Consider the following 72089-nt stretch of genomic DNA (forward strand, 5'->3'; position numbering starts at 1 on the left):
ATTTAAAGATCCCAAGGTTTTGCTTTTTTCTTTTGGGCTGCTATACTTCATGGCAGAAATTATCTTTAAAATGAGGTGTACAATATAATGTCAAAAATTAATTATATTAATAAATTTAGATTTGCATTTAAATGTGTTCATACAAATCCATTAACTCATTTTACAATGACAACAGAAGATATTTTTCCTGTTTATTGTAGGTTCTTAATAACTTGGGCATTTATTTGGCAGCACCTTTTAAGACATGTTTGCTTAACTATTTTCGTGCATATGCGTTTTAATGTGTGATTTAGAGGTAAAGTATTTGGCATAGGCATAGTCGCAGCTCAGAATCCAAGCTTTAGGAGTAAATGTTCTTGATGTTTTGTCAACTTATTATGAGCTCAAATGGCCTGGACTCTCTTAATGTAGTCTCATCTGATCACATACTGGATTCATACTAGTGGGCAAAAGAACAGAACCGCGTATCTACTGAAGGCAATTAACACCTATTAGGAAAATAATGGCTGTCTGTGTTCTTCAAACTGAAAAAAGAGCCACATACACTTCTGGTGAAACAACAGAACACACATGCACAAACAGCAGATTTCCAGAGGACACATTTCACAGCTGTATTTGTTTGCCTTTGCCCAGGATTCTGATACGTATGAAACCCAAAAGCCTATTCAGCCTCTCCAACCTTTAATGCAAGATCTGGCCACCCTTTCCAGCATACTTCTTTCCTAGTTCTCCCTCTACATCCAGGGAGGGAGGACACAGGGAGGTACAGCCCTATAATCGTAATTTGGCTTGAAAGTATTGTAGCCTACAATCAGATTCTTGGTAGTTGGTGAACATTCATTATTTCTGTTAGATTTGCTATGCAAGACAATTTTAAATAAGTAAAATATCTTTGCAAGGATAGTTTCAGTAGTAGAAGTCAATATAATCAATGGCATGATCATTCTCTATTGTGATCTGTTGGTAAAATGAATGTCTCCGCTGCTCCTTCCCATAGAATTTGTTGCCTTTAAATTTCATCAGATGTTTGTAATTTGGAGGAAACTGCTCTTCTTGTAATATTAAAAAACTGCAGTGCCTGACAACTTTTTTATTAGAGGAGGGCAGATGCTTGCCCTACAAGGAAGACTGCTTTGAAACACAATGCTTAGTACTAACTCTTTAGAAACTTAATATTTTAGCGTATTTTTCTTGTAACATCTAAACTGTTAGTATCTGATACTACAACAACTTGGTTATTGACATCACCTTGATATGTCTGGAATTTGACCAGTAATATTGTAGTCAAATGAAGTGATGTATTATTCATGCTTAGTTAGGTCAGCTGAACACATTTCAGCCTTACCGTGTTTGCAATCATCTTGACTAGTGTCATAATATTTTCCATCACCTCTCCTGAGGCACATTTAACACCTTTTTTTTCCCCCTTTTAGAAAAAGAAATTCTCAATTATAGCTGTAAAGCAAACAGGCAACTGAAATCCACCCATTTCCTAAAGCTCTATTATCCCTGAGGCATCTGAAACAAAAACATATTGGCACTAATTACTTAGCAGAAAGCAATCAAGAAAATCTTTTTACTCTCAACTCTCTCTTCTCCCCTTACTCCTACAACCAATGTGCCTCTAAACAGAAAAGCCTGAGTTGTCTGAAAGCACACAGGGTGACATGATGATAGCAAAAGCAAGCCTCCTTTATGCCCTTGTCCCCAGGAGTCTTTTCCGGTATCTTCTCCTCGCAGCCCTCTTGTTCACCTGTGATAAGTGTAATCTCTCTCAGCAGCTCCCAATGCTTCACTCACTGATTTCAACAAGCAAGCAAGCAGCAGAAGAGGTGTTGTTCACACAAGTCTATCCTCCTCTCCCTTCATCAGACTGATGCCTGTACGGAAATGAGTTATCATCAGTAAGGCCATTGGAACTGGTATTCAAACCTTGCAGCAGTAGCCTCTGTCAGCTAGAGAGGATGCTGCAGGCATGCCTGTTGCAAGCCTCCAGCAAAGGGCGTGGGGTGCTGTGGGTGGCCTGGTGCTCCGCTGAAGCCAAGGCTGGGCTAGAGCAGCCAGGGTTTTGGAGCAGGAGTTAAAACTGGCCTATTACAAGTAAAATACCAGACTGAAACAGCTATTTCCTTCTCTATGTTAAGCTAGGCAATAGCTCTCTCCTGAGTCTTTAGGTTTCATTAGTATATATGCAAGTGTTAAACTCATCCTGAAAGGGTTTTTTTTTCTTTCTTTCTTTTTCTAAACTAAAACATGTAAGGTGCCTGGCTAATTTTCTTCTCCAGTTAATTTTTATAAGTAGAACTGGGTTCTATGTCTTTGCACACTGTCTCTTTCTCACATTCTGTTGGATCTTTCTGCACTCCTGAAATTTTCCAGTCTTTAGTTGTGGACTCTGTGTTGGCAGAGTAGAACGTAGCACAGCTTAGAAAAAGGCAGGGATTTATGGCACAAAGAGCTGATTATGAGAATCTCGTAGCTGTCATTCGTGTATTGGAGTGTGATATGGATATTTTGATCACTAGTCCAATTTAAATCATGGATGGCTTCTTTTGTATGGCAGAGTCCAGTTTACTCTTCCATGAGCAGAATTTTTTGTGCCTTGCTCAGGAGTACAGGGGGACAAGGAAAAGAGCTTTCTTGTACAACATGCTCTGCTCAAAGTCCCCATCAAAACTGCTTTTTTTGACCCCTATGAAGTAAATATTTTTCCAGTAGTACATAGAAATACAGTTTTGTACCACCATACTGGTCCACAGGAGCCATCAGGATGACAAGAATATGATGTGTTGGCATCCATAAGAAGAAGTAAAAAAAACCTGTTAAGGAGTAGCAGACCATGCTCAGTTCCCTTTCTTATAGTTTGTCCATACACTGCCCACTGTCAGGCAATATAATCTAAAAATAATGGATTTTGTGGGGACAAAAAAATAAACAAACAAACAAACAAACAAACCACAAAAAAACCTTTGGTTGCTACCTGATTCTCTTACACATGTGGAAGGAATGATGGTTTTGTCACCCACACTTAAGCAAACCATAGTGAAGCCATGGACTGAGAAAAAAAAGTACATACTTTTGTGAGTTTAATCTTGGCACTGATATTATTAAGTGAAATTATGATTTTAGGAAACACTTGCATATCGCCAATTTATATAAAACAGTGCACTGACATATTCAAATATTTATTTACTTTCCTATTTTCAATAGATAAAATAGCATTCTCCTGCACAAGAAGTCGATAAAAACTTAAAGAAGAAAAACTCCCATAACTGTTCAGATTGGACATTAGGAAAAGGTTTTTCACTGGGAGAGCGGTCAGTCACTGCAACAGGTTCCCCAGGGAAGAGATCGTGGCACCAAGCTTATCAAAGTTCAAGGAGCATCTGGATGACACTTAGGCATATTGTTTAGTTTTAGGTAGTCCTGCGAGGAGCAGGGAGTTGGACTCGATGATCCTTATGGGCCCTTTCCAACTTGAAATATTCTATGATTCTAATTTATTTCCAAAATAATTGACTTCTAGAAACCCAAACCGTGATCTATGGATAATTGTTTGTTTAATAACAGCTTTTTGTATTTATGTAAAAAATCTTTAAAAGTACTGCAGGGAAAAAATGCTTGATTTTGCACAAGCCAGGTTCAGTGCAATCACTGATCATGCTCCTGACATTCCTTTTGAAATGGCAGATCATCCAAATTAATACAAAATGGTGATCAAAGTAGTATTAAATTCAAAAATAAATAGGATTTGTTTAAAAAAACTCACAATCCCAAAACCCAACCCCCCAAACAAGAACAAAGGTGGAGATTAGAAGAAAGGTAAAGAAAGGGGAATATTCTACCTGCTATTTGGTTTGTCAGGGGTACTGATGATCAACAAACCAAAATGCTGGTGAGCTTTCCCCTTAACACCATGGAATTATGCAGTCATGTGGGTCTCTTAGTAAGTTAACGCATTTATCTAAATGATTCCTATTAGAAACCAAACAGGTTTCCCTTAGTAATTTGAGATGACGGTTCAAGTATTTATGCTTCTATTTTGCCCTCTCTTCCTGCATACCAATGCTTTTACACGTAATGCAATGAATTAACATGAGTGTAAATAGTATAACAATTTCAAAGTGTGTGAAGATTTTCTCACAGAGAAGGTGCTGTAACATTGATTCTTAAACTTTATGCAAAACAGTGCCTTTTCCTTGAAGTGAGACAGACCTGGCAGTTCTGCTATTTAATGAGGGATATTGGGGAAGAGGTCTGAAAAGCAGCTTGTGGTAAAATAATATGTGCAGATTTCATATTCTGCAACCAACAACAGCACATTGATTTTTGGTTCAGTACACTGGTAAGATCACTTGCTTTGCACTTCCAAGTGATGCAAAGAAAGCAATGATGGAAGAGGAAAGGCAATTAAGAAAATGCTGTACCCATGAGCAGTGTGCGCATTGCTGATCTGATCTGTGGTTTGCAATCCCCCAATTCTAGAAGCATGGGGAAAGTGAGATGTGAGCTTTTCTCGTTTGGCCCTGCTTAATGAAAGACACAGAAAGAGGCTGGGAAATGGATTGCTGCTGGTGGTGTTTTCTATTCCTAGGGCCCTGCTGTCCAAAAGGAAACATAGAAGCAAACTACTCATTCTTTGCTCACCTTGCATAGGCCTCTAGATATCTAGAAGGTGCTTACTTTATTTGTGTTTATAATCAGCCCTTGCAGCATAAGGGTGTTTCTAAGGGGAAATCTGCTACAGAAAAAGGCTAAAAATAACAATAGTTGTTATAAATAACAACTGTTGCATGTCATTAATGACTTTCTTGAGTTTCTCAAGGTTTAATAAAGCATTTCTCTGAAACGTCTTTTTGTACAACTAACAAAACACTAACCCATCTAAATTATTATTCTGATTTCATTATTATACTTTATTTTTACACCTTTTCTAAATTATAATGCTCCTTTTATTTTTCTCAGTCATGGAAAAGATTTTTCGAAATATTTTTTCTAACAAATATTCACAAATACTTCTGAACTATTTTAATAAAATTTTGTATTAAGAATACTTTGATTGAGTTGTTTTCAGTTATCTTATTGCTTCCTGAGCAGCAAGAAATCTTAAGCAGTCCTATAGCTCTAATTATTGTGCTCTCATAAGAGCATAAAACTACCCGTCTACTGTTTTCTCATGGATTTGCAGTTTTCTCACCACCTTCCCTGTGAAACTTTATAAACCTTGCATGTCTTCTTAATAAGCATCTGAAATGGGCTATGCATATACCTCTACCCAATAGTTAACATTAAACTGCAAAGCTTATAAACTTCATAGAGTCTAGGAAGAACACTGTGTCATAAATCTGCTTATAACCCTGTTTGCTGGTTCATTGGCCATAATTCTTGACTGTTTGTAGCTTTATCCAAAATCAAAAAGTTTAATAAGCTCTGCGAAATCATCGAAAGCTGCCTACTGTAGCCTGCCAGAACTTTGCATGCTTCCTGCAAGGGCAACAAGCAAATGGAGTTTCTGCTCATCAGTTTCTTCTTATTGATCTGAAGTGAGGAAATCTATATGAAAATCTACATGAATCTATATGAAAATCAATTTTTGACTTTACAGTCTTTCTGTACTATATTAATTTTGAGGGGAATATTTAGTGTCAGAGGAAGAAGAATTAGCTGATCTAATTCTGCCTGGAAACCTGTTCCTTTCTTTCACTGAGGACTGCTTTTGGAACCGATGGTGTGTCTACTGGGGACTAACATCATAGGAAGCTACTTGCGCCTGTTGCATGTTGTGCCTGTTCTGAAGAGAGCACCTCCACCCTCCCTGTAACTAATGGTGTTGCCACCTGCTTCTAACTGAAGTGCTCCTCGCCGTCCTTGCATGCTTCAGGTTTGTGCTTGCTGTGAAAGGCTTCCTGCTATTCCCAAGCTCATGCCCTGCTTCATTAAACTATTTTTTTTTCACATCTATACCTATGTAAGCCAACTTGCTTTGCTGGGTCTATTTTTTTTTTACTCAGATCAAGATCAAAGGAAGTGATACAATCAATTCCTACATAAGAGGTCTCCTAAAGGTCGTCTTCTACAAGATGGAACTTTATGAAAATTCCTTCATATTAGCTGCTTAAGGTAATTAATACCTATGCAGAGTTTCAGAAGGATGCAGATCACACTCCTTTAAATTTCTATTTTATTAAGCTAAGAAATCTCAAAAGATTTTTTTTCATAGGAATATAAGGTTTTGATTCTGGCAATATGAAATGGGGCTTTACTACCTCAAGGTATGTATTTTGAAGAAAAAAAAAACCATGAAACTAAAAATCAGACAATTCAAATTAAAATTAAGTTCTGATTTAGGCTTGTTTAGCTTGCCTTTTTTTTTTTTGCAACTAGGATGTTACTGCAAAAACTCTTGAGCAGATGCTGCGATTACAGTGTCAAATAATTTTACATCTCTTTAGTGTGGCCCTACCCAAGATGAGTATTTCTAGAAATACTTTTCTGTAAGACAGCGCCTACACAAGGCTTTTTGTTCAAATTTAACACAAAAAGATTTAGCTAGTTAGAATTTTCTCAAAAATTCAGGTTTACAGGAATGTGTCTTTAGAAAGGATCTGGATTTTTAAACCTTTTAATTTCCTAATTTTCAGCTGTAAAACTTTACAATGTGTATGCAGTATGTGAAATTGCACAGAACAAACCATATTGTTTGGTTATATTGGTATATTATGGTTACAAGTAAAACACCCAAAACTTGGACTAGGCCAGGAGTAAAGTTGGTAGTAAAATATTTGTATGTTTGTAAGCATACATGAAAACTATCTTTAGTAATAAATGACGCATAGAATATGCATTTCTGCGTACGCAAAAATAATACGTCCAAGCATGATGCCCTCAGATACCCTGTCGTGGATAGAGTAGCACCTACTTACTAATTTTCTTGCTGCATGCCATACCTCGCCTACCACTGCCTGTGGAAGCTCCAGAGGCAGCAGCACAAATACGCGCACCGATCGCTTTGCAGCACCATCACCGCGCGAGTGCTTTGCGGGCCTCCATTACAACCCAGGAGGCCCCTCGGAGTGGGGGAGGCGTTTTACCTCCCGCTAGCTACCTGCAAAATGGTGGCATGAGGGGATCACGCTGAAAAGCGTGCATTAACATTTGGCTGCCTCGTCTGACTCCTGAATTTCCAAGGAGGCCGGTACTGTTTGTGAAGCAACGTCCTACGCCTCCCTCACAGGGCAGGCACAGGTTCCGTCTGTAGGCCCCAGAGCGGTCTCTGCTGCCGGTCCTCACTTTTTTAATGATTCAAAAAGAGTAAGAGCCGCTGTGTTATGCTGGCTAAACATGGGAAACATTGCGAAAAGTTGCAAGCGGCCCGGCAGGAGAGAAGTGGGAGAACGTTTTGGCACCTTTTAATTCCACCCCAGCCCACCGCCATTTTCCTCCCTCGGGGGCATGGCTGCTGGGTGAGAGCACAGCCTGGGCTCCAGCTGCCTCCATCCCCTCCGCCCCGCTCGGGAACAAGCCCCGCCGTCGCCTACGCGCCGCGTGGACGGACACACGCACGCAGGGATCGCCACGGTGGTCCGGGCCCGCGCCGCTGTCCGAGGCGGGACTAGAACTCGCGGCCCACCGCCTCCTGGCTCCTCGCGCTATCCACGCGGCCGCCGGGGCACGAGCTGGGTGCTCAGCGCGCGCGCCCGCGCGGGCTGGGAAGGGGAAGGGAGGGGAGGCGGAGCGGGGCGGCGCGCGCAGCTGGCGGCCGGCCGCGCGCACTCTCCCAGGCTTCCCAGGGAATCCAGCGGCAGCAGGAAGAGGCGCTTCCCCGCGCACGCGCAGCTGGCCCGGCGGGCGCGCGCTGAGCCGCGGCGGCGGGCGGGAGGGAGGGAGGGGGGGAGGGGAGGGAAGCTGCTGAGGTAAAGTTAGGGGGAGAGAGAGACTCCGTCAGCGAAGCGAGAGCCGGGGAGGCTCGGCGGCCGCCATTACTGAGCCGAGAGCGCCGGGGAGGGAGCGGAGAGGCGGGACGGGGCTGCGGCGGCCGGGAGCGCTCGGGAGCTGCGGGCCGGAGAGCGGAGAGAGCCCCGCGGGGAGGAAAAGCCGCCGGGGGCGCCGGCGTGGAGAGAGCGTCCCGGGAATGCTGCCGCTCCCGCCGCCGCCGAGGAGCCGGATCCCGACGGTGCGAGGTGAGGGGAGGAATCCGGTCCCGCGGCACCCGGCCCGGCCCGGAGCGGAGCGGGCGGCCCGGCGGGCGGAAGGGGAGCGGGAGCGGGGGGAGGCGGCGGCGGCCGTAGCCCGGTGCGGCGGCCGCTGGCTGTAACCAGTTCGAGGGGCTGGGGCTGGCGTGGGGAGAGGGGTGCCTGCCCCCCCCCCCCCCTCCCCGGCTCGGCCCCTCGGCCGCGCCGCGCCGGGGAGGGGAGGCAGGAAGGGCAGGGAGCGGAGCGCCTGGTCCCAGACAGGTGATGAAGGCCTGAGCAATGGGAGGGTCTGAGCCTGCTATACGAGGCTGCCAGCTGGTCACGGCTCTCCAGGGAGGGAGGAAGGCAGGCAGGAAGGGGAGCTTCCCTGCTCCTCTCTTCTTCCTTCCTCATTCTCTTCTTCCCCCCACTCCTTTAGCTTCCTCCCTTTTCCCATTCCTACTGCCTCCCCCCCCTTACTGTTCTCCTTTCTCTGTACTTCTTTTCCTCCTTATCGCCCCCTTCTACTCATTCTCGTCTCCTCTGCTCTTTTCCTTCTCTACTAAATTTGAACAGTTGTCAATTCCTCTCCTCCTTCCTTTCACCTTCAAATATCGCTCGATATTAAATTTCAGAAAACTTCACTCTCCTAATGATGCGTGTGCATTTCTGTTTTTCCACCAGGTGGATTTTAAGGCTTTGAAACAGGGTAGCTGGCTGCAGTGTTGCAGCTTTCAAGCATTTTGAATCCCTTCAACCAGCATAACCTTTAGACTCTCCACCCAAGGAAAGCACCAGAGATACACAGATATAATGTGGCGGTGTTGTAAATATAGGACATAAGGAGTATATAAGACATAAGGAGTATAAAACACTGTTTTAATTAAAAATAAAGACCCATTTACTTAAAAGGAAGACATACTTGTCACCTTCCCCCCAGAATCTACCCCACCCTTCCTCAGTACCCCCCTTTTGCCCTCTCCTGTATCGCTTTTGATATCAGCGTGGAATATTTCCTTACTAAGTAGGAGGAAAACGTTTTTAATCTAGACCAAAATAGGCCTGTGGGGGTATGTGTGTATTCTCTAGTTTAGTGTCAGCAGATAACTAGAGGTTTGCGGGTTTTTTTTTTCTTAATAAGGATCCTTGATAGAAATTTAAAAACTCTACGCTGCAGAGTAAAAACAGTAAAGAGAGAACAGCATTTGCTGGTCAATTGGACGTCCATTTTAAACCTGTGCATTGAAGCCAGTTACAGCACTGATGCTTGTATATTCATTTCATAAATGAATGAGGAATTAATAGGGAGCTTTCTTCTGTTGTGCTGCCTTACCTTCCTAAGGTTCTTCGGTATGACAGCTGATTTCAGCAGCGACATCAGTGTCCGGAGTTAAGTGCTTTCTCAAAAAGCCCGTAATATTTAAAATTTATAATACATATCTAAGATGAGCATATTACAAATATTCATCCAGGTGCATTTGTATATTGCAAAGGTTTATTTTCCTTTGTGCTTCTTTGAAAATTATTTTTAAGAAGTGCTAAAAGTCTTAAAAGCACTCTACTGAAACTCAGTGCTACTAGAGCTTAGGAAATGGGATGCAAATACCATAGTTTTTTAAAAGAGTCTGTAGTACTTAAAGTATCAGAAATTGTTTAAGTGTTTGTTACATTATCACTAGCTCGTTTCAGTATAACAAGTTGCTTTTAAGCTTGGAGCATACCGAGCTTAAATAGTACGCATTTTTCTTTTAAAGTATCCCTCTATAAAGCAGCTGCCAGCGTTGTAAAAATGTAAATAATTGCAACCAAATGCCTACCACTCCCTGGTATTGGACTTTATTTTAGCTAAGGTGTTGCATGTGTAATGTAATCCAATTAAATACTTTCGGCTCAGACTAAATTGTTTTAAAACGTTATATTTAGCACTAACAGAATCAAATGCTGCACATCTTTTTGAGGTTAAAGATGAAACGTGCTTTCCTAAAGCTGTAGGTGTTTTTCCGTGTGCAAACTTTGCAGGAAAGAAAAGCTCCGATCATAGTAATAGATAGTTCTGTATAAGTTTCCCTTTTGGGACTTGTTATTTGAGTAGATGATGCAAAAATAATGCCATTCTGTTTAATAAAGACATTGAAGGGATGCTGATGGATTCTGAAGACTTCCAAAAGCACTTTCTCAACAGAAGATAAATCCCACGTACTGGCATCCCTCAGGAGTATGTTGCATAAAACTCCGAAGCGCTCCACTACTTTCAGTAGGCTAGCGCATGGTGCGTCGCTCTCGAGAGCGCGGCAGGTCCAGGGCACCCTTCGGGGCTGATGCTCGCTGGCCCTTGCTGGAAGAAGGGAAGTTTGCGAAGCCGGGCGTTCAGCGCGGGGTTGTGCGGGCACGGCGCGCCGAAAGCAGCCACGTCTGCGGGCATGGGCACGGCGTGCCGGCAGAGGGGAGCCGGTGACGCATCCTCGCTCGATGATAACGAAGGAATGCTTTTGGAAGGAGCCCGCGGTGTTGGGGAGGAGAGGTCGCCGTGCCGGCGGGAGCCCCGCGCGGCCGCTAGGGGGCGCCCCCCGCCCCGCCCCGCGCCGGCCCCGCGCCCGGCGGGCCGCTTCCCCCCACCTTCAGCTGTTTTAGCTGGGCGTTTAAAGTAAATCGCGCCGTGTCTCACCTCAGCGTCCCGCTGTTTTCAAATGCCCTCCGCCGTACTTGTGACTGCAAGGAAAAGTTTGGTTTCAGGTAGTCCCAGTAACGCTGAGAATTCCGCGTTAGGGATGGCGAGGTGCCCCCCCTTCCCACCCCGTGTTATTTCTAACTTAATGGGTGCACAATACTCCTAATAGGTTTTTTCGTTTGTTTCCCCCCCCCCCCCTTTTTTTTCCCCTGAGAATTTTTACCCTAAAGCTCAGTGTAAGTGAACTGGAATATTCTTGGGTTTTTTTTCTCATCAGTATTGAAAAATACTCTTAAAGGTATTATATTTTACAGATTATTGCTTGAACCCTCTCATCACTTCCTTATATTTATGCATTGCAATGAAATACTTAGACAAATGTGTTCAAGATTCCTCGCAGGAAAATCTGAAGCAGTTGTGAAGTTATTTTGATTTTGAGTATTAGCTGTGCTTTTCTAGTCACTAACACCTATCAGAAGCTGATTTAATTAATCTGTGGCTAGCTCTGCACATTACATTTTTGTGGTAAATTAGAGCTGTTTCTTTGGCTTTGAGTTACAATTCCCACCCATTTTTGCAATTCTACATCAGTTCACATACAAGCATAACAGAAGAAATTTGCATTTGAAGAAGTAAAACCAATACCTGCATGCACAACCTTGGAAATGTGTATATTGTTGCATCTTGGCATTAATTTAAGTTCGCTAATTAGTGTGCAGAATATTATTTGCTGCTTACATATGGCTTTTCAATTGCTCATTTCTTAACTTAAAGAAGTAATGGATAACCAGTGTTCTCATTTTACACAAGTAAAAATTATGCATATGGCTTGTACAAGCTTAAACAACAAACTACTGTTTGAATTAAGTCTCAAAACTTATGGTGCCGTGTCCTGAATTCTATACTGCAGTTCCTTATCAAGCAAAATAACATGAAATGATCCAGATACGTGGATCAGTGAAATTTGTTGAAGTTGCTGCTGCCAGAATGCAAATTTATCTTTTTGCAGGAAGTGCATTTTAGCCCTTTTTTCTGTCCTTACCTTGATCCCTCCTTCCTCATCTGCTTCTCTTTCTTCTGTTTTTGTCAGTTATTTCTTGGATCCCCTTTGTAAAATTTCTCCATTAGTTCTTTTGTATTCTTCCTGAATAACTTTGTACATGAGCCTGATCAGCTTGTCTTGCACTAAGAAGCTTCTCTGAGCAGTATGCATGACTTTAGTAGGAGCTTCCCCTGTGTGAAAAGAATTAAGGATTCATTTTTCCTGTAAAATTGTATTGTTACTTTTGCTGTTAAAATATAGGCTTTGAACCTATAGTGAATGCTCTCAGATATTCAGAAATCTGTAGATAAGTAACTTGAGAGGCCTAAGTTCAGAGTAGTGAAATGCTGGTAATTTGAACATTTGCAGTTTAGCTGTTTATTGTGCTTTGGTCTAATTTATGTAGGTTGGGTGGTTTTTTTGTTTGATGTGTTGTTTTTTGTGAACAGCAATGATAATAGATGCTCCCTGGAATGCTAGATTCTAGCTAAAGAATGATGTTTTGTTTTCAATTTAGAAATAAAGTTTAGGCCTTGATTTAATTTTGGGTAACACACTGAAGGTTTTCAGAGTATTGTTATTAATAGGAGAAATTTAGTAAACTTAGAAGTTAAGAACTAAGAGCTTTAACTGTTTTAAAACACGGTTTTGCATTGATCCGTAATATGAAGTTGGGCGGTCAGGTTTCTTCTCTTTTTTTTCATAAATCAATTAGTTTGCTTTTGTATGCAAAGAATTATCTAGGCTACATAACTCCTTTAGGGATGGTAGTTGGCCATTGTTCTAACCGAATCTGAAATGAAGAGCGGTTGGGGTAATCCATTCTCATCCTTCATTTACCTAGCATGACTAATCACTGTAACACTTAAACTGTATTCCTTTTCAGTCAGTGTCACTACTGAAGACATTTCAAGGCATTGTCCTTTACTACCTTGTTATTTCTTGTTTGAGCTTATTTCCTGATAAGCAACCTGAACCTTTTTTTCCTAGTGTAGGCTGGTACTTGGGGAATTTTACCAGGGAGCATTGTATTTGCCCTTGTTTGTAAGTTACTTATTAAGATTACCAGCACTTGTGAAGGCAAGAATATTGGCATGTTAGTAAAGAGGACAGGGCACGTTAAATCGCTAGAAATCAACAGACTTTGGTGAATTGAAATTGTTGATGACATTGGTATACTCCATATCTGGTTTATTTTCTAAGAAGGATTTAGATTTGAAGAGATGATTTCCTATGCTTGTTTGAATGGAAAAGATACCTCTTCGTAAATATTGAATGAGAAGTAACAAGTTACTTTAATCTACATCAGCATTAGATTCCACCCCCCCACCCCACCATCCCCCGGTTCTTGAAGTGAAAATAGTTGCATTGTTATTCTGGTAAGTTTTGGGTAGAGCTGTAATTACTGATGTGCTGATAGGTCTTGGAATTCAGATACCGTACTAAATATTTTCCACTGCCAAGTTTTGGTTCTCAAAGTGTGAAGTGAGGGATGACTTGGTATAAAAACTTACTGTTAGCAGTAGCCTGAATCGAGAGCTGTAACTTCCTTGGAATCATTTTCTTCTGGTATTTGAAAGTGCTGTGCATTCTAAAGTCATCCTACAAACCATTTCAGTGTTATCTCTTGTGTTTGCATTTACTTTGTGATCAGCTGTAGAGGCCACAGTAACTGTCTGTTGGTGCATTCTTGTACCCTGCAAAGCAGACTAGACTGTGATGGCCCTTGTTTTCACTTGTAATTTTCTTTGCTTGCCCAGCTGATTTACAAACACTGTCACAAGACTATGGTACTTGAAACTAACCCTGAAACATACTGGTCCATAAACTGTTGCATCTAGACAACATTAGAGCGTGAGTAAAGGACTGTGGGAAAACACTTTCCCTGTTGGCATTGTTTGCAAGTGCTTAAATTGTTGTGGTCATAGGCAATTCTGTAGATGCTTCCAGACAACATTTCTGCTTCAGACATGTTAGGTCTGCAGATGGTAACTGTTCTTAGGTTCAGAAAACAATTCTGGAAGGTATTCAGAAATACTCAGCATTTATCTGTGATTTTCTTGGCTATGGACCCATCTACAAGTTCCTGTGCAGCGACAATTACTAAATAATGATAGGTGATAACTATTTTAGTATTCATTAGTTGCTAATAACATGGCATTCTATGCCAATGTTTAGAATTCAGCTCAGAAGACTTTGAGAAACATGTATGTGAAAATAGCGCTTTCTCTGGCCTCTTAATGCTCCTTCTAGCTGATGTTGTGGGGCCTGTCTCTGAGCTTTCTCTTATGGCAGTGTGCGTTGCAAAATGGCTGGTGTCCCCTTCCCCCAAGCCCCAGATGCATTCTTGCAGGCAGAGACACTCTTCTCTCAGTCTGTCTGCTCTGCCACATACTCTCCTTCAGAGTCACGTAGTCCGTTTCCTCATGCACAACTATCTGCTCTGCTCACCTAGCTGTGGATGTAGAGGAGTGCCACAGCTAGGGCATAAGGGCAGGGAGTGTGACTTACCTCCTGTCTTCTCTTTCAAGTGATAGAGTTTAGCTCTGTGGCTAGGGCAGGCTTAGTGCAGGACTGATAGCCTGCTGCCTGATTATTTTGTTGTTGTTTGGTACCACAAGCTGAGAATTGCAGTATTATTGTGGTATTGGTATGTTGCTTATCAGTGTTGCTGGACCTTTTTTGTCTAAAAGAAAATTTACTAAAGCTTAGACTTTTTCAGTTAGCCATGCTATTCCCAAAGCAAACTGGAATTGCTAAGAATATAATCATAAGTGTCAGACCAAGAAAAAGCTCTGCCATACCTTCTTGATATTATGTTTATCACATATACAGCATGGTGCTGCACCTTGCTTAAAAAAGACACCTTTCCTTAGGTAAGAGTGGCTTACATCATAGAATCTTTTAGGTTGGAAAAGACCTTTAAGATCATCAAGTCCAACCATTAATGTAGCACTGGCAAGTCCACCACTAAACCATGTCCCTAAGTGCCTACAGGTTTTTTAAATACCTCCAGGGATGGTGACTGACCCAGGGCAAGTGCTTCAAGTTCCTTTCCTTTTCTGCATCTTAATATATGCATCACTGTCCTGACATTCAAAGTCTGGATTTTGCATGGATAAAAACAGTAGAAGTTCTGTGGAAGAGTTCCATTTTTGATTACTTTGTAGCAGCATCTCTGCCATAAAGTGCTGTACTACAGGTAAAAGGGTTTGGAAGTAGGCAGTACTCTTTCTGGTAATAAAATTTATATACATGTATTTAGATGTACATTCATTTTATATGTTTTGTACTTACTGTCTATACCAACTTCATCTTACATAACTATGTTCTAGATATTTTACAATTCCAAATTCTTCTACAAGTGATTAGTGATTTTTATCTCACATTTTGTGTCTTATCTGAGATATTATATTCATTTTTCTCAGAAGAGGATTCTGCAACCTCGGTATTGTTAAATACCAAGCTGAGCTTATGAAATCACAGTCACTTAGGGAGAATTGTGCCCTCTCCGTCCCAGGTTAAATCCTGTAGCTGTGCTTACAGGATTTGTACTCTCTAAGTTTAGAGGAAGACCAGTTTGAGCTCTGAGTTCTGTTTGTAGGTTTAAAATGAGGAGAGCAATCCTTAGGCCTAGGTGGAGTGTTGTACCTTCTCTGATTGCTACTTCTGCTTTCATACTTTTGAAATTATTACTGAATCTTGTTGTTTTCAGATCCCTCAGGGAAGGACTTACTGAAGGACACTGTTTAAATTTGTGACGTTACTGCAGGAAGATCACAGCAGGATAATCTTCTGTGCTTTGGGCCTTGTTTTCCTAAGAGTAAGTTTGGGGCTTTAGGTCTTCATAATCTTGTGTTTAAGGGGGGAGGTATGGGTGAATAAAAACAAGACACTACACCTTATTTTCTTTATAACTACATTTGGAGATCTAAAAGCCTGTAGAGACAAGGTCCTATGGTGCAACTGTAGAAGGTCAGAGATTCTTCGGGCAGTGATGTCATACACTTTGCATCTTCTGTAGTTCTAAAAAATTTTTTCTACTTAAACATAGAAACGCTCCATTATTTTCAATTTGAAGTCTGAAGCTGGGGAAATCAAACTACTCCTCCTTTGAATCTGTAACAAAGATGAAGGCGGGAGGGGTAATGAATTGGACTGTTTTCAATTTGTTGTAACAGAATTAGGCAGATTGAAGTAAGGTAGTTGAACTAACTTAGCATAAATTTCTAGTGTGAATATTTTAAAAATGTACAAAACAAAGTACCTTTTAAATTAGTGGTATACTGGAAAGAAAAATCTACCATTTGGGGAGCAGTTTAATAATGATTACATAGTAAATGTGAAGCCATTATGATGTCAGGTTTTTACCAGGTTTATTACTAAATTAACATAGATTTCATTCTGTGACTTTGCTTTGTATGATCAGTGCAGAAAAGAAACTGTATAAAAAATGAAAAGAAAACCACAGTGGTTTTAAATAACTAGTGATTCAACTCCCACTATGGTGAAAACCTTCCATGTCAGAAATCTTGTGGGAGACTGTTTTCACTTCGACAGTGTCCCATTTCACCTTACTCTTTGTACTTATTCACTTAAAAATGTATTGATTTGACAAAACATTTATTGCTGGAGGAGGAAGAACCTGTGCTATCCGAGGATGTAGGATATCTGAAAGTGTTGATTGTTTCTTATAAACTAGTTGCAAATTGACAGCGTCTTCCTAATTAAATGAAATAAACACGTGGATGAAGATTTTTGTGCTTTAGTTTAGTCCATGTTGAATCTGTATTGTGCTGTGGTAAACAGAAAACATTTTGTAGTGGAAATGCTGACTAAACTTCTCATTCTAATAGTCTGAATGATGATACTATGATAAGCTTTGCTTTAGAAAGAAAACACTGGGTTTATTTGTAGTAATATAAACACTGCTTGTGAAGGATTCACTTTTGCAAAGTATTTTTATTCCCAGAGCCATTTTCTGTTAGCTCTAAATTCTGTGTTTTAAGAATATAAAAAACACAGTGGAAACAGTAAAAAGCAAAACTTAAAATACAAGTTGTCCTTCAGAATGTGTCTTTGAGTAAACTGATTTAAAGAAAAAAAGAAAAATCATTCCTAAACACAGTATAAAAGCTTCAGTTCTTGTAAAATGAAAACTCTCAAGTATAAAAATTAGACTAAGTTCACTTTCCTCTTCATTTTGTAATGAAATTGATACTTTTTTATAAAAAAGAGCCTTTCCTTGATTATGGTTCCTATAACTGAAAGCTGGTTTTATATGTGTGGGTTTTATTTTATATTTTGGTCAATGAATTTCATTACAAATATTGTTTCTGATCAGAACGTCGGTTTTCTATTTCTAGGTGTTAGTAAGTTGGAAAGCTCTGTTGGCCAGGCAATGATTCTGTGCAAGATAGTAAAGGTTTCAGTATTTTTATCTTCTGTTGCAACTTTTAGTGACACAAATACTACTTTTACTGCTGCATGTCTTCAAACTCAGATATGTTTTAGCAGCCGTGAAGTAGCTTTACAAGTATTAAAGCAGATTTTGAGAGCTTTTTTGGGTGACAGATCCTATGGTTGTTTTTTTTTTAAACGAAAGGAAGGTACTACAGTACCATTCTCAACAAATTGTTTCTAAGAATGACAACATACATAACAAATAAAGCTGAAACATTGAGACTAAAATTTCACTACTGATGCTTGTTATAATTTTTTTATTCATATAAGGGCTATTTACAGGTTTGTTTACATAAATTTGTCGTTGTTTTGTACTCCACAAATGTAAAACCAAATATGTTAAGTACAGTAGTCTGTACCTTTCATTTATAGTGCTATATGAGAGTTCTCTTTTTACAAAGAAACTTAGAAAAGTACTTTTATCAAAATATTTTCACAGAATTATAGAACAATGTAGGAAGTACCTCTGGAGGTCATATTGGCCAGCCTCCCGCCTCTGTAGAGCAGGTTGCCCAGGCCCATGTCCAGATGACTTTTGAATATCTCCAACGAGGGAGCTTTCACAACCTCTCTGGGCAACCTGTGCCAGTGCTCAGTCAGCCTCACAGTAAAAAAGTGTTTCCTGGTATTCATATGGCACCTCCTGTGTTTCAGTCTGTGCCCTCTGCCTCTTGTCCTGTCACTGGATCCCACCAGAAAGAGTCTGGCTCTGCCTTCTTTGCAGCTTTGCTCCAAATATTTCTACACATTGATGAGATCCCCCTGAGTCTTCTTTTCTCTGGACTAAACAGGCCCAGATCTTCCAGCCTTTCCTTGTATGAGAGGTGCTTTAGTCCCTTAATCAGCTTAGCGGCCCTTTGCTGGACACTCTCCAGCAGCTCCATATCTCTCTCGTACTGTAGAACTGGACGCGGTGCATCAGGTGTGGCCTCACCAGTGCTGCATAGAGGGGAAGGATCACTACCTTGACCTGCTGGCGATGCTTTGTCTAATACTGCCCAGGATGCTGCGAGCCTTGTTTGCCACAAGTGCATGTTTGTAGCTCATGTTCAGCTTGCTGTCCACTGGGATCCCCAGGTCCTCTTCTGCAAAGCTGCTTTCCAGCCAGCTGGCTCCCAGCATACACTGGTACATGGGGTTATTCCTTCCTGGATGGAGGACTTTGCAGTGCATGAGGTTCCTGTCAGCCTGTGTCTTCAGCCTGTCAAGGTCTCCCTGAATGGCAGCACAACCCTCTGGTGTATCAGCCACTCCTCTTAATTTGGTAATCAGCAAACATGCTGAGGGTATACTCTGCCCCGTCATCCAAGTCATTAACGAAGATGTTGAACAGTATTGGACCCAGTATTGGCCCCTGGAATACACTGCTAATTACTGGCCCCAAACTAGATTTTGTGCCACTGATCACAACCTGCTGGGCCCAGTCATTCAGCCATTCAGTTTTTTATGTTTTCATCATAATGTAATTGTCTCTGAAACAGTAAATATCTTTCTATTTGCAGTGTATATGTAAGCAAAGTCTTCTGATTAATAACTGAGAGCTAGTAGTAATAGTTATACTTGACAACAGCTTCAATAAAGCCACTGGAACCTTGTAATAATTCTGTGGAAATTTGAGTGTAGATATAGTATTTTTGGTTTACAGTTATTAGATTACTTTTAGTATACAAATAAAGTAGTTTACTTCTGCAAATAGGTAGCGGCTAAGCTACATTGCCAACCTACTGGTTTTACAGCTTCTTATTTTGAAAGTTCCTTTACTGCAACCTAAAACCAAACCTACCAATGCACACAAAAATCATGTTATTCACATAAGTAAGCATGCTATATAGTGGAAGTATGAGCGTGAATAGAGGTGTGTGTATGTGAATATTGGGTTGCATTTAGAGGTTTTCATCTTGTGTTTATGGTAGTGGAAAATGCTTTCTAGGGCCCATAAGCTATGAAGGAAAACAATGATTTGGGATTTAGGTATGGTGGTGGGTGTTTTGGTTTTTTTTCTTTGAGAAGTATGCTGATCACCTATCAAAATAGGTGATGAACTGTTACTAAACTGTGCCTAAAACCTGTTTATTTTAAAATTTATAATATCAATGGCATTAAAATGAATTAATTATGAGTTTAAGATCTCAGTAGTAGTAGCAAAATTTTCATACACATAGAAAACAATTTCAGGGTGAGCAAGCAAAAGTGCTTTCTAAAATCTCTTCTCTCATGAATATTAGAAGGAAATACCTGCAATCTTTAAAAATTTTTCCCCCTCTTTGTTTTCTTTAGGAAGATGATGCTTCTCATCCTAATTAGCTGAGGTTCTCTCAATGACAAGCTAAAGCAAGAACAACTGAAAGCTATTTCTGGAACCCTGGATATACAACTTAAATTTGTAGGAACCTTTCCAGAATGAAAACTGCATGCAGTTACCTTGAAAATTGCAAAAGGATGAGAGGAAAGTTATGATGGCAAAAAACAAAGAGCCACGTCCCCCATCTTATGCTGTTAGTGTTGTTGGACTGTCTGGAACTGAAAAGGATAAAGGTAATTGTGGAGTTGGAAAGTCGTGTTTGTGCAATAGATTCGTTCGTTCAAAAGCAGATGAATATTATCCTGAGCATACCTCTGTGCTTAGCACAATTGACTTTGGAGGAAGAGTTGTTAACAATGATCACTTTTTGTACTGGGGTGACGTAACACAAAGTGGTGAGGATGGAATTGAGTGCAGAATTCATGTAATTGAACAGACTGAGTTCATTGATGATCAGACTTTCTTGCCTCATCGGAGTACGAATTTACAACCATATATAAAACGTGCAGCTGCCTCCAAACTGCAGTCAGCAGAAAAACTAATGTACATTTGCACAGATCAGCTAGGCTTGGAGCAAGACTTTGAGCAAAAACAAATGCCTGAAGGGAAATTAAGCATAGATGGGTTTTTATTGTGCATTGACGTAAGCCAAGGATGCAATCGGAAGTTTGATGATCAACTTAAATTTGTGAATAATCTCTATATCCAGCTCTCAAAATCTAAAAAACCCATAATAATAGCAGCAACAAAATGTGATGAATGTGTGGACCATTATCTGCGAGAGGTTCAAGCCTTTGCTTCAAATAAGAAGAACCTTGTGGTAGTGGAAACGTCAGCAAGATTCAATGTCAATGTTGAAACATGTTTTGCAGCACTGGTACAAATGATGGATAAAACTCGTGGTAAACCTAAAATAATCCCCTATCTGGATGCCTATAAAACTCAAAGACAGTTAGTTGTTACAGCAACAGATAAGTTTGAAAAACTTGTCCAAACTGTGAGAGACTATCATGCAACTTGGAAAACTGTTAGTAATAAACTGAAAAACCACCCTGATTATGAAGAGTACATAAACTTGGAAGGAACAAAAAAGGCCAAAAACACATTTTCAAAACACATAGAGCAGCTTAAACAGGAACATATTAGAAAAAGAAAAGAAGAATACATTAATGCATTGCCAAGAGCCCTTAATACTCTTCTGTCAAATCTTGATGAGATTGAACACTTGAGCTGGTCAGAAGCCTTGAAGTTAATGGAGAAAAGGCCTGACTTCCAGTCCTGTTTTGTAGTGCTTGAAAAAACACCCTGGGATGAAACTGACCATATAGATAAAGTGAATGACAGAAGGATTCCATTTGACCTTCTCACTACGCTAGAGGCAGAAAAAGTTTATCAAAACCATGTGCAACATCTTATATCTGAAAAAAGGAGGGTTGAAATGAAGGAGAAATTCAAAAAAACTCTTGAGAAAATCCAGTTCATTTCACCCGGACAGCCATGGGAAGAAGTTATATGTTTTGTAGTGGAGGATGAGGCGTTCAAATACATCACTGATGCTGATAGCAAGGAAGTGTATGGTAGGCATCAGAGGGAGATTGTTGAAAAAGCCAAAGAGGAGTTTCAGGAAATGCTCTTTGAACATTCAGAGCTGTTTTACGACCTGGACCTTAATGCGACACCTAGTTCAGATAAAATGAGTGAAATTCACGCAGTTCTGAGTGAAGAACCTAGATACAAAGCTTTACAGAAACTTGCACCTGATAGAGAATCTCTTCTGCTTAAACACATAGGATTTGTTTATCACCCAACTAAAGAAACTTGTCTCAGTGGCCAGAATTGCACGGACATTAAAGTAGAGCAGTTACTTGCCAACAGTCTTCTGCAACTAGACCATGGCCGCTCAAATTTATACCACGATAGTGCCAACATTGATAAAGTCAATCTTTTCATTTTGGGCAAAGATGGCCTTGCACAAGAATTGGCAAATGAAATTCGGACACAATCCACTGATGATGAATATGCATTAGATGGAAAAATATATGAACTAGATCTTAGGCCAGTTGATGCAAAATCCCCATACCTTTTGACTCATTTGTGGACCTCAACCTTCAAACCACACGGTTGTTTCTGTGTGTTTAACTCTATTGAATCACTGAATTTTATTGGGGAGTGCATTGCAAAAATAAGGGCTGAAGCATCTCAGATAAGGAGAGACAGGTATATGGCTAATCTGCCGTTTACCTTAATACTGGCTAACCAGAGGGACAGTGTTAGCAAGAATCTACCTATTCTGAGACATCAGGGACAGCAATTGGCAAACAAATTACAGTGTCCTTTTGTAGATGTGCCTGCTGGTACATATCCACGCAAATTTAATGAGACCCAAATAAAACAAGCTCTGAGGGGAGTATTGGAAGCAGTTAAACACAATTTTGATGTTGTAAGTCCAGTTCCTACCATTAAAGATCTGTCGGAAGCCGACTTAAGAATTGTCATGTGTGCCATGTGTGGTGATCCATTTAGTGTGGATCTTATTCTTTCACCCTTCCTTGACTCCCACTCCTGTAGTGCTGCTCAGGCTGGCCAGAATAATTCTTTGATGCTTGATAAGATAATAGGTGAGAAGAGGCGTCGAATACAGATAACTATATTGTCATATCATTCTTCGATTGGTGTAAGGAAAGATGAACTTGTTCATGGATATATACTGGTGTACTCTGCGAAGAGGAAGGCATCCATGGGAATGCTTCGGGCATTTCTTTCTGAAGTACAGGATACGATTCCTGTCCAGTTAGTGGCTGTTACTGATAGCCAGGCAGACTTCTTTGAGAATGAAGCAATCAAGGAACTCATGACAGAAGGAGAGCACATAGCAACAGAGATTACTGCAAAGTTTACAGCTTTATATTCATTATCTCAATATCATCGTCAAACTGAGGTCTTCACATTGTTCTTCAGTGACGTATTAGAGAAGAAAAACATGATTGAAAGTTCTTACATGTCAGACAGCACAAGGGAAACAACGCATACAAGTGAAGATGTTTTTCCAAGATCTCCCAGAGGAAGTTCCCTTGACTATAATTATCCAGATTCAGAGGATGATACTGAAGGACCACCACCTTACAGTCCAATTGGTGATGATGTAAGGTTACTCCCAGCACCTAGTGACCGTTCAAAGTACCGATTGGATTTGGAAGGAAACGAGTATCCCATTCACAGTACACCACTCAATTGTCATGACCATGAACGCAACCATAAAGTGCCTCCTCCAATAAAACCGAAACCACTTGTTCCAAGAACAAATGTGAAAAAACTGGATCCTAACCTCCTGAAAACCATTGAGGCAGGTATTGGCAAAAACCCCAGGAAGCAACCTTCTCGAGTGCCTGCGGCGCCACCGGAAGATATAGACCAATCTGACAACTATGCTGAACCTATTGACACCATTTTCAAACATAAAGGCTTTGCAGATGACATCTACGCGGTTCCAGATGATAGTCAGAATCGTATTATTAAAGTTCGAAACTCAATTGTTATAAATACCCAAGGTGAGGAAGAAAATGGTTTTTCTGATAGAATATCCAAAAGTCATGGGGAGAGAAGGCCTTCAAAATACAAATATAAGTCTAAGACACTGTTCAGCAAAGCTAAGTCGTACTATAGGAGAACACATTCAGATGCAAGTGATGATGAAGCTTTCACCACCTCTAAAACGAAAAGAAAAGGAAGGCATCGTGGAAGTGAAGAAGACCCACTTCTTTCACCTGTTGAAACGTGGAAGGGTGGCATAGATAACCCTGCTATTACATCGGATCAAGAATTGGATGATAAAAAAATGAAAAAGAAACCCCATAAAGCAAAAGAAGATAAGAAGGTAAGTTGATTGATTTAAATTTTATCTGCAACTTCTGGTGCATTGTAAGAAGGGAAGAGTCAAAATATGTGAGAATTGCATCCAATTTTGAAACAGGTGCTTTAAAATTTTGTTGTAGCGTCATTTGATTTTTGTCCGAGTTTCTACTCACCTTGCTTGGAACTAGCAAACCTGAGGGAATGAGATGGTTTGTCTACCTAGTCAGCTGTTCAATAAGTTTCGGTTCTTCTCACCCCTGTATGTTCACGTGCAGCCTCCCTTCCGTATGAGTAAGTGAAGGCAGAATTTGGTCCACAGATCCTTCTTTGTTAATCACAACATCTATTTAAAAAAAAAAAAAAAGTCCTTTATGAATTCTCGGGTAGAACTGGTTCTTTCAGTTCTTGCAGTTCTGGCTGTTGGAATGAAGTTTAGGGCTGGTAAATGAAAGGGGTGGTTTCTTTTTAATTCTCAGTTGTCTAGCTGGAACTCCAAAATGAGCATGAAAAGGAAACTTTGTATAGTGGTTTTACTGACTGTTGCATTTTCCTAGTGTGGGCAAGCAGATAATCAAGTTGAAAGCTGTGCTACCAGTACAATTCTTCATTCAAACATAAAAAAGTGAACAAAATGCCTGCCTAGTATAGGTTTCTAAATAATAATGTGATATTCTGTGTGAAAAAGTTTACGTTTTATTTTGATCTTTATGCTTGATAATTACTTAATTTTTAAAACAGTAAGTCAAAAATTATTATATCAGGGTAGTATTGGTACTGGATGTATACTCCTTGTAGTTTAGACTTTCATTTTAGGTCGGCAATCATTGCCTTGCATATAGTTTTCGTTTAACATTAAATCAGGAGTGTTCCTGGTCAGTTAGATATTTTCTTTGTTGTCTCAAAATAAGTTGACCTTTGTAATATTGTCTTTTATAGCATTTAAAAAATGTCCTTTTACCTTAAATCTGATAATAATTGAATAGCATTTAGAAATAAGTTCTGTTCAAGTAGACCATAGTTAAATTTTACTAATGGATTAAATTCTGAATTTCACTTCCTGGTATGCAGCTGTGATTTGAATTACACATGACTGATTTAAAGGGCACTAAATTTTCTTAAGGCTTGCTCATAAGCATAGATAATGATGTCTTCTGGGTATAAAAACATACAGTTAAAAACACTTTGAAGTTGTTATTTTTGGGAAACTTAAATGTTTTTAAAACCAATAGTTTATATGCTTTTGACTGAAATAATCATGCCACATAGAAATTGAAATATAGTATTCAGAATCATCCTACTGCGTTGACAGACAGTTCCTCCAAGTTGGATATTTATGTTTAAACTGTGTTGATCTAGTATGGTGTGGGAATCTTCTCTTTCTGGCATTGTGCTAGTAAACCCCCTGATATCTTACCAAAGCCTCTACTTTTGGCTTTGGCCTGTTGAGAGGCAGCCTGAGTCGGAAGTTACAGGCCGTTCTAAGTTTTTTTTGTAGTGTTAAAACTCTTGATGAGTACAAGATCTGTTTCAAGTTTTCTGTAATGTACCTCTTGGTTTTGTTGGGATTTGGTTGGGTTTTGGTTTGGTATTTCGGGGGTTTTTTGGTTGTGTTGTGGGTTTTTTTGTTTTGTTTGTTTTTGGGTTTTTTTGTGTGTTTTTTTATTTGTTGTTGGGTTTTTGGTTGTTTAATTTTTTTGTTTTTTTCGTGGTTGGGTTTGGTTGTTTTTTTTTTTATTTGCAAGTTGTGGTTCAGGGCCGATAACTTTAAAATTAGTCAGAGAAAACTTTTAATAGTAGCAGTACAAATTATTGTAATGATGGAGAAAGCAAATTTAACTTGATAGCCAAAATGTTTGCAAGCATTCAGAATATCTAAGAACGCTGAGTGCGTAGTGCTTTTGATAAGTAGGGACTTCTAAGTCTGTTGACTTGCATTATGTTCAAGTGAGAGTAGTTCCAGTTTATGTGATGAGTCATTCTAGTTTGTAATATACTCATTGGTTTTTCTAGCTGTTGATTTTTTTTGCAAGAGAGATGCAGTTTTATTAGTTTCGGAACTTATTCACCATGTTTTCCTGTGTTATTTTAGATGAGCATCTAGCAGTCTTTAATTACAAAAACCCAAAAAATGCTTCAAATTGTATTTTCCTTGTTGGGTGTTACTTGGTCCATGTGAGGGATGTTAATGCACCATTGTTATCAGATTACCTGCCTTTTTTTTGAGAATTTTCACCCCTTGAATGTGAAGGGGATAAATAAAACTTTTGTGCTCCTTTCTGAATATTTCTTAAAGCTCTTAGTGGTACGTTTTCCAAATTGTTCACCTGTATGTAAAGGGAACATAAGATACACATGTAACTATTCTTGCTATAATTATAGTGATTCTGAAATACAGAAATCTTATGAATAAAAAGAATTTGTTTGAAAAAACTCAACCTTTGAAGTCGAAGGTCCTTATTAGCTCTGTCAGTTTTCAACCAGGTCTTTTTTTTTTTTAAAATCGGCTTTGTAGTATGCTGTTGCTTTTTAAAGCCCACATAGGATGTAACATTCTTGATACTACTTTCATCTTTGTTGGTTTGAGGAGTTTGAGATGTGGTGTTTCTGGGTGGGTTTCTTGTATGGTATTGCAGAAAGCTCCTGTGCACACTCATTTGTGGTTTTTCCACTTCAGTTTTCACCTATGCAAAGCAGGTTTTGTCTAGAGACAGAATTTGCCTATGCAGATTTTTACATGTAGAATTTGGGGAACATTCGTTTGTTTTGGGGTTTTTTTTTGATTTGTCTTCCCCCACCCCGACTTATGACAATTACTTTAAACACAGTGAAAGTTTCTTAAAGTAGTATTTACTTCCCTCCTGGAGGTTCTAGAAGATGGTGTGAAAGCATCGGGACAGAAGGGACATCCTTCAGCAAGGTCGCGTCTCTTTCTTGAAACACATTATCTTTAAATGTTTTCTTATTCTGGGTCTGCCTTTAAAATGCTTTCACACCCAGGTCTCCCAGCTTACAAGATGAAATCATGTAAAGGTATGGGTACTAGGACAGATATAGGGGGGCAGGGGATGGGTATAGAGTGATCGTAGGATTCTGGTAAAAAATTGAAGGGAAGAAAGCAAGAGCTGGATGGGTAGGAAGGAGGAAGGGAGTTTTGGCAAACAGAATAGGAAAAACGACACTTCCTTTTTACAACCCTGAAATTAATGGCCATAGTTTGACCAATCTGATACCGCGTAGGTACCAAACTTTTTAAAAGATCTGTTGTGAACATATTATTAAAGGCAGAAGTAAATACTCAGACTTGTTCTACGTGTTGCTATTCAGAAGCATAAATTAAAATGCTTTACTATGGAAAGTATAGTGACAAATTGTGGCGAGTAGGTAACGTTACTTGCAAGGTTCTCTAACATTGCTTACTGACAAAGGGAATTAAACAACTTAAAACTGAGATCAGTTAAGCAAGTGTGCTTTGGTCCTTGTTGTTGTCCATAACACTGTGTTTGTGTTCTCAGATCTTGTTTCTATGTGCCAGTCAGAACTGGAAGAACCATCCTTGAGGTCTGTTTTTGGTTAACACAGAAATAATTCCTCTGGAAAATTTTATCCCCTCATTCTCACTATCCTGTAAAACTCCTCCAGAACTTCTGTTTCCTCTGTATTGGTGAAGAATCTCTGTACATTTTCCAGTTTTCACCTTTCCTTGTGGTAATGTTCTCCTGAAATGTTTTTTCCTTTTGTGATGTCTGTCACCTCTGAACAGGTGAACAGGTTATGGCTGCTTCTTGACCTGAGTTATAGAAGATTAAAAAATGTTTTGTAATTGCCTCTGAACTTAGGTTTTTAAGTGAGGATGACTGAAACTGTATAGTATTGCAAAGAATGTCATGGCAGTGTATCATATAATCTTAATGTTTGTTGATCTGTACTAGAAATTACTACTTGGTGCAATTGTGTGATGGCACCCGACCTTTTCTTAGCTGTGCAGTTATTGTCACTTTAGGAACCATTGGCCTATTCCTGTCCTTGGTAATTTTCAGCTAATGACTTCCTGCCATATAGTACAGGTGGTTTATAGCACATGCACGTTATAGTACATACACACAGTACATGTGCATTATAGTACATGCATATCCCAGTGCATGATTTTTCCATTAGTCTATAACTTGGTACTTTTTGTTGTTGAATATCATCCTGTTTCTCTTACTCCACTTTTCACAGTAGTTTCGTATAAGCCATCATTGAATGACTTACTGGAGTCCAGGTTGGTGAAACAAACTTTTGTCTCTAGAAAGGGATACGTGTTTTCAGTGGGGAAGGTTGAATCAGTCTAGCATAATCCAGCTTACGATACACCCACCTTTAGCCTATTTTATGTTATGTTTAGCCTACTTTATTTTATGTTATTACCATGTTTCTAAATGTTCTGAAAAATTTCTTGTATGGCCTTTCATGTGCTGTTAACGAGTGGACTGTTAAACTTTTTCTGGTAGGGAAGTATATGAAGAAAAGAGGAGACAAGGAGAAAAAAGAAAGTAGACTGGCTTCAGAGTCATAGGACTTTTTAGCCAAGGTGGGGTGGAGTTGTGAAAGCACACTGTGAAAGCGTTCAAGTGCATGCTGTATGCCAATATTTGTTAAGCTATGTTGTGCTTCGCCGCCCCCCGGAACTTCTCCTATAAAGGTTTCTGTTAAGAAAAAGCACCTAGTCCTTTCTGCTGCTGTTATGCAAAGTATCTCTCAGAGTACATGCATTTTCCAGAGTGCATTCTCCCCTATATAAACATGCTTTCTATGTTTGATTATTTGTTTCCTTTCCAATGTTCACGAACTTGGAGGAACTAAGCTCAGAGTACAATGTTCATAGGCAGCTTTGCCTCAGCTGTTTTGACTTTGCCAAGTTAGACCTCTCCAACTGAGATGTGTGCTTATTCATCTCCGTGTCTTTTTCAAAAATTGCAAGTGAGAACTGGAAGTAGATGCTTATCTCAGTTAGAATCTTCAACACTGTAATAATAAGTCTAGTATAGGACACTATTGTGTTGGTACATACCAGTCTCTTTAAAATAATAAATTGTCTTTAGTTTAACTTGATGAGTTTGGAGATATGGCGCAACAGAGAGAAATTGCAGAAAATTTCAGGAGGCGAAAGAGCAATGAACGTTCCTAGAGGATAAGGGTCTTGTTGGAGGAAGCCTTTTTACATCTCAGACAGGAGGAACCTCTTCATGTGAGCAATAACGCTAAAGCTGCAACTGTCATGCAGTTTGTGCATTGATATGAGGCCCAAAGCACAGTGCTCCTTGGCTTTTCATTGTTCTCACCATATTCTTCTTGTATGTAAACAAGTTTGATAGAAATACTTTAAAAATTATTTATCAATTATTATAGATTTATCCATTATTATTATTATTATTGCTACATTAAATAATTGCAAGTTATTTTTGACCCATGTCTTAATTTAGTAACTCCCTGTACGACAGGAAGTGTGCCTGATGCGGAAACTTGTAGCTATTCCATATAGTCACAGTTATTTAGCTTTACTATGGAATTGATGAGTATTAAAAAATTTACCCATCTAATTTAGAGCTCTTATCTTTGTGAAAAATTTGAGATATGCTGAGCGTCTAATTTAGGCTATATTCTTTTCCCCTCTTTAAAATATAGTTGTTTTAGTTTTTAGCCTCCCCAGCATATCAAGAACAGCAAATCTCATGAATAAATTTCTACAAAGGGGAAGGCAGAGCCTTATCTTGAAATAAATTCTGCAGCCATCTTGCCTTGTTACGGAAGAACTGTTTTCTTAATACATTTGTAAAAGTAGGAATAAGATTAGTATGAGTATCTTGCATTGTTTTTGTACGGAAGAAATTATTTTAAGTCCTTCTGCAAACTAATCCTAACTAAAGAGATCTTGTAAACAATGTAGGAAATTAACTGACCAGTGATAATTCTTTGACATGCCATGTTTCACTGCTTTTGTTCTTTGACCAGTAGTTGTATTGTTCAAGGTCTGGGTGGGGTTTTTTTGATGGTGACTGGAGTTTTGAGCTGTGTTGTTAACTTAAATCTGAAAAACAGCGCTTTAAAATACTATGCCTTGTAACCTTGTTTGCAAACAATATTTGTTGGTTCCAAAGACAACTGTGAATTACATTATTTCTATTTTCCTTTACACCAAGATGATCGTAAGGTGTCCTTTCATTTAGATTAGTCTGAAAACTTGTCTCAGTATTTAAGCAAGAAAAATCTACTAGCACCTAGATGAATTCTCACGTCTTACTCTGACTTATTTTAGAACACAGTATAACTAGTAGAGGTTTCACACTGATTTTTCTATGTTTAAATTTGTTCTCATTATAATTTCAAAACTATCTGAAATTTTATGTTGAAACTATTACTGAAATAGTGTCAGGAACTGTATAGCCCATGTGTGTTGATCTCAGTTTTAATAAGGCAATGGTAAACATGTGACAAGTGGGAGATCAGCTTACATTTTTGTTCAGCTGTTCTTGTGTAAATTCAGTGGTTGGCTTAGCAAAGTACTGTCTACTTAAGACTGGAATGTGCAGTGATTCCCCCCCCACCCTGAGGGGTATAGAAAATATCCAAATCTGTACTTTCAGCTTTCATCTGTTCAAATTTAGCACTCTTAAAATGCACATTTGGAGCCATATGCCTTCTTGAGCCTCTGTAGTCTAAAACTTGGTGTAACAAGCTGGAACTCTAAAAATGGCAGAAGTTATGAGGGGAAGAAAGAGCATGTTAGGGACCAGCATCTGTATTATTCATATACTGTATAGGTTCTGACGAGCTAGCCATGAATTAGAGATTACAAGTACTTTATTAAGCCTATAAATGCTTCATAAAAGTGAATGCTGTTCATGGTACATGGTTTTATGAAGTATTTTAATAGTCCCCAAAATATTGACTTTTCCCTCCATGACCCTAGGGCTGACTGCAAATGAAGCAGGCAGAAAATTTCCTTTGTATTAAAAGTAATAGTAAAGTGTGTGGGAGGTAGAGAAGTGGCTGAATTTCCCCTTTGATAAATGAATTATGATGGTAGTTCTGGTGGGATGGAAGTGAAAGGGGGCAAAAAAGAAGGGGAGCCCCTTTTAAACGGAGAGGACTTGCTAGAGTAAGCAGCCCATCCGTAGAGGGGTTTAATAGATAGGTTTGGGCAATTTTTTAGTTTTCTAAGTTAACTTTTAAAAGGTTGTATTTAAGTGCATTGTACTCTCAAGAGTCACAGCTGGCTGAAGCCTCAGCCTAGTTTCTCTCTAGATGATGAGTGCTGCTTAGCTGGTTCCCTGGTCCGTACAGGCAAGAGGGTTAATCGCGAGTATACTTTAAATTTACATTTTCAGTTTTATGCTTTTTATAATAATATATCTGGTTTTGAAATCAAGAATTGGATATTGTGCCATGCTAGAATACATGTTTTCATGTTTACTTTGCCTTTCATTAAAAGGACTTCAGCTAATCTTTTGCAACACATGTTTTAGTGATTAAACTTCTGTAATTAAAGCAATATTGCAGGTAAATGCTTTTGGTATCAGCAACACAAGGCAAGTTTGGGATTCTTGGAGTTAAAATGCTTTCCTGCGAAAGTATGTAAGGATCAGCTGGAGGTTTGGCATTAACCTCTGTTATGATATGAAGATAAGTTGTCTTTGGCAAGAAGCTCAACATTAGTGCAGCAACCATTTAGAAAACCCCCCAGATTTATATGAAAACTAAATATTTCAGCTTTATGGTGTTGGGCTTGTGTTTTTCTAACACGAAACAGTGGTATGTGGAATAATGAGCTTTTTGCTAGGAATAACTAACAACTTTTGTGCTGGTTCTTGTCTTCTCCGACTTGGTGCCTATTATCCCTTTTTATCATGATGTGGAAGCAGCTCAGAAAATTTTGACTGTGCCTAGATTAGTACTTGCTGTATGCAGTATTAGGTGGGTGCCGTATTGTGGGGAGGAGGTGTATTGGGCAGAACTATTGAACTAAAAAAGTACCTGTGACAAAATCGTAATCTGTCTGCCAAAATCTAGGAATTTAGAAATGGTTCACCTTTTTCAGATGCTATTTAACTAAATTAATAACTTAATGTTTAACAGTGTTTTTGTTTAAATATTGTTTCATTAGAGAACTTCTAAAAGTTAATTTTACACAGATAAATTTATGATATTAATTATCATGACTGGCAGATTTGAAAGTTCTGTGCTATAACTCATGGATCAAAAAAGCTGCTATTTTCCCAGAGTGGGGAACAGGGATTAAAAAAAGCTTTAACTAAGGCTTATTTTTGTTAGAAATAAGACCTGTATTTTTTTTCCCTGAAGTCAGTTCATCTTTTGACAAAGACCAGGTCTTTTGCACAGTAACATGCCTTTTTGTTCAGATCAAGTCCCTGCTTTAGAAGTCTACGCATGCCACTTAAAATATGGAAGTCTCAAATCAGGAAACAACACGGTTGTTTTTTAATAGCTTAAAGTTTTGTTGTTAATTTGCAGAATTATTTTTTTGTGAAGATCATGCAGATAGTGTTATTTCCAGGACAATTTGATCTGCTCTGTCATTGGAGAGTTTACACACTCAAATACGCCAAAAGAAAAGGAAATCATAAGAGAGATATTTAACAAATATTGGACAGGAGAGAGACAAAATGCATAATTATATGTAATGGGAAAGAGTTGATAAAATTATTGTTCTGACTTTGGCTTGTGCAATCTTAATTCTCCTACCCTACCTCTAGATCAGCTTGAAAGGGACTTCAGTTTCTTTTCTTCATTCTTATATTCTTTATTATTTAAATTCTTTAGAAAAAAATTCAATTTTTCCAAATTACACTGATTGTTTCAGGTAGACATTTCATCTAAGAAATGTTTGTGCTTCTTTGAGTGTGTAGTTTCATACTTGATATCTCAGACCCTTATTTATTCTAATAAACACAGGACAATTATTTGACAAAAACATTGTTTATTCTGGCTTTGCAGAGATATTTGATATTTCATACTATTTCCAGGTATTCTACACAGATAATAATATTCATTACTATTATAATTGTAATAAAAATTCTGTAAAACCATAGTTTATTATTCCATTAACCAGACTGCTTTCCACTCACACTAACAAAATTTGTTTATATTTAATTATGTTATGCTAATATTATGTCTTAATCGAAGAGACACACAGAAGCTTTTTCTATCTGCTGGTTCTGGAATACACAGTCTGAGGGTTGCTCCATTTATTTTAAGATGGTGGAGATGTGCACTGAACACATTGGGAAAAAAATTTCTATTTGTTTTTGCTTTTTTCATTGCGCTAATGTACGTATCTCTAAAATGATCATGCATTCAGCATTTGATAAATATGTTTTCAGTGAGTTCTACATGTTCTTCAGCTTCAGATTGGCCCTTTCAGCTGCTCTTTACCAGAACTGGATAAATTTCTTGCCTAAATAAATACTATTTTGCCACTAAAGGGAAAATGGCCGGTGAACTAGGCTGAGTACTGGGGCCTTCAGAGCAGGGGACTGTTGCAGTGAGAAGGAAGGAAGGAAAAGCTCTCTTTAATCTGAAGGTATATACTGATGGAACCATCAATATCTTATCTGAGATGAATAAAAGTTATGTAAAGAGTTGACAGTTGAAAAGAATGCTTTTGAATATTGTTTGCTTTAGTCATGAGAATTTTTCCTAAAGTTTTATCTTAAGCTTTTTTTCTTAAACTTCTTATTAAATTTTCAGTTAATGTAAAACCTGGGGAGAAGTTAACTGCTGGAGAGCAATTTCTTTCTAATGTTTTGTAGAACTCTCTAATAAATGTTCCTTCCTTCTAAATTATAAGTGCTAAACCTTTTACAGAAATCCCAAATTTTAAAGATAAGCCTAATTTTTTATTAGCCCTCTGTTACCATGGTCAATCATGGGTACTCTGCTGCTGATTTCAAGAAGGACATACAAAGAGGCATTCCACATAAAAAGCCTTACAAGACTTTGATTAGCAGATTTTATTTTGTTAATCAAGTGTTGGAGAAATTCCACAGATGCTGTAGGCTGATGACTGGAGAAATGTTCTTTAGGCTGTAGTTTCCACTTTCCCCCACAGAGTTCAGCTTCAGTTTATTGATCCTCAGTGGGCAAGTCAATCATGAATATGTACCTTGCTAACTTCAAGTTCTAGGTAGTCTGTAACGACTGATTAAGTAAATTTGATGGTACAGAAGTCTAGAGGTTAATGCTCCCCCTTTTATTTTGTTACACAGAGATTGAAATTCAAGAGTTTTCTAGATGTGAAACACAAATGAGACATGTTTTGTCTTAATAGTTAACTGAGGTGTAGTCTTATAAAATTCTAGAAACCTTGTTATTAAATTTAAATCTGGCTGTTGTGCTTTTTGTTTTATTTTTCACTATTAGATGTTGACCAAAGAGCTTTTATATGAAAAAGTAACTGCTTTTAACTAACTTCTTACTGTATATAAACTTTAAGATAAAATGCTAGATTTTAATTGTGACGTTTATTCAGTTTCCACATTCAGTTGCCACTTTACAGCCAATTGATTGACCACTTTATATGTCCATCTCTGAATATTTGGGTCAAAGTTAAGAGATGAAACACGGTGTCTGGTACAATATAATTCTTGTAAGCATCCAAAGGTGATTTACCAGATGAACGGATAAAAATCCCTGTTGGGGGGGTGGTGGTGTGTGTGGGTGTCAAAAAAAGCAAGAAAACTCCATGCGAAACTCATCGTGTTATTAGATTTTATTGGGTGCAAACCTCCTTTTGGCTAAAACCCTGTGTCTGTAATGAAGCAATTGTGCTTAATAGGAGTGCCCGCAACTCTAACTCTGAGACTGATTGCTATACATTCTGCGTCATCATGATTTTAGCATAGTTGCAATATAAAGATTATTTAGTATCTTTAATGAGATGCATACAGAAGACACTCAGGTTTTTTTGCAATATGATACTTCGGTCTTGTCCTAAAAATTTCTGTAGAGGTGTGGTTCAAATGTGATTCATGTGGATTCCTTTGTGAGTGGTGCTGAAAGCTACTATGTGAAGACTTGTCATAGCACTCTAAACATGCAGTGTGTTTATTTTTGTTCCTGTGGTATTTCAATTACTGGTGCATTGGGTCATCCTGTTCCTAATGTGATACAAAAATGACCAAATCTATTAGAAGTTATTTGAGTGCTTTTTATCTAATATATGCTATTTTAAAAGTACATTTATTTTTATTCAGTTTGCCATAGAGGAATTTTAATGGCTGATAGATGTATGATCTGTTTGTTTTTACTGAATGGTTGCAATATGAGTTAAAATATTATTTGAATATTACTTAAACAACTTTGTTTTGTTGTAGCCGAAAAAGAAAACTAAGACATTCAATCCTCCAATCCGTAGAAACTGGGAAAGTAATTACTTTGGGATGCCCCTACAGGATCTGGTTACACCTGAGAAACCGATACCTCTGTTTGTTGAAAAATGTGTGCAATTCATTGAAGATACAGGTAAGATAGGAGTACTGTTGGAGGAAAGACTTTCCCACTTTGCATAATGAGTAAAGCCTCTCATTTTCTGTTTTAAAGTACTTCCAGAATTTTATCCTAGAAATAAATAATTGTGGGAAAAGCACATTTTAAAAGTAGAATATGTTCTTTAAATTGTATGCTTAATATGTGATGGGCTTTTGTCTTTGTTTACACAAATGTTTAGTTTCTTTTTGACAAACATTCAAAGTTTAACGTTTGTTTCCTATAATTTAGAAAACTGATATCACTTTCTAATGCCAAATGACTTCTAACCTAATGGCATTCCAGTCTTGCATGTCTCGCTTGCCAATGTATTTTACTTCATATATTAAAAAGCTCTGAAATCCACTTTTTCCAACTGCAGAAAGCAGGTACTTGGTATGGCTTAATTAGTCTGCTTGCTTGATTTATTTTGCTGGTAAACCTAGTTTTGCATTTTAACTTGTTATAGAGACAGAAACATTTTTAAATACTGTGTAATTCAGTTATGAAAAATATTAAGCAATTTGTTTAACTTGCAGTTTTCCAGTTTGAGGTAAAATATTGACATATATGAGTTTGCACTAGGGTGAAATTTCATAGCATGGCTTTCATCTCTCTCCTTGCTCCCTGGTTGTGTGTTTGTTACCTCTCTTGCTGCTCTCAGCCTATTTAGCGTGTGACCATGAGGTGAATATGGTCCAAAGACGACTAGATTTGGGCATGGGAAGTTGTTTTGAGGTTTGGGAGTAAGCTGTGGTTGGGTTTTGTTTGGTTTTTTCTTTGTTTTTAAAGATGGCAGGTACCTGTTTTCAGTTAGCGTGTAGATCTTACTTGCTTTGAAGTTGCATAAATGCTATATTGGTTTATCTGAAGCAAATGAGAGTGTGAGACAGACTGGAGCTGAAACACGAGCGGGACCATCTTTTTGATGGGTGTCTGCAGTTTGGTATTGTTCAGATGAAGTAAAACGGCACCTTTTTCCAACATTTTCTTAGTTCTGTAATCCAATTTTGGCTGTAAGATGACAGTAACAGTTTTAGCAAGAGTAAAATTGAAGGGTTTTCTTTCTTCAACTAAAATTCAGTTTTAATGCCATCTGTAAGAGTAGTGTTTCCAGAAGAACTACTGCAGGTGGTGAGCCTAATAGCTGTTTTTGAAGACTTGTATACTGCATTACTGTAATCAAAAAAGTTACGTGAAACCTGAGGTACTGATCTTTTGGGAGTCAAAGATGTAAGTATAAGTCTGTCTTTAACCTTTACCTCCTATTGATTCCTTGCCTAAAAGTAAGAGCTGTATTTTCCTCCCTCTTGCTTTTGCTTTCCCCACTTCACCCAGGAAAAAAATGGGGAAGGAGGAAGATGGGCAAGGAGTAATAGAGTGGTATATACAATTTAATATATATTGTGTTTGCTATTATATGTAGGAAAAAAAAACAACAAACCAAACCAACCACGAAACCACAAACACCAAACAAACATAATTTTATGGGTGAGTCACTGTCTCAATATGTGTTCTTTAAAGACGGCTACATAGAGCTACTATGTATAGCTAAATAAAAGACATTCACCAGTAATGAAGACCAAATGACTTTTTGAATTTTGTAGAATCTAGAATTAACATCTTAAATTCGAGCGTGTTTAACTTCGTAATGATACTTTCAAACAACAAAATTATAAATCCAGATCTAAAGGAAATTGTATTTGCTTAAAAGTAATGTCTGGTATCTGTGGACTTTGTGGTAGAGTTTTGAAAGAAATTCTAGTATTTCTGCCAAAGGATTTTCACCAGCTTATGGGGTGAGGGAGAGAACTAAATAGTGTGGGAACATGATTCTTTATCTATTTTTCAAATAACTCAAGCACCCGGAAGATTAACACTTTTATTCTCCTCTAATGACCTGTTTTTGAAGGAAAACGTGTTTAGTTCTGCTGCTGCTATGTTCAAAATGTGAGGGACACCTCAAAAGTAGTGACTCAGGAGGTACTGCTTTTCCTTTAGCTGGTTCGGTGTACGTTAGTTCATCCTGGGATCCTGCTGTGCAGCCACTGAAAGCTGGAGTATTTTAATTCTGGCCATATGTGTAAGCTGGACAAACATTGTGCCATCTGCATGCTTTTTTTGTGGCTGCGAAGACAGTGGTTGTCTTGCTGTTTCTGCTAAGCACTTGGTAAAGAGGGAACAAAACCTCTAATTTTGATCTGTATTGAAATTTTCTTTCTCCTACTCTGGATTCTGCTTAAGTAGCTTTGGTTGTTCTTTTCAGCTTCCATATTTGTATGTGGGAGTTTTATTTTTGGTGTGTATTATTTTTGTATCGCGTTAATATTCTGTAGGTATCTCATGATGCCTACAGAGGCAGTGTTCTGATAGAATGTATTTGTTGCCTTTGAGAGGGGACGATGTTCACTTGCATTGCCTTCAAATCCTGTACTGAGATAGCCTTACGTCACTGACTTTGGGACTCAGAGAAAATTCCACAAATACGATTTTGGAGATGATCAGTCTGCAGAAGGCAAGTCAGGATCTGTTGCTTCAGGCTGGGGTCCAGAATGGTACCCTTCCCATTTGATAGTTACTGTATCAGCTGCTTGGCTGCTGCTTGGGGGTCATCCAATACTTCAGCTGTATCTTACCAATTCAGCCTGCTATCAGTACTAACTGAACTGAATACTGCTGTTTACTGTCATTGTCGTTTCAATCAAGAAGTGCAGTCTTTTCTAACTCTTCTTGAATGAGTCTAATCAGTATATTTCTCTTACAGGTGACATATTTCTTTAGATTCTCCTTTTGAGGTACTTTCATAGAGTTTAGCTCCTTCCCCTTGTATTACCACATGTAATTTGCATTGTGGCTGAATTGCAGTTTTTTGTGAAGATATGATTAATCTTGAATTGAAGGGCTAATCTCAATTTTTAATGTTCCCTATCTCTGCCTGATGAAATTATACAAGGCAGTAATTTTTACCCACTCATATAAGTTGTGACTATAGAGTAAGCAGTGTGAACAAGTTTCCTCTGCTTTGTTTTGGATGCTTAGATGAGAAAATAATATCAGAAAGTGTCTTTGAAGATTCTTGCTCCACCATAAATCTTAAAGAATTGGGTGCATGCAGAAAATACCATCATACTTTTGTTTTATCATACTGTTCTGCAATATCCTCACAAAAAAAAAAGTAGTGCACATCAGTAGAAGAGGGACAATTTGAAAAAATTAAAGTAAATCCAGGAGCTGAAAAGTTCTAGCCTTTCATAAATCAACAGATTTGTTGGGTTTTTTTTGAGGAGCCATATGGATCCTGCCAGGTGAAAGGGAGATCTGGTAGAGGTACAGGATCCTAAGTCAGGGCTTGCAAATGTAGGTATTTTCTCTATGTTCCTGTTTAGTTTGGTATTTTCCAACAAGAAGCTTTATTCTGAACTGGTTTAGCTTTATGGAGTCAACTAATTTCTGTTTTTGAAAGAAAATGTAGGGCTTGAATCCCTTTGGAATCTTTTTGATGATATGGAAGCAGAAACTCAGGGAGCAAAGTGGTTAATAACTGAGCAGATCTAAACCTGGTAAGCAGTAAATATGTATCAGAACTGCCATGTCAGCAGCAGGGCCTACTGTTGCTGATAGTAATAGTACAAAGCAGTAATAGGACATAATACTTTGTCTTGTTGAGAGTTGGGATCTATTGCTTTTAAAAAAAAAAAAACCAAACACAAAAAAACACCAAAATTGTTCAATACCGTGTAAGATTATCTTAAATTTAATAACACTCACTTCTGGATAAGGAATGAGGAAATGTTGGCTAAATATCATAGACAAACTTTGCTGTGTATTTGCACATTGTCCATGACCATAGGAAAACGTTTTATCTATAGAAGCCTTTTCATTCTTTTTAATTCACTGTAATTATAGCAGGATGAGTAATCCTTTGGTTGGTTGTCAGACCTCTTTCTTGTTGGTTCATTGAACAAGATGATCAAAAGAATTTTTATCTCTCAGGTAAGTAACTCGATAATGGTGAATTATCAAGTTTTCCACTAAACGTCTTGGTATGAATGTATAATATTTTCAGGAAAACATATTTTTTGGTAAAGATATTGTGATCTTATCTGTAACCTTTTACAGACTCTGCAAACACTTTTCTGTCATTAGTGACATAGCATAATGTATAAGCTGCCGATGTTTGTATGTTTTTACCTCTGTCAAATGCTTTGCAGATCAGTATGTAACTTGCTCTTGAGGTCAGCTACTTAAATTGACTTTTTGACATTGGTAGTTATTTTCAGTTATGGGCTTCTGCATCTGAAGATGATTTTGATGATACAGTTGTGGTGTGTTTTGTTGCTTTCTCTTGATGGGCTGAACAGAAGGTCATTTTATTACATCACTTGAAATTAACTTTTAAAGTATATTGGTTTTGTGCAAACTAGATTTATACAAATGTATGCAGCAGGGAAACTAAGGTTCAGTTTTTATTTTTAAGAAAATTGTAGTGGCTGGTTTTGTGTAGAAATAATGGTGCTACGGTAAGATATGCTCGGGGGGAGAAGGAATTGCTAATCTTTCAAAAAAAAAAAATCTAATGTAGACCATTACTTTTTTTAGTACAACTGATTTTTTCTAAATGTAGGCAGCAGAAGTGAGAGAATTCTTGAAGCTGAACTCTCTTAACTGTATTAATGTTATGAATTCTGTCTTTCTCTAAGAATTATCATGTAGAGAGTAAGGATATTCTCATACTCTGATAGTTTTGTTTGAGAGAGAGGAATGCAGGTTTCTGAAGGCTAATTTAATGTTTGACTTCAACAAAACACTGGTATGATTTGAATTTTATGTTGCAATACCATGTAAAAACATCTATTGAATGTTAATTTTAACTGTAAAAAGCTTACATGTTTATGGCAAGTTTGTAGCTTGAGTGTTTTGTTACCAACATTTTAGTGCTGTTTTACATGCCACCAACTTTATTTCAAGTATTGTTTGTGTGCTAGTCAACATGTACTGTTGTTGATTATTTTTAACTTCCCCAAATTTATAATGATTTGGGCAAAAATTACTCGTGCTAACCAATAGTGTTAGCATATGAGCATTTTTCTAATATTTCAGTATTCTTTCAATTGGTGTTTTGGATTTACTTTTTGTATGCATCATTATGTATTGGTGAAAAGTTTGGTATAAATTATATTTCATTCTATTTACCAAGGAAGGAGAGGTCAAATTTATATTATGAATACTAGCACAGTTTTGCCATTTAATAAATAAATGTAGCTCTTGACTATATTAAACTCTAATAGCAGTATTGTATATGTTTTTTATTTGGGTTTTCAAATATTTTTAAAGAAATCTTTGTAGAATATTGTTATCCATGTGCTTCATTGATGAGATTAGAAATTTTAGATTCCGTACTACTTCATAGAAAACTGATAGCATTAATATGGTGTTAATTCTACATGAAACAATTGAGGGAAGAGAAGCTTATTAGAATAATATGTATTTTAATAATTTAGTTACTCAATTTATGTGAGACAAGGAATGGAATAAAGAAGGAAGAATGAATTTTACAGAGCCACATCTCATTTAACGTCACACATGGTCTCTGTGGAGAGCTATAGGTGAAATTAAAAATTGTGTACTTGGTATATGTACAAGAATTACTGGTTTTGATAATTATAACTCTTTGTAATGCTGTTAAATTTACACTTTCAGAGGTAATTCAAGTAAAAGAATATTGCCGTGTGTGAATTTTCCTCTCACCTAAGTTATACCCAGGTCTTTTACAGTGAGTCTGCCATTAGGCCAGATTTTGACATTGAAAGTACAGATAATGCAAAGTTTGTCTCCGGAGAATGAGGATTGTGTAGAAATAGGCAAAGAAAATAGGTTGGCAGGGCCAGTTAAGGTAAAAAGGCAGGTAAATAACTGAAATATATTCACAGTGGCTGCAAAATCCAGAAATTCACATGGATTATCTCCCCTTTTATTTATGGGGTTTGGGAGAGCTAGAGGCTTTTAGAAGTTGGTTCTGTTGGACAGAGAGAACAGACCAGGGCCAGAGTGGCCATCCTCCTCAGCCTTGTGTATGAGACCCAGCATGCTTAGGGTGGTTTCATAAGAAACAGTGTAACAGCCAATAAAATCCTCTCCTGCTGTGTGGTCCTGCCACTTTTCATTTTGGGTGTTTGTCAGATGTCTCTGAATCAGTGGAGTTCAGTCTTGGAAAGCTACATCAGCAAAAATGGACGTGGTCCTGCTGTTTAGTATTACAGCTGGTAAGTTAAGGGTCAAATATGTGTCAGAACAAGTGTCAGGCAGGGAGCAGGACTATGTAACTGGGAGCAAGGGAAGGACAGAAACAGTGATTGATGGGGCAGGGACCATCTTTTTCAGTCACAATGATCAGTTAAGTTGACTCAACTACCTGTGAAACTGTCTGTTTAGTAAAAAAATGCATAGGCCATGATTTTGTCACTCTTGATTCTTCATAGATTCAGTAACAACAGAGTTAAATAGCCCTACAGTACATTTTGTACCCTCATCAAGCTTGTAAATGATCCTAGAGTGGGTGGCGTGGTTAATATATTCAGGGCCAGGGCTTCTGTTCAGGGGAATGTAGACAAGCTGGAGGAATAGGGCAACAGGAACCTCATGGAATTCAGCGAGGACAAATGCCAAGCCCTGCAGCTACCACTGCAAGGACTAAACCTCTGCAGTGGTACATGCTGAGGACTTGACTGACTGTCCAGCAATGCTGCTGAAAAGGATCTGGGGTTCGTGGTGGAGAACAGGCTAAGCATAAGCCCATGGTGCATCCTGCTGACGAGGCGGTCTGTATAGGACTGTCCCAACAGAAAGGTAGGCACTACAGCAACAGAAGTGATTATTCATTTTTACTTTGCACTTCTTAGACCTCATCTAAAATACTAGAAGAAGGGTGTTGGCAAACTTGATTGCGTCTAGCAGAAGGCAGTCAGGGGCTGGAGCTCCTGACCTGTGGGTTTGTTCAGCTGAGAGAGGGAAAGGCTGAGGAGAGACCCAAAAGTGTCTTCCCATACCTATGAGGAGGTTACTGAGAAGATGCAGCCAGGCTAAAGTACTGAAGTACATGACAGGATGATTAGAGACAATGATCATTAAAATATGAGGTTCCAGCTAGAAAGAAAGGAAAAACTCTGCCTCAGATTATTTAAGCCCTGGTTCAGGTTGCCCAAAGAGATTGTGGGCTCTCAGCCCTTGGAGAAATTCAAGATCAGATTTAAAAACGCAACCCAATCTGAATTCAGCATTGACCCATGTTTGAGCAGGAGGTTGGACTAGACCTCCTGAGGATCTCTTCTGTGATCACTTCAAAATTGGCATAGAACAGGTTTCAGCATTTAGGAAACTATACACCAGTTTGTGTTTTACAACTTCGGAATGAATCAACACAGAGGAAACCCTGTCCACACTTGAGAGGAGGGGAAAACAGGCATCGTTTGTTTCTCCTAATGGAAGACTGACTACCAGACGGATGGAGGAGGAGCACATGCGTTAATTTATTAGTGTGAGAGAATCACTCAAAACTGTAAACAAATATGTTTTGAAATATTCATAAACACATGTTGTGCACTTGAGCTGTATTGCTAATTAAGGTATCTCTTCAAAGGAAACATCATGGGGATTTATGTAAAAAATTCCTAAACAATGCAGATAAGACCAAGATGTCAATATACTTTGCAGAGTGCTTATGGGATTTATGCCGCTCCTCTAGTTTTCTCCAGGCCCAAAGTGACCAAACAGCTAAAACAGCCTGGAAAATTAGAGCATCTTCAGATGTCATCCATTTCTAATGAAGTAAAGAATGTACCTTCCTTTTCGTAGGCATGTCTGTCATGTTAACTGAAGTCTTATTGTTCTTTTTTCAAAATGAACAGGCCATGAAATATGTGATTGAGTGACACTTCATAAAATGATTGAGAGCTTGTTTAATAATTGGTTAATGTGAATTACAGAAATGTTAATTCAGCATTGGATGAGAGCTTCCTATTTTTTGAGTCTTTGTGAAAGTACTGCTTATTTTCTTATGCTGCTTACTTTTTATTGAACATTTCAATATACTGTAAATTATTTTATTACAAGGAGGAGTAAAACATTTATTTTTGGTTCTGGTTTTCCGTATGTGAATTGAATGTAATGGATATTTAAATGCCAGTGTTGATATACACACATACATTAAATGTAGACTTCTCAATGGATTTTATGTAAGTAAATTTAGTTCTAGAATAATCTTAGTTGGAAAGAGTTTGGATTCTTTGCTCTGTAATTACCTGTTCTAGGTGTATGTAGAAATCACCATACTGGATCAATGGGGTGGCAGTTCCCTTAGCCCTGTGTAGTCTAGGTAGCATGGGTGTGAGAAAAGGTATACCAGGTCAATCTGTGGAATAAAATAATAGAATTATATAGATCACAAAATTTACAAAGGTAGGTGTGGGAATGATAGTCTCAGCTCTTTCAGTGGAGAATGATTCCTGAAAAGGTCGACTGGTCACTGTAGGGGAAGGAATTAAACTAGGGAGAGACAGACTTGCTGTGATGAGGTGGCATGTATTCAGAAACATAGAACAGTGATAGTGGAACCTGGCTATGGACGTCAAGTTGGCAGATATTGTGTGACTTCTCAGCAGGCTAAATATTAGCATAGCTGTTGCTGCTCAGGAAAAGGCTTTAAAATCATCATAGACTACTGTCTGAAAACTTAACTCTCAGTACTTACTAAAAAGCAAGCAAAAAGAATTAAAAGAATTATGAGAGTGAGTCATATGGGGGGAAATCACTATTATGTAATTCCGTGGTTGCACACAGTTTGAATACCGGTTACAATTCAGGTCAGCCTGTCTTAGAGTACAAAAGAATTGGAAAAGATTCTGCATATGACAGTAACTCTTGGATAAAGAGGGACTGAATTGATTAGCTTAGAAAGTTTCTGAGGAAGGGAAATTATAAGAATTTAAAAAAAAACAAACTGGTGATGGAAAAAGTAGAGAAATTACTGGTTTTTATTAATCAAGAAAAAAAGATTTCATGAAAACTTGAGGTACTGAGAGTAAACCCTGTGTGCTTTCATGGTGTACATTCCTGAATTACAAAACTGCATTTGCTGTGGGTGGTTGTAAAGACCACAAGTAAATGACTTATAGGGGTTTGGATGGCTTAGTGGAGGATAAATTCCTGAGTGGCTATTACAACACCTTATGCAAAAGCCTATGTAAGCCACCATCTGCAGGAAACTGGGAGGATGTACCATAGAAGAAATTGCTGGTTGTTTTTTTTTTTTTTCTCCTACTCTTCCTACTGCTCTCCTCAAGCATATAGTACTTACTGGTGTGGAAACTGGATATTGTACCAGGTAGACTTTGGTCTGCCCTTGTGCTGAAGTTAGCATGTTCTATGGAGGAATCAAGACTTGTGAAATATATTGGTGCCTAAGAATGGAAGTGTCCTACAAACTGAATATGCATATAGGTGCAGATCCACCTTGCTCATTGTCTTTGTAATGCTTTGTACCCCACGTGCAGTTCCAGTTAGATGGGATGGAACCCTGATCACAATCACCAGCACAAAAGAAAGTGCAAGAAGATCATTTCTTAGGCGCTAGGAGGTACTTTGAGAAAGGAATAGTCTAGACAAAGGAGATGATCTTTGTCTTGAAGTGTATGTAGGCTATTTGACTTGAAATAAGGAGGATCTATTTCTTTAAACCTTAAAGGTGCAGTAAAGTTAGCAGGACAGAGAAGCAAATAAATCATATGATACCGATATATAATATTATAACAGCCATTGTGTACAGTAAGGATATCTTGAAAATTACAGCTGGACAAGAAAGGAAGCAGGATAAGAACATGGATAAGAATTCTGAAAAAATCAATGGGCTTGCAGATGAAGGAACTGAATTTTTAAAAAGCCATCAAGAAAAAATAAATGTTGCATGCTCTGTCTCTCAATATGGATGGATATGTGAGAAGTAGTGAACTAGTATGTCTTATACTTGGTGAAGATCTTGGTGTAACAAGGATTGCAGAGATCTGGTTGGATAATAAAAAACTACAGAGAGAGTTGAAGCATTACTTTAAATTTATACTTTCAGACTTCTAGCTGTGTGTATGCACACAAACAGATTGAACTTGTCTCCTTGACTGCCTTAGAGAGAAACACTATAATGACAGTTGACCAACCGTTTCATGAAGTGTTACTTTCTAGAATATACAAGAAAGACAAATTTTGCCTGAGGAGTTGAAAAGACAAATTTAGTTAGCTTAATAGAGAATTGCAGCACCTAGCTATTTTTAGAAGGTGTCTAAATTCAGTAGGCATCTCCTTGTTTAACCTGAAAACTTTCAAAAGTACTCTAAGTTGCCTTTCTATGTTTCTTAGAGCTGTACTGGTCTGAGCACAGAGGTGTCTGCTACAGGATAAAATAGGAGAAAAAAAAATCCCAAAACAAAAACAAAAAACCCAGATGCAGCAATAAAGCATCTCTGTCTCCAGAGCAGCCCAGTTCAAGTATTCAAGGTTTAAATGCTCCTACTAAACAGTGACTGGATCAGACTTCTCCGAAAATGCTATTGCAGCACATTAATTTCCTTTTGTGTAGAAAGAAATTGAATAGTAGCTGCATAAAACACAGAATACCCTGGGGGCTGTGGAGTCTCCAACCGAGAATTCTCCCATACTAAAAAAAGGAGAATCATGATCCTAGCTTGTTCTTATCTGCCAGTGATTTTTTTTTTTTTTAATTTCTTTATTTACAAGTCCTGGAAGAGGAATATTCACAAAATGTTTGTCTGATTGCGTATAGCGCATCTGGGGCATTCTTTTGAAGACAGGTTTGAAGCCCCTTCCAGCTGTAGAAGCCAGTGAATCACTGAAACCACTTTTTGCCCTGTGCCACCAAAGTATACTTTCTGGTGCTTTTTGAGGATGTCAGTGAATGAGGCTCAGGGCTTTTTGTGTGGTGTGGGGTGTTTTTGTTTTTGGTTTTTTTGTTGTTGTTGTTGTTTTTTTTAAAGGACTGTTTAAGTATATGTTTACAAGAGAAAACTCTTGGCTATGGCAAGTAGCTAAATGGTAGGTAGATATGAAAGTTTATTGAAGAAATGCTTACTAAAATAGCGTTGACGCAGCCAGTAGAGAGACATGTGAACTGTCGAGGGATTAAGAAGGAAAAACGGAGTTAGAAGAGTTGGTATCAAACTAATTGGTATAAATTTCCCAGCAGTGTGAAGCAGTTAAGTGCTTTCTGTACTTCAAGCATTTTAACAGGTTTCGTAGGGTTTCTTGGTAACTAAAAAGGCACACTTGCTGACTGTGGTGTGACAGAGGAGTTATGTATTGATCTGATAATCTAAAATGCATTTAGTTTACTGGGGTGTGATGGTAAAAAGCTCTAAAACTTGTGAATTTTTAAATAGAACCATGTACTGCTATGGAGAACTAGCATATAGATAATTTTGCACCCGTGAAGGTAACTTGGAAAATTATGGAACTATAAACTCCTTGTATTCCTTAATGGGTTCTAAATTAACAAAGGAAAAGATCTTGGATAATGGTGGGATTTGCAGGATGGACACTTTCATTCAGTGACTGGCTGTGGGCAAAAAAAGGTAGCAATGTAATTGGAAGCCTAATCACTGGAGTGGAGTAAATGTGTGTGTGTGTAATAAAGGTGTGTTTGTTTACCTAGAATGGCTGCTGTAATTATGACAGCTCTGTAATGCATAGTGAAACAAAGTAATAATGAGAAGCCTGGAGAGCCTCTACTTGCTAAGACCCTTCTCCCTCTCCCCTCTTCTCTGGCCCCTTGAAGAAAGACTTGTAAATGATGTGATAATTTACCTTAGAAAAGAAGTGAGGAGGTATTGATACAAAGTTTATAAAATACAAACGGTAACAGGAAGGTGTGTTAGAAGATTAAGTCCTTGTCTCGTACAGAAGTGTGCTATACCATGAAATTAAAAAAATCAGGAATCGATTATAAATGCTTGGTATTTCTGCAGAGCATTTTATTAGTGTGTTATTGCTTGCCATGGTAAGTTGTTAAGCCCACATTGTGAAGACGTTTTTAAAAAATGTAAATTCTGTGTGTACCAAAACCCTTAACTGAGATTTTTGATGGTTTGAAAAAAAGATGCCAATAACAACAGTCTCAGAGAGATCAGGAAGAGAATAATTTTTGCTAAATTATTCCACAGATGCCTTCAGTCAGATTCTTGTTGTCCTACAATGTGGTTTCCTCTGACCCATGTTAAATGGAACGGTAGACTCACAGGCAACTGGTATTTTGTGTTTTGGTAGTCCTATATCACTATAATGGTTAACACATTACTTTTTTGTCACTTAAGATTTCTATTCCTACTCTTGGTTTCTGAATAATTCTGAGTAATTATGACTTCCTCTGTTTCGCTCTATAGTATATATGCTTGGTTTTGAATATGTTTGTTTTTTTTCCTCCTCTTCTAAGGATTGTGTACTGAAGGCCTGTACCGCGTTAGTGGGAATAAAACAGATCAAGACAACATTCAGAAACAGTTTGATCAAGGTAATGACATTTCATTATTTAAAGCCAAAACAGAACTTGAATTCTCCATGGGTTTATCATAGTGCAACATAAAAGGGTTGCACTTTCAAACTGACTTCCATAGCACTGAGTACTTAATGCTCTGCTAGGTTGTATTGGTATAGTCCAGGTTGTTACCAATGAAGCTGTGTATAAACCAAAGATGGGATCGAATCTTGTTACAGCTGGTTTTATGTGCTGTCAAAATATTTTCTAAATGGTATTCTTGTGTTTAAAAGAGCTTAAATGCAGTCCTAGCTGCTGCTTGTGTTAACAATCCATCAATTCTAGGCATGAAGGCATTCTCTTCCCCCCCCACCTAAAATGTAGTAGTACTTGATACTTATTTTATTGAAAGCTCTCTTGAATTATACAGATTAACAGTTGAATCTTGATAATAAATTTCTAACACAGCCTCTCTCTTTCTAGAATATACTGGAATATGACTGGTAGATTATGCTGTTCAGTTTGTGTTAAAAGAGAGGGTCAGCATTATTTTTTTTCCTTCTGTTTTCTCATTTAATTTATTATCTCAGTTGATACTTTAAAATGAAAACACTTCTTAAAAGTTCCTGGATGTTAATCATGAAGCTGAACCTGTGAAAAGTAGCAAAATTTCTCTGAGATGGTAATGCTACGATTTTTTTATGCCTCACTCTGCAGTTTCAGATAATCTGAGTATAATACTGGATTTGTCCATGTGTGGTCAATGGTATGTTTTGTCGTCCTTTTTTAAAAGGCTTCACGTGGTTCCATGAACACAATTGCATGAATTCTGTGAATTGAAGTACCTTTTTTTAAAAAAAAAATCGGGAAATAGAATTTAAAACTTACTATTGGTCAAAATTGATTAATCAGAAGCAAGTCAACGGCAAATAGAAAACCATTTAAGTCGGCATGGAGAATTAGACAATTTCATTTTTCTGATCTTCTACTGTTTTCTTATACTGTCGGTTTTTCTTATATTTTATTTCATGTGTGTCAAAGTGGTGGTAGTTTATCCATAGGTTTACCTTTTAGTGCTGTTTTTAACAAATGTTTGGCAACATTTTCAGTGTGTTGAATAATTTCTTATTTTTAAAAAATACTATGAGGAATGATAGCTGTAGGTTTTACTTACACTACTGTTTAATTTTGTTTTACAGATCATAATATCAGTCTGGAATCCATGGGAGTAACAGTAAATGCAGTGGCTGGGGCTCTTAAAGCTTTTTTTGCAGATTTACCAGATCCATTGATTCCTTACTCCTTGCATCAAGAGTTGTTAGAAACATCAAGTAAGTAAAAAACAATCTTGTCTTGATTTAATTATGTTATATTGATTGCCCTTATTGCAATTTTTACTTCATTTAAGTTGAAAGGAGTAGCTGCACTGAAATATTTTTAAAATTCCTTAGACGCGTACATTTTTTTTTCGTTAACAGAACCATATGATGAAATAAACATAATGTTATTTTTTCTAAATAAGTTGTGACTTAACTATTTTCCCTTTTCCTAGAAAATGTAATTGGAGAAATCTACTTTTTTCCATTCTGTATTAGTGCAGGAGCTCTTGAAACTGTATTGCAGTTGTTAACAGGGGAAAAAAAAAACCAATCCTTGAATTCATAAAGTCTTACAGTCGGAGCAAACTTTAGAAATCAGGCACATCTATGGAATATTATAGTAATTCGCTTTTAGATGTTTTGAAATTCTTTTTGAAATACTTATAAGATGAAATGCCTAATTTTGTTGGCCGTAAAAATATTTTCCAGACACTTCCAAGTGAAATGACTACATTGTTCCCTTTTTTTTAAAGAGTACCTCTTTTGCATTGTCAGCAAACTGCTTCAGAAGACGGCTGCTGTGCATTTTTGCAGGATACAATTGTGACATACAGTCTTCTTAATGCTTTTTTGTTCAAAACTTGAAAATACTAGTGTAAACTCAATACTTGGGCCTGCACTTGATTAATATAGAGTGCATTAGGAATGTTTTATTTTGGATGATATCTATAGAAACCCACTTGTGGTATTTCTGCTGTACTTTTAAGGCAAATTGCTTGTTTTATGTAATTAGTTAGGTTTTAATTTTTCTTAGAAGTGTATCAGTTAAATTTCAGTCAAAACATGCAACAGCTTAGAATATAAGTGGACTTACTGTCTTAAAATGCCATTAATACTGCTTTAAATTTCTCTTTGGGGTATATGGGAGTGTATTTAACATTTCTATGGTGTTAGGGTACCTCAAATTTATTTTTAGCAATGTAGTAAAGTAATAGAGGTGAGCTTATATGCCTTTTTATGGTATGAATAATCACGGAATAGAAGTATATTCTGCAGAATGTATGGTCCTCCAATACTTTAGTGGCATTTTCCATAACTGTTTCAGCAGCAGCATTAGTTTGTTGGTGGTTTTTTTTGTTTGTTTGGATTTTTTTTATTGTTATCTTGTTCCATAGTCCTTTCTTACCTGTTGCTTATTTCCTTTTTGAAGCATAAATAATGTCCCTTGGGCCTGTGAATACCCGTGTTCTCCTTTAAACAGTATATTTAAAATAGCCGCACCAGGTGCATCTAATTTTTTTATTTGAGTAGCAGATAAGCTTAAGATATTCTGAGTTCATGTGAATGTCTTCCTTTCCCCAAATCTTCAGTCGGAATAAATCTTATAGATATATCTAAGTCATAATATTTTGCAATCAAAGCAAAATTAACAAGAAATGACCCTGTCACGCTGTTACTTATTCTACAGGCCAACAATGAGCTAATCATGTGATTCTTTGCTGTTAAATACAGATAAATAATTCTGCTTAAATACAGAAAAGTATTTTTGTGTTTAGGTAGCTACCTTTATAATAAAAAAGTTATTCTATGCAATAGTATATGCAGATAGGAATTTTAGCCAATATTTTCTCACTTGGTATTTCTCTGTGGGTATCTTATCTGTACCATTATACTAGGAAAAAGACTTAGCAAAACTTCATTCAGTATGTCTTTCTAGAGGTATCACAAAATGTCACTTATTTCTGTAGAAATCCTGGATAAGACAGAACGGCTGCACGAGTTAAAAGAAATCGTGAAGAAATTCCACCCAGTGAACTATGATGTCTTCAAATACGTAATAACGCATCTAAACAGGTTCAGTATTTTTCTACTAAAATTTTGTGTTCTGTAACAGTTGCAAAAAAGATTGTGCTAGTAACAATGAACTGATTACTAGAATTGAACGTTTCATGCTGCGTTCCTCACCTGTTAGTATAAAAGTGGAAAACAAAACTAGTAGTTAAAAGTTGATTAGAAAAGACTTGTGTATTCTGTTCTCAGAGTTTATTGGCCTACAAATGTTTGGCATCATCTCCCTCCCTTTCTCTCCCCACCCCCTTTCTCACCTCCCCCCCCCCTCCCCGGAAGTAGCTAATACAATTAGAGTCAAATATAGGCTTAAGGGACCTGAAAGTCATTTGGCCTACACCCAGCTTCCCCCCCGGCCCCTTAAAGCATGGCTAGCTTCAGTCAATCTCAAATGTATCACCCCAAGCCCCTGCTGAATAAGTAAAATGTAGAACAAAGCTATAAGTAACAGTAAATTGATTACACTTGCTTCCTAAATCTTGCTTCTTGCATGAAAATTTAATGGGTTTCTCTTTAAAAAATATTTCTCTATTTACTAGTAGAATCTTATATTAGATGTATACTACCTTATAATCTGACCCTCTACGTGCATAAGTGCACTATATTCAGTCATAAACAGGAAGAAAAAGACCAGCTTACTCGTGTTTCTTTTTGAGCTTAAATGGGATTAATCTGTGAAATCCACTGAATCAGACTGATTAACTATGTAAACCTTGCCAAAATAACGTTTTCAACCAAATACTTTGTTATCCAGTAATCTGTCATTAGCTCGTGATATATTTTTGCATTTTTAGATAGAATCACAGAATTGAGGTTGTAAGGGACCTTTGGAGGTTTAGTCCAACCCCATTGCTTTGGCAGAGTCAGCTAGAACAGATTGCCCAGGACTGTGCCCAATTGGGTTTTCACTACCTCCAAGGAGGGAAGACTCCACAATTGCTCTGGGCAACCTGTCTTAGTGCTCAGTCACACTCACAGTAAAAAATTTTCTTATGCTCAGACAGGATTTCATGTGTGTGTTTGTGCCTGTTGCTTTTTGTCCTGTCACTGGGCACCACTCAGAAGAGTCTCAATCCATCTTTATACCCTCCTATCGGATAGTTACAACTGATAAGACTTCCCCTGAGGTTTTTCCAGGCTAAGCAGTCTCAACTTTCTCAGCCTTTCCTCATTTGACAGATCCTCATTCTCTTGATGATCTTTGTGTCCCTTCATGGGACTCGTTCCAGTATGTCCATGTGGCTTGTGCTGGAGGGCCCAGAGGTGGACCCTGTACTCCAGATTTGCCTCTGCAGTGCTGAGTAGAGGGGAAAGATCACCTCCCTAGACCTGCTGACAGCACTCCTAATGCAACCTAAGCTGCTGTTGGCTGCCTTTGGCACAGGGGCATGTTGCTGGCTTGTGTTCAATTTCTTGTCCACCAGGACTTTCAGGTCCTTCTCTACAATGGTGCTTTCCATCAGACAATTTTATATACATAAACCAATAATCTTTTCATGACATTTAAGTTGTTAAATATTTCCAGATTAGTGTGTATGGTTTTTGCAGGTATTTGTAACGATCTAAGTGGGCGAGTAATATGGGAGCAGAAATGAGACCTTTTAACTTCCCTATTTAGTCAACAGAGAGAATGTAGGTGCTCTCTTGCAGTTTGGAAGGAGTCTTCTCTTTTCACTGAATGTATGAGAAACTTCAGAATTAAGGCATCTGCTTTGACACTTCATCATAAAAACGACTTGCTAAAGGTTTATAAAGTTATCCATTTTCCTTTGCAGGGAAATGGATCATTTTTTCCATTTCAGGCTTGCCAAATACAAATTCATCCCTTAAATAGTTAAAATCATATCAGTGGATATAATTCTAAGCATTTACATATTATAGATTGCAAGATGTGCTTGCATGTATCAGAAGTAAAACAAAACATCTCAAACTTGACACAGTTGTTAGTTACTTGAAATGTTTCAGTAGTTCTTAATGGACCTGGTAGAAATTTTCGTGTCACTTGAATTTAGTGGAAGAGTAGCAATCTCTGGATTGTCAGAAGTCTTCAGCTGGTCGCCTGTTTGCATAACACAGCTGATCGCACAGTGTCAAGTACCTGGACTGCTGCAAGTAAAAGAGCTAAATATAATTTTCAAGATTGCTGAATAGGTTTTAATGCATGCATATCTACAAATGAAATATATTAATTACGGAACTTACTGGGGAATGTAAATGATTTACACTGGCCTTTGCTCCCCAGCCCACTCTCTTTCTTTTAATGATGACTGATTTACAGTGCGGGTTGCTAGTAACAGAATAAACTTTTCTTAAGTAAGAAAAAAAAAGGCTGTCACCTTTTGTCTCATCTGCAGTGTCAGGTAGTTGTGTTCCATTCAACAAGAAAAGTGCTTGAGCGTAAGCAATTGAAGATATATATAGAGGTGGATACAGGACCTTAAAATGACCTTGTAACTAAATTCTTTACAGTCTATATTTATTTTTGAGATTAATATGTGTTAAATTACTGCTAGTATATAATTAAAATGGAAATGTTCATCAAATGAATTTTTTGTTAAATGAGGTAAAACACTCTTCTACATGGTGGAAGAGTTCTCATCACAAACTGATGCTTTAAATGCTTAGTTTGTACATCATATGTCATTAGAGTAAGAACTGAGGTATTGTATTGTTAATAGTGGTTGGTGATTGGTATTATTTTGGTGGGTCCACAAGCATGGGACTTGGTTATTGAAACAAAAAATACAAGTATTACCCAGATGAGTTTGCTATTTAAATATGAGACACCAATTACAATGAGAATATAATAGATGTCAAGTGAGGTGAATTTTTCTTTGGTGTGATAGGCACCTTTCAGAGCATACTAGCTATCTAATTGTGGTTGATTAACTGTAAGCAGAAGTGAGTTTTAAAGGTGGAGTTTAAACAGGACAGTGTTGGATTGACATTGGCTTTTTTGATACTGGTTGTGTTTTATGTTTGGTCTTGCTAATGACTCCCTTTACCCATAAGGGCTAGTAGGGCGTAATAGACTTCTGAAGTCAGGGGAGAACATAGGTGTACAGCTTTTAAAGTCTAATCATGGAGCAGGTTTATAGTCTGAAGTTCCTGAAGAGTTTGCAGTGGAAGAGTGTGGCAGGACCAAGAAAGAGACTCTTCATTTTTCATTTTGAATGAACTTAAAAGAAGGAGAATAGACATTTGCTAAGCACTTACAAGAAGTTTCTGAAGTAGTTTGGGAATCACAGAATCACAAGTTGGAAGGGACCTCAGGGATCATCTAGTCCAACCTTTCTATGAAGAGCACAGTCTAGACAAGATGGCCCAGCACCCTGTCCAGACAACTCTTCAAGGTGTCCAATGTGGCCAAGTCAACCACTTCCCTGGGGAGATTATTCCAATGGTGACTGTCCTCGCTGTGAAAAATGTCCCTCTGGTGTGCAATCAGAATCTCCCCAAGAGCAATTTGTGTCCATCCCCCCTTGTCCTCTCCATGGGACTCCTTGTAAGAAGGGAGTCTCCGTCTTCTTTGTAGCTACCCCTTAAGTACTGGTACATGGTGATGAGAAGATCCCCTTGAAGCCTCCTTTTCTCAAGGCTGAACAAACCCAGCTCTCCCAGCCTAGCCTCGTATGGCAGCTTCCCAGTCCTTTGATCATCTCGGTGGCCCTTCTCTGGACCCCTTCCAGCCTGTCCACGTCCTTTTTGTATAGAGGGGACTAGAACCGTACACAGGACTCCAGGTGTGGCCTGACAAGCGCTGAGTAGAGAGGGATAATGACTTCTTTATCTCTGCTCGTGATGCCCTTTTTGATGCAACCCAGCATCCTGTTGGCCTTCTTGGCCGCTGCAGCACACTGTTTGGTCATGTTGAGCTTCCTGCCCACGAGGACCCCCAGGTCCTTTTCCACAGAGCTGCTCTCCAGCCAGGTGGATCCCAGTCTGGGCTGCACTCCTGGATTATGTTTTCCCAGGTGCATGACCTTACACTTGTCCTTGTTGAACTTCATGAGGTTCTTGTTGGCTTATAAAGATATTGAATAACGTTGGGCCCAATATCGATCCCTGGGGGACTCCACTAGTGACAGGTTGCCAGTTTGAGACAGAGCTATTTACCACCACCCTTTGGGTGCCGCCTGTCAGCCAGTTCCCCACCCACTGCACAGACCACTTGTCTAGGCCATAACACATTAATTTCTCCAGGACGAGACTGTGGGGGACCGTATCAAAAAGGTTTGGTAGGAGATGGCATACAGGTTGGTAGGTTTTTATTTACCTTTAGAAAGGACAGAGGTAAAGCTCAAACACAGGAAAGAATGAAGTTGATTGCTCGTTATGTTTAATCTTGTTGTGAGCTGCAATTGGGAAAGAGGTACAATGCTCTTCCCGTTTTCTCTCCCTCCTAGCCGTAGGTTCCCACTGCTTCCTTTGTTGGATCTAATGATTACTCAGCTGCAGCATGTTCTGAAGGAAAACAGAAATGGGAGAAATATAATTTTCACAGAATACACTACGTGATCTCAGAGACCGTGCAGCCACCCTGTGGTCTGATGCCAGAAAGCTGGTGGAGGGGGAGAAGAGGGGAAGAATCAAATTTCACCTGTTGTCCACAGCAGCAGCAGTCTACAACTGGATCAGATTAGTTTTAAGAAACAATATGAGACAGCAAGCAGTGAACTCATGACAAGGCAGGGGGGGAAAAGGGTGCATGAGAAGACCAAACACATAATCAAATTCTAGGTTTGCTTAAGGATGTTGGAGGGTCTGTGTTTTAGCCTGTGCAACTGAAGAAGCCCCTTGAAAGATGGTAAAATCAGAGGAAGAATGACAGGAAAAAAAGCAGTCTGCGAAAGAGATGATCTGGCTTTTATTTCAGTTTTATTACATAGCAGGTGCTATTGTCTTCCCCAGTTTTATAACTTACCTTGTTGTAGTTTGTTCTCTAATGAAACACCATTATAGAGTTTGAAATCTCTTTTGGTGTTTTTCACTGTATTCATTTGAGGGAGAAGGTACAGGCAGTTCTGATTCAAAACTCTGACAGATTCATTGTCCCATCACAATGTCCTACACTTAAATTTTATTTAATTCTTTGTGACAGCCTCGTTCACTGATCTCTAGAATATAGTTTAGGAGGAATTTGTACACAAAAGAATTTGGTATAGGAAGAAAACTAATAAAAATGCTAAGCAAAATGTAAGCTTGCGTTTATATTTTCATAGGCTTTTTTAATCCTTAAATGAAGTTAAAATGTAATGCTTTTAGGAAAGAGAGCATGAATATTACTGTCACTCAGAAATAGTGTCCAAATATCCTTTGGACCAAAGTTATTCAAAACAGATTGAGAGGCAATATTTGTGTGCCCACACGCTATTTGAAATAAGTAATGTGCATGCTAAAATGGAAGTCTACCCTTTATAGTTACCAACTATACATGTATTGTAAATGAGTGAAAATATTTTCTTATAGCATTAATTCTACTGTTTACTATGGTTTTCACAGCTTTTGAATCTATGGACTGCAGCCAGCTGTCAGAAATTCTTGCAGTCTGCTCTTGTTAATCATGAAAACTGTAACTGACAAGTTGCTGAAGTTATATTTTCCATATACTTCTGCAGGACAACTGTAGCTCAGTGATCTTTGTGCTGTCTACTGGAACATAGGAATTGCATGTTCCCAGCTGAATATCATAGGTGTTTGTCAGATTTATTAACACACAATTTTTCGTGTATCTCTCACTTATTACTTCTAGATAAAATTGTGATGTGACTTCAGAATGTATTTATTTGAAAACAAAATATCCTGGCTCTTTTTAGCCTATTACTCTGAAAAGCAATGTGGTTTTTTCTGAGGAGACATTTAATTGTAGATGATAAATTGTTGGGTTTTATGTGTGTTGTTTTTTCTTGGAATAGTATTTTAATAAGGAATTTAGATCATAAGTGAAGAACCTGTTTCAGCCCCTGCTTAAAAGCAGGAAACTTTTAGGAGGAGAAACCCAGTTGGAAACCTTTGCATTATATATTGGAAAATAAAACAAAATTAACGTGTGTTGATATTGGTGGCATTTCCACTGATGATGTTCTTTACAACCTGGCCAAATTCTGTTGCTGGCCAGTATGAAAAAACCTGCAGAGATGTGCTTTTTAATCAACACTTTATTTTTTTGTTTTGTTTTGTGTTTGGGTTTTTTTGTGTGTTTGTTTTTAATATGTGATATAACGAGATGCCTTTTTCTTTGAGTACCCTAGATGTTAGTTAATATCTGACTGCCCTGCATTACGAAGCCCTTTCTGTCATTTTTCTAGACATTTTAATGGACGAAATTTTAATTTTGAAAAATCCTGTAGCTGGTTGAGAAATTAAAAGTTTGTTTACTGTTGTCACTTGAAAATGTTGGTGGAATGTTGAATTTCTTTCTCTGCTAAAAGCTTAATCAGATTTATATTTGTTAGCTATCCAAATCTGGAGAAGTCTTGGTTTCTGAACTTTCTTCTGCATAATGCTTAAGGAAAACAAGAATGATTGTTTGAATGGAGGAAAGTAACAGAAATCTTGTGATTGTTTAGTAATAATGGTTACAGTGAGTTATGAAAATATTTTCAGTTGATTGCATACCAGTTTTGATTCATTCTGCGCATGTCGTTCTCATTTCAGGGTTAGTCAGCAAAATAAAACCAACTTTATGACTGCAGATAACTTATCGATTTGTTTCTGGCCTACTTTGATGAGACCTGATTTTGAAAACAGAGAGTTTCTTTCTACCACCAAAATCCACCAGTCGGTTATAGAGACCTTCATTCAACAGTGTCAATTTTTCTTTTACAACGGAGAGATCGTAGAAGCGCCCAACCCAGTGGCCTGTCAGCCGCCGCCTTCCAACGCAGTGCAGATGGTGGAACCCATGGTACCTCTTCAGTTACCGCCACCACTGCAGCCTCAGCTGATACAGTCACAACTACCAGCAGACCCTCTTGGTATTATATAAATAGATGATGATTGCAGGCAGCCTGGCACTGGACAGTAACGTCAAGCTATAGACATGCATGTTTCAGGATACAGTAATGTACTTCATATTTATGAAAAATAATTCCCATCCAGCTGACTGGACATCTTTTTGTTATATCCCGTACTGTGTTCCTCATTTGTACACACTGCAGATAAAAAACCTATGTGATAAGCATGACTGGAGAGGTTTAATTTTTAAAAGCAAAAATAGCTATAAAGTACAAAGCTGCTGCTGCATGATACCTTATTGCAATCACTATATCATTCCTGTGACGGTTTGTCACACTATATTGTGAATAAAATTTTTCTATAGAAATTTAATGATTTAAAAAAAATACATTTATGAAACATTCAATGCTTACAGCCTGCTTTATGGCTGGTTTTGTTATTTAACATGCTATTTTTGGCAATTTTATTCACATTAAGGCATTCTGTGTAAACAACTAAAGCCCAGCTATAGTTTATTTTGTAATCTCCTGGCTACTTATGTGACGGTATGCTTAGGATGGTTTATGGAAGAATGCAAAATGCACTGTTGAGAATTTTACAATCCCTCACCATCCATCTTTACTTGTAAGTAAACCTGTGGACAGTTTGTTAAGGGTGGGTGAACTTGCTTATTATTTCTTACAGCACAATACCAAGGACATGCTTGTTGTAAAAGTGAGTTTCAAATATTGTACAAATATTTTGATGTCGCCTACTTATTTCTTTATGTTCCATTACTGAACTAAACATTTTGTAAAACTGTTAATTCTGTAAACAGCTGCATGTTTAAAAGATCATTGATGGTCTTGTAAACTTAATCTAATATATTTTAGATATTTTAATTTTTCCCACTTGGGAATACATGTAGTGTTTAGAAAATAGTTCATGACACTTTTCATATAAGGTTGTATAACTTTTCATACATAAACATGAATTTTGTTGTAGTAAAATTCTCTAAACCAAACAACGTTTTAATCTAGGACTTCAATTAATCTATTCTTTAAATCTATTTTTATGTGACCCTTTAAAGATATACAAAAATGCATTGCTAATACATAGCAATAAATACTTTGGGTACTGACAATTAACCTCTTTGGAGTGTGTATATATAAAATCACATAAGCTTGTATTCATATTTTTTTCCTGTGGTATGTTGTACTAAAAAGTCAAATGACTGAGGTTTTTCTTTTTTTTTTTTTTTTGCACCATATTTTTAAATTATATCTTTTTTTTTTTCCCCATTTATTTTCCTTTTACATTGGTACCAGTTTTGCTCTAAAAGAATGCTGCTTAATTTAAACAAATCTTTTGGTTAAATATTTTGTTAGTGGTAAAAGATTTAGAAGGTTACAAATTGTAGCAGAGGGGAGACCACAGATAAACACTACCTGTGCGACATTTCATAGCAGCTTTTTTTCCTTTCATGCTCAAAATAAACCTTTTTAGGCCTGCAAAGAAGAAAACCGTTTTGGCTCATTCAGCTGCTAGAATGTTTTGTGTAGTTTAAGAAAAAAAAAAAAAAGCTTTATGATGGTCACTGTTGTAATCTTCACTTATAACAAGATTTAAGATCGTCTTGTATGTATTATAGTAAATAGATGATTTTGAGAATTAAGGCTTTTAAGAGTTTGATTTGCTCCATTTTCCCAAAATAAAAATTGCCTTTCCCACTTATGTCCTAGGTATTGTACTTCTAATTATGACTTGGATTATCATTCTGGATTACTATGATACCATAAACCCGGCTGCTGTTTGAAGTACATGTATATTATAAATTATCTTGATATTGTGTTATATTCTTGCAAGTAATTATCTTTTCTAAGAAAACATAAACAAAAAAGAGAAGTCAAGCCTATTCCTATTGCAAAGCACACAGGAATTACTAGTACAATAAAGTCTGTCCTGTAAATTGTAGTATTCTTAACTTGTTCTACTTTACCTGTTGTCTATATAGCTTTTATTTATAGTTGTCAGTCTAATCTTGGCATGTTTAGCAAAGAAAATGAAACTTCAAGAGTTTTATAAACTATTTCTAGGTTGCTAAAGAATTTATTTTTCTACTGTATATGGTATAGGCAAAGCATCACCTGTACAGGAAACAAGTCTATTTCTAATAGAAGTAAGCTTAAAAATAAATGCCAGTCATATCCATATTTAAAAGTTCTACCTATAAAGTATCTCCAGTCTTTGTAATGTGAATTACATTTTAAAATTTCTACAAATCCCAGGTTGTTCGCCATAATGTTTAACTAATCTTTGAATACTAATTTTTAGAATGACTCATTCCATTTCGTGACGAACTTTCACGTTGAACTTGTGATCAGAAGTATTTGCAGTAGCATTTATTTCTTGTGTATGATGTGGTGTCCAAATCATCTCACGACTTATAAAAATCATAACGCTTACATTTGGCCAAATATGGAAGTGTTATTACATTTACCGGATAAAGCATAAAAAGAGAAATGAGAAGAAAGCGTGGCATGTGGCGCTTGGTTGTCACGTGGAAGAGTCCCTGCATTCTGGTTGCGTTACAGAAGCGCTACGTGCAGGAACGTGGGTATGTGCGGGTGTGTAATACATATGCCTTGGTGTGGTCTGTGTGTTTGTGCACACGAGCACGTGTGCCCAGACTTGCACGCACATACGCCCATGTCGTAAAGTTTTCAAAAGATACTAGGAAATTGTACCATCGTTATTAAAGATTTATAATAGAGCTTTCTCTATTATTATTTTTATTAGTGCTATAAAATGAGGAAGCATGTCATTATATACGAATTCCTCATACTTTGCCTCATGTAGTCCCTTCTAGTTTTAATGAAAATCCAAACAATAATAACTATATTTTTTAATGTGAGCATTTTTACAGTAATATCTATCTTGGTAAAGATACAAATGTATATTATTTTTGGTTGAGCATCTCAGTGACACTTTATGGAGTAGTTTGTCTTTTTTATGTAATATTGGTACAGACATACTGCAGTGTATTGTCTTTCAATGTTTTAGCGATTTTTAAATTCCTGGACCTGAGTTACAAAAGTGCCATTTTAAGTAATGCTTAACAGGTTATTTCCAAATTCCTTACCCTCCGTGATCTTGCGGAGTTTTAACATACATGGTGTAAATAGATCGCAGATGTCAACTTCAGTGAAAAGAAACCTTTTTGTTGTTGTATGTTCTCTCCATTATTTGAATCCTGGTTGCTAGGAAATTATAGATATGTTTATTTTTAGTTGCTGGAGTTTAGCTTCTGATATTTATGATTAAATATAGAAAAACTATCTGGAGATTTAAAAAATTGGCCTTAGTTTACGTGCTTATTTCAGGTCTTTTCAGTAATTGTGATGCTGTTTGTCAACTGAAAAAATTACACATTTTAAAAAAATTTTCAAGTCAAAATTTTGTTCTTTGTTTATAATGTAATCTTTTGTTGCTACATCAGCAGAATACTGCAGTGAATTAAATATCAGTGAAGCTTATTCTGTATAAAAGATGCAACAAATAAAATACTAAGATGCTTACTGTGTATAATGTTCAGTTTAGTTGCCTACTAAATTTTTAGAGGCAAAAGCACCTTATCTTTCACATACACGGAGGTGAAATTTAGCAGTAAATCTTGCTAAACTGAGTGCACCGAGTGTTTAAGGTGTTCCTGGGGGGGAGGGTGTCTCTCTTGCTTTTGATATGTCCTTTAAACTGCTGAATTTTGGAAGTGATTCTCACAGCGGTGAAGAGTCTTCTGCAGGTAACACAGCCCCCCAGGAGGGGTACCTGCATGCCCTCGGGAGCAGACCCTGACAGGGACGGAGTGTGAGATGTTCTGTTTAACTGTGCGGCGCATGGGAAGTTCTGTGGCTCGTGTGACCTCGTATTTCGCCTGATTGAGCTGCTCAGCAAGAAAGGCTGTGGTTATGGGAACCAGATTCCTACCACGCTAAAGGAACGGGTCTCTGAAAATTATTTTTCCTGTGCAATTAAAGCCATGGGTTTTGAGGTCGGCTTTGCATTTTCAGAGTTGTGCATTATTGGTGATAATTCTGCTAACTATAGGGGATAAATCCAACTTTGATAATAATACTGCTTTTAGTCCTTGTGCATGCACCATCTATACTTAGCTTGTTTCTTCAGAGCATCTTGAGGCATGGCCGATGCAGAAATAACTGCAGAAACTTCCTGACAGCCTTCAAATCTGAACACTGTCCAGGTTTTATTTTGTATCTTAACACTTTCAGACACGAGCATTTTAATCTCAAACAGGATGTGTCTTACCTCTAATTTACCCAGTGTGCAAATCTCAGTTTTTTAGGTTGCTGTATCAAACCCCGCCTCTGCGGAATCTGAAGCAGAGCGCCGCGCCCAGGCTCTGCAGCAGGCCGCCGGTGTCCGGCGAGCGCTGTCCTAGAGAGCCAAAGTGTAACTTCAGTGTTCGCTCGTGTCAGATTCGATCCTTCAACTAATTCATAGTTTCCGTGGAAGCGGGAGGGATTAATTTAATCTGTCATCATAGCTGGTGAAAGCAAACACTTCCTTCCTTCTCTTACTGACAATTTCTTTCCCAAATGTGTAGATGGTGCACGTTACGGCTGTTGCCCATGTGTTTCGCATCTTCCTTACAAAATACAATGCATGTGTGTTTAGACCTGGTATTCTTGTTGCTGGATTGAGTGTCGTTGATGCCTAGCCAACAATCTGGTGCTTTTATGTTACAGAATAGGGCTTAATATACCTGATTACATTAATAATAATTTGTCGGTTACTGTTTTTTATTTGGTGTGATTTAGAAAATACAGAGAATTAAATAATTTCACTGAACGCCTACACTGTAGTAACTGGTTTTTCAGTCTTAGAGGGTGATAATAATGAAAGGCTGTTGCTGCTACTTCTGAGCTGTTTGAGTTAAGAAGAGAGGGGAAGGGAGTCTCATGGCGGTACTTCTAGCCGTGACTGCATGTCAGTGCTTCAGGGGCAGGTACGCTGACTTGAAGAGTACCTCTGGCCGCTTATGTGACTGATTTATGTAGGGTCGCAGTAGCGTGGATTTTCCCCAGAACTACGGTATCACAATCTCTGTCCTTACAGATTTTTCTGCTTCACAACTGGAGAAGTGAAGGGAAGCCAAAGCAGCTGTTCCCCTCTCTTCCTGCAGTTCTCTCAGCTTTGCCACCGGTGAGAATTGTCGGGGGCTCCTAAACTGCTCTCACAGGGTTTTACTGAATTAAAAGTAGAAAATGTACAGAGTGGTAAGATACGAGTGGAAGTTATTTGGTTAACTGACACTGAGTGTGATGGACTGGTGAAGCGTCTGGAAAAAGAAAGCCAAGTTGTGCTGCTGAATTGGAGGCGGTGGGGTCTCCCCTTGGAGGTTCCACCCTCCATACCCGGCAGCGCGACCGAGTTTCTGCAGCGGCTGCCCTTTCTTGGTCGTACTGACCCCCTGCACATTGGGAATGAAGAAGAGATCGCGAAACCTGCCTCAGAAAAATCATGTACTTTGAACAGCTGCCTCTTAAAGCAGATGAAATTATTAAACATAGAATGTAGAAAAAAAAATACAGAGAATGAAATGTTTGTGGTTCATTACTGAAATATGTATGTATATACATGTATCCTTTTTTTTTAACTTAGGAAAGATGTAGATGGTGATATAGTGGGTCTAACATAGCAACAGGTGGCCAGCCTGCTACTGATAAATATTGCTTACAATTCAGGTGTTAAGTTTTGAAAACTGAATGCAAACAGATGTATCTAATTTTGATAACCTATCTGTCGGTTGTTTAGCTCTAATGTTGGTTTAATTTTCCTGTCCTATATGGCCACAGAAATAAGTCTGATTTTATGTCCTCTATTTAACTGTACAAGAGTTGAAAAGTTTCTTTATCTCTTCACAGATGACTACTTGCTTTGTTCTTTCTTCTCTTAGTATTTCTTTATGACTGACTTACTCTTAAAGTCAAAGCTTACAATTTATAACATGGTCATAATACTTGTCTCCTGTAAAACATACTGGGTGTTACGGGAAGTTTATAAAAGCCTGTCAATACTCTCTTGTCCCCCTCTGTCTGCACTTGTCTGTGTGCACTCATTTGCTCTTTTGGATACGCAGGACCTGGGGAAATTCTCCGTGTCTGGAGATTCTGATCACTAGGAGGTAGTTATTGGGGTGGTTCTTTTCCATATTCTAACCTGCTTTTAATGAAATAGTGCAGGAAAGAGCGGCTAGGAGACCATTTAAAAACGATGAAGGATAAATATTGCAAGTTCTCAGTGTGTCACGTGAGATGAAGAGGCGCGCCTCAGCTGGGCTTCATTTCTTTGCTAGAGGTTTGTGTGTAGGAGCTTTCAAGCCTTCCACTGATAGTGTGAGGGCTGGGGGAGATGGGGAAGCTCTTCCCTGTACCCTTCTCTCTAACCTCAAGGGCCAGTGGTGCTCTTGCGGAGTTTGGGGCACCAAGTCCTCTATGTCTGATGTGGAGTTCTGGCCCCACAGAAGGAGGGTCATGGATTAGCCTGTGACCTTCAACCAAAGCTGGTACAGCTAAACAGTGGGGACATACGTACCGCCCTCAAATTGTTCCTCGGCATCCCTGTTCCAGAAGCATGCGCTCTGAGAGTCTTTTGTTGGTTTTTTTAATTATAAAATAGTTTTTGGTGGTATTACCACCACGATCTGTGCTTCTGAGCCATCTTTCCATCTCCTCATAGCTGGCCAGATTTATTTACCAGGATACAAACCTTTTCTGACCTCAAATGCTTCTGAGGAAGTAGAAGTCAAGCTCGATTCTCCTTGGGCTTGTACATGGTGCTATCAAGTATTATGTTGTTTTCTTTCTTCTTTTCAAAAAAGGTAGTTTCTAAGAAAAATGAGGGGGCTGAACTATTGTCTGTCAGAGGTGTGTGCTTGTAGCCTGATAGTGACACCGTGAAGTAAATGCCCAGCTCATTCAGAGAAGATGTGGAAGTAATGTATGAAGACGTGCATCCTGCTGGAATCGTTTGGAAGTCAGTCCGTGGCACAGTAAGTGAATTGTGGAACAAATTATCCTCTCAATCATGGCTATAGATCCCCTTTGAAGGAAACAATACTTTTGTTGTTGTTGTTGTTCCCCTCCAGAAGGGAGGTGAACTGGTGTGTGTGTAATGTGATTGTCGAAGCTGTCCTCTGACTGAACGGGGAAATGAGCAAACGATTTGACACCAGAAACACGGTAAAAGACTCTGCAGACATCTGCTTCCAATCCTAGCATTCAAAGTATCATGAGGAACTGGATGCTGCTTGTTTTTCTCCAAGACTCTGTTTCTTACAAGCTGAGGGGCAGGGTCTCAGAGCTCCCTTTGGAGTTTGATCACTGCCCCACATCCAGTATCCTACTTAAATCATTGGCCATAATAAATGTGTTTTTAAGCTACTTCTCTGTAAGTAGGTTGAGAACTATTTCCTGAAATTTTACCCATCTGGCCCCTCCCCCCCCTTTTTTTCCTTTGTTTTTCCCTTTATTTTTTTTCTCTCCCCCTTTACCAGCCCTGGAAACAGCAGAACTGCTCAGCTAGAGTTCCCTCAATATGAAGAAAGGATTCTGCTGCAGGGCATTCTCATTTGGGAGTGCTTGGCTTTAGATCTCCTCTCCTCCTTTGCACTACAGTAATGTATGTTTGTTCACTTCTGGGCTTGCTACAAACTCTATTTCCCTCCCCCCCCCCTAAAGTTGTCAAGTTGTGGGCTGAAGCTAATGTCTACAGGCAGTTATTTATCTTTGTGCATTAATTTATGGGACAGGTGCCCAGAGCCTTAGGATGGCAAAATTACTTCAGAAATGTAAAGGAAAAAAAAAAAGCTCACTTCTATGAGTCTCCTTCCTTCTGATGTACTAGTTAAGGAAGCCTACAGCTATTCTTGCACTGAACACTAGTAAGAAGGATGTTCTGAAGTAGGTTTAGATGATAAATGTCTCTATATTCTGAATTGTGTTGAAAAAAAAAAGTAAGCAGTTGCCTTCTTGCAGTAAGTGTTGCACATGCAGCTGAAGTGAAGGACTACTAGAAAGGGTGCTAAATATGAGCAAATAGGATGTGCGACTAGTTTAGCTCATCAGTAGGAAGCTAAGAAAGAGTGGGAATTTTAAGAGCTTACAAATTTTAAACTGAATCAAAGGAAATATTTATGGTGGGCATTTTTTCCCTTCTAGTGTTTTCAGTGGCTGCCTTCTGCATGTTTATACTATGAGGACGTGTTCCAACACACTCCATTCTCAGTGCTGCAATGCTCTGAACAGCCATCCAGTGGTATGCTTGATGAGGAGACTGGTGAGGACGTGATGAAGACAGTTTGCACCAGCCTTTTCCCTTTCACTGTAAGAACCAAGAGCTTTAAGAGAAATTCCTGCTCACAGGAAGTCTCTTCTGGTTTCATGTAGGATAAGAGAGTTTCCCACCCAGACAAAGTTCCCAGGAATATACATTGTTGACCAAAGCCACAATCTCGACAGTTTCTGTGGGGTTTTTGGGTTGGTTGCGTTGGGTGGTTTTTGGTGGGTGGGTTGTGGGTTTTTTTGTTTTGGTTTTTTTTGTTTGGGTTGTTTGGTTTTTTTTTTAATAAAAAGGAGGGCAAAAAAACCACTAATAGGCAGTTTTTTTTTGTTGAATTGGAAAAAACATTGGGGTGTGTGTGTGTGAATGTGGGGTTTACTATTCAAAGAAAGTATTAGAATAAGCTAAGTAACCCTCTGGAAATACCAGTGAAGTATTCACATCGAAGAGAAGAACCTTTTATTGTTAGGTTTCCTAGTGGCATCACAATTTTCTGACTAGCAACCAGATTCTTCCTTATGGCTTTGTATATTTTATTTGCAGGTGTATGAATGCCATTTTTAAACTACTACAATTGCATTCAGTAGTTTGAAAAAAATCTTGTGTGAAGGTATCTGCTTATAGGAGGCTTTGGAAAATTCTTTATTCTGATGGTGAGTAAAAGGGATCCAGATTTCTTACTGAGAATACGAAAAGGAGACAGCTAACATTCTTCCTGATTAAAGAACAGCTAGGGGGACCTTTTTAGCCTGAACTGGCAGAAGTTTGTTTTCAGCTGCAACCGGCACTACTGCAACTGCAATATCTGGAGCACCCACATACAAAGGAAAGAGAGCCTGTTCTGTGAATGTAACATTTTGAAGAGAGAAGCAATAGATAAAGCAGATAAAAGCATTTCTTCATTTTTCCTTACTGGAAATTTGACTACAAAAATGACTGTCATAGCCTGTTTTATAGTCTTATCCCATAATCTGGCCGAGTATAAACGTCAGATTTATATTTTCTACCCTGTCTCTCAAAAATAGTATCAAACTTGTGTTCCTACATTCATTGTATCCTCGTTTCTGACCTGTACCTGGTTTCTTTTAGGAGAGAAGTTGTCTACATATGTACAAAATCATATTACCTCAATGGCAGTATTAGCTCAATTTAGAAGGTTTAGTGAATGTTGTCAGAAAACAGTCTTTGGTTAGAGTTTATCTGATGAAGTTAGACCAAGTCCTATGTTATTCTTAAAATTGCTTCTCTCCTTCACCTTGAAGTAGAAGCTAAATTGAGAAGGAAATGTTGCACTGTCTGCTCTGTTGAAGGTTCAGTTAGCAAGGAAGGAATTACAGTTTTCATTTACTTGTAAAGTCCCAGCAGGCAGCTTCTACTTGAGCAGGGGAGGTCTCACATATGTGCGCGTATGCACAGGGAGTTATGAAAATGGCTCTCCGACACTTGTTCTCTACTCAATCTATAATTTCTGTGTCCCCAAATGTCTCAGATTCAGCTATGTATGGCACAATATGTTGAGTTTTCCACCTTGTGTTGGAAACTAAAACTCAAATTTGCTGTAAGTGCATGAATTTTTAGTCTGTGTCTGCTTCCTGAAGAGCATCCATGCTTTATCCAAGTATTCAAGAAGCAGAGGAGAAATGAAAGGTGAGTAATTTTTACCTCTGAATTTCAGAAAAATCTGGGAGTTTCTGTATTGGGGATCAGCCCCCGTGCTATGCCTGTGGAAGAGATCCAGCCGCACCGTTCCTACAGGTGCGCTCTGGGTAGCTGGTCCCTTGTGTCTTGTTTCTAGGCAGGGCAGACGCTCAAAGGCTGGCCTTTTGTGTGCAGTTGTATCCTCAAAAACCTGTGGTATGTGGCTGTGTACTGCCCTCTTTAAACACTGCAGAGGGAAAGATCTCTCCCTCTGATTCTGAAAATAAGTTTAGGGAACTATCCTCTTGTTTCACATCAGCAATGTATTTGCCCTTTTCCGCAAGAGCCTTAAAGGAACACAGTACTGTTCCTGAACAACAAACTTTCCCTGGTCCTTCTGATTTCAATTCATGTAGGAGATAAAGAGTTGTGTAAACAAGTTTCGGGAATAACTGAATGGTAAAATGTAAGAAAGAAGTTCAAATACATGCATGAGATCTTCATGCGCACATACTTACTGAAAAGAAAATAATGAAGTCCTTTTCCCTTTTGACTCTGAAAAATAGTTGTTTTAAAGATGTGTATAAAAAATGTATTGGCATGAGTATAATGATCTTCTCAAACCTAGGGATCTGATCTCAGCCTTGGGTTTGTTACAAGAACTGCAAATTATATTCTTCGCAAGCTTACTGCTAACAATTCTCTGGCCCTCCCTACTGCCCCAAATGAAACAAGTAGTGAAGAACGACCTTGCCTGACTCGTGTCACTCGCTGTTACGCTGTGTGTTGCCTTGCTCGTTTGTTATAGCCAGCTGTCGTCTCTTGTCTTGTACTTAAATCACAGGTTTTGGGAACAAGGAACTTGTCGTGCTGTGGGATGTTTGGCACCTCCTTGGATGTGCATCTGGGGCCACACCTGGACATTAAAAAAAGTAAACTGGGATTATGCTTGTTTTTGTAAATCATACTGGCAAAATTTCATTGGATACAATACCAATAGCACTGTAATAACTTTTTATATTTTCTAGAATGAGTAAGCACGCAACAGGAACTGCATTTAGAATTGAGAGGTCTTGTAATGATTCTATCTTCACTCATTGCCTCCCCCCCTTCTATCTTTGGCTGATCTTCTGGAAGTGCATTAACTTTTTCCTTATGTGACAACCTATTTTCTTTCTGTTTTCTCTTGCTTAGGTGGTAGACCTCTATGGCCAGATAGTGTTTACTGTTAACAAAATTCTGGAAGTCGTGGAGCCTGCACAGATTGTTTAAGAAATGTATGGGGAGATAGAGAAGAGAAAACCGTAATATAATATTATTAAGGAAAGGCCATAAAATAGGGAACCAAATTAAGACAAAAGTATTCAAAGGGGGAAGAACTTAGTTTTTAAAGAAGGTGAAGATCCACTTCAAGGTGCAAAAGTAGGCTACTTCAAACAGAGGGGATGGCTGCATGTCTTAATGTAAGGGTTCTAGCTCAGGGTAAGCAGGTGGGCTTATGTGGCTACTTTGTATTTAAATTGTTGTGCTTGTTTAATCAATACAAATGATCATTAGGTTTTAAAATTTATACAGGTATTAAGATACAACAACTCTTGACCCATAAGAGGTTATAATAATCTTTGAATATACAAATGTAGGTCTTAATCATTCTTGTATCTCTGATAGAAATTAATTTATATTTTTTCTTCTAAACCTGTGAAATAGATTCCACACCTTTCTCTGTGTCTTATTTCAGTGATTCAGGATCCTTACGGGAAGAAAGATTCTCTTGGTAGCCAAGCTAAATCTTCTTTACTGCAAGATAAACTGACTTCGTCTAGTTCTATTGCAAGCGGACATGGTGAATATTTACCAGTGTCACCTTTACGGTGATCTTTAGATGCCGGCAGACTGCTGTGTCCCATTTCTCTCTCACTGCTTATCACAGCTGTCTTTTCTTTGTCCAAGTAACACATTCCTTTAAGCTTTTTTATAGTTTGTGTTTATAAACCTTGTACAATTTTTGTTGCCTTTCCTTCAAGTATATTGGTGGCCCAAACTGAGCGCAGTCCTGACCACTCTACTATACAAATTACACCAGTGTAATCTGTCTCGCATCTTGTAACTAACACGTAAGGCTGATTAGCTCCTAAGCCAATAGACTATAAACCCTGAATTTTATTACCAGTGTGTGCACTTTTAAAGTGGTACCATTCAAACATGGGGAATGGTTTTAGCTGAAGTTCTTGAGACCCAAGTTGTTCTATATCACTGTTCAGTGCATGTTTCTGTCCACTCCAGGAACTGAAATGGTGTGAACTGTTGGGGTTACAGGCACCTCCTCAGTAAACACGTGAGTGACTGGAAGAAGAAGCGGGATGAGGTGTTCTGTAGTTCTGCCTTTCAAAGAAGAGGCAGGCAGCTTTATTATTAGCTGCTCCTGAGACACTAGCTATTAAATCATACTACAACTCTGAAATCCAGTGCTGTCATTGAGAAGGATGGTAGAGAAAACACAAAAGACACAGTGAGCCTTGGATAACAGCAAAGGCGGCCTTTCAAAATGGTTACTGAGTTGAGTGGTGAGGAATAGAAGATGTGTCTCTAATTAAAGCATATATACTTAATGCAGGTGTGCTGTTTTCCTCAATTATCATGGCTGGCTCGCTTTAAAAAAATATTAATATTGCTTCATTCTGTGAGGATTCTAGAATTAATGTATGTTCTTCAGTGGATCCTCCTAACATTCAAGAGAGAAATATAGTTAGGGGACGTAAGTTAGATGTCTTTGCTTCTGAATTACTTCTCTCTTTCCAAAATATTAAAATCTTCCCATTTCTCAGGGTGCCTAATTAACATTTTATAACTCCTTATTCTAAAATGGAAAGAAATGAGAGTGTTCTTGCAGCATTTTTAGCTTTGTCTGCAAAGATATAAGTGAAGCTGTATAAACAATGAAGACATCTTCGGCACTAAATCCCATAATAAAGATCTCATTTAGTACATGCTAATTTGAGATTTAATGTCATGTTTCCATAAGGTTTGTTGACTATTAAATTTATGGCTGTCTTTTTCAGTTCCAGGGCTAGACAAAAGCAACAAAAAAAACCCCTTCAATCTGTGAAATAAAGACCACTGGAAGTCTGTGATTTGGCCTTTTAAACACACAGCTGTCCTCCTTTTATTCTTCTCACTTCCTTTACATTCATAGGGAGGTAAATCCATAGCACTGCAGTGTGACTCCTCATTGCAATAGAGGCAATTAATCAAGTTAAGCTGGTTTTGGAGTGTGGTATCAATATCACTCCCTTCAGCCTTTAGTGTTGACAGTGCATTCCAAAATATTGAAGTAGCAGTTTCTTAAATGACAAGGCAAACAACTTGCAGTACACCTGTAAACAGTAATAACATGAAAGGATTGCTTTGAGAAAAATATCATATTAGGAAGCATATTTCTCTAATGTTCTTGTTGATATATTTATAGATACAGATATGCACACATGATATGATATGATATCTATGAATGCACTCTATATTGTTCTAGAAATGCAATCCGTTGTGGTGTGAATGTGAAAGTTTTATTGACAGAAGTGTGGGATAACCATAGGACCAATTGATTGCAAAGCCTCTGCAGAAAGCACTAGTACATGTACAATAAAGTATATATCAATAGGTTTATTTTTCACAATGTAGCATGCTTGTGTATTGTTGAGATACTAACACAAGATGAAATTGTTTTCTTTCTACCCCAATTATGCCATCAGTATTCAACTGGAACTTTGTTATGGTATGTCTGGGAACCAAGAGGGGATTTACTGGAGTACTGATCATATTATCAAAGGTCATGTGTCTTTGAGTTTGGAGTGGAAGGGGAAAACTAGCAATGCACTCAGGCTATTTACTTACATTGTGCCGCTTTGAATAGGTACCAAAAAAAAAAAAAAATGTAAGTAACAGGGACGGGTGAATTCTTTCAGCTAGCAAAGGCTTTGCTGTGACCATGGTTTAGATAAGCTTCCTTCATCATTGTTTCAGCGGTCTGGGGGATCTGATGACTAGCTAGCTGGATGTACTATTATTTGTTTGGCCTGCAAGTGGTTATTTTATTCTGAGCAGCAGCCCACGGCTGGGCCTCAGCAGCGAGGTTGTTCTAGGTTGGCACGTGCTGATGTGCTCTCTGTGAAGACAGGATAAGGGGCCATGTGAGACGGGGTTTCCAGCTGTAGACCCAGTACTGTCTGTGGACTGCAATTAAGCTGCCTTCAGCTGAGATTCACAGCTGGGCCTCAAAGCTCAATGAATGAATTTCTTTTTAATAATGAAGTTGGCAAAAAGAAAGCATGTAACTAGGCAAGTTAAAAACAAACCCCAAACATTCCTGTTGAAAGATAGGAAATTATTTCTCTTTTTCGTCTAGCCTTCCCTTCTTTATGAAATGCCATAATGCTTTCA

The 72089-nt window shown here is 38.2% G+C and overlaps 1 protein-coding gene across 2 annotated transcripts; it reads left to right on the plus strand.

Moving 5' to 3' along the window:
• Window positions 1-7912: 7912 nt before the first annotated feature.
• On the plus strand, window positions 7913-59390 carry ARHGAP5 (Rho GTPase activating protein 5). 2 transcript variants are annotated; one of them, XM_075103326.1, is made up of 8 exons: window positions 7913-8180; window positions 15597-15704; window positions 19622-23520; window positions 34871-35018; window positions 47512-47589; window positions 48753-48884; window positions 50621-50726; window positions 57378-59390. In XM_075103326.1, exons 3-8 carry the CDS (start codon window positions 19798-19800, stop codon window positions 57706-57708), a joined length of 4518 nt encoding a protein of 1505 aa, XP_074959427.1. In that variant the 5' UTR covers window positions 7913-8180; window positions 15597-15704; window positions 19622-19797; the 3' UTR covers window positions 57709-59390. The 2 variants fall into 2 exon arrangements, with proteins under 2 accessions (XP_074959427.1, XP_074959428.1); XM_075103327.1 differs by lacking the exon at window positions 15597-15704 and having other exon boundaries at window positions 8057-8180.
• Window positions 59391-72089: the final 12699 nt, after the last annotated feature.

The sequence above is a fragment of the Phalacrocorax aristotelis genome, chromosome 9 (genome assembly GCF_949628215.1).
Source record: "Phalacrocorax aristotelis chromosome 9, bGulAri2.1, whole genome shotgun sequence".
NCBI lineage: Eukaryota > Metazoa > Chordata > Aves > Suliformes > Phalacrocoracidae > Phalacrocorax > Phalacrocorax aristotelis.

Coding starts and splice junctions, on each gene's coding strand:
- ARHGAP5 (XM_075103326.1), top strand. CDS start 19,798: ATGATGGCAAAAAACAAAGAGCCACGTCCCCCATCTTATGCTGTTAGT. Junction 23,521..34,870: donor AAGCAAAAGAAGATAAGAAG/GTAAGTTGATTG, acceptor GTTTTGTTGTAG/CCGAAAAAGAAAACTAAGAC. Junction 47,590..48,752: donor TCAGAAACAGTTTGATCAAG/GTAATGACATTT, acceptor TTTGTTTTACAG/ATCATAATATCAGTCTGGAA.